General features: G+C 42.8%; 8 protein-coding genes and 1 pseudogene across 11 annotated transcripts; 2 read left to right on the top strand and 7 right to left on the bottom strand.

Annotated features, from left to right (window-relative positions):
• Positions 1 to 8,479: 8,479 nt before the first annotated feature.
• On the bottom strand, positions 8,480 to 11,325 carry LOC306795489 (neurogenic differentiation factor 2-like; the record flags this gene model as incomplete). Its single annotated transcript, XM_079294022.1, has 2 exons — positions 11,237 to 11,325; positions 8,480 to 9,563 (listed from the first exon to the last, which is right to left on the bottom strand). Exon 2 carries the CDS (start codon positions 9,548 to 9,550, stop codon positions 8,480 to 8,482), a length of 1,071 nt encoding a protein of 356 aa, XP_079150148.1. The 5' UTR covers positions 9,551 to 9,563; positions 11,237 to 11,325.
• Positions 11,326 to 15,409: 4,084 nt separating this feature from the next.
• On the top strand, positions 15,410 to 21,306 carry LOC306794615 (protein phosphatase 1 regulatory subunit 1B-like; the record flags this gene model as incomplete). The annotated part of the gene is made up of 5 exons (XM_079292735.1): positions 15,410 to 15,532; positions 18,838 to 18,921; positions 20,503 to 20,578; positions 20,932 to 21,060; positions 21,173 to 21,306. 5 exons carry the CDS (start codon positions 15,410 to 15,412, stop codon positions 21,304 to 21,306), a joined length of 546 nt encoding a protein of 181 aa, XP_079148861.1.
• A 2,225-nt stretch (positions 21,307 to 23,531) lies between these two features.
• Positions 23,532 to 26,176, bottom strand: LOC306794905 (phenylethanolamine N-methyltransferase-like). Its single transcript, XM_079293152.1, has 3 exons — positions 25,897 to 26,176; positions 24,879 to 25,089; positions 23,532 to 24,110 (listed from the first exon to the last, which is right to left on the bottom strand). The coding sequence occupies exons 1-3, from the start codon at positions 26,159 to 26,161 to the stop codon at positions 23,672 to 23,674; spliced, it is 915 nt and encodes a 304-aa protein (XP_079149278.1). The 5' UTR covers positions 26,162 to 26,176; the 3' UTR covers positions 23,532 to 23,671.
• Positions 26,177 to 27,289: 1,113 nt separating this feature from the next.
• Positions 27,290 to 30,016, bottom strand: LOC306794612 (phenylethanolamine N-methyltransferase-like; the record flags this gene model as incomplete). Its single annotated transcript, XM_079292732.1, has 3 exons — positions 27,290 to 27,761; positions 28,530 to 28,740; positions 29,845 to 30,016. 3 exons carry the CDS (start codon positions 30,014 to 30,016, stop codon positions 27,323 to 27,325), a joined length of 822 nt encoding a protein of 273 aa, XP_079148858.1. The 3' UTR covers positions 27,290 to 27,322.
• Positions 30,017 to 31,737: 1,721 nt separating this feature from the next.
• Positions 31,738 to 34,133, bottom strand: LOC306794611 (phenylethanolamine N-methyltransferase-like; annotated as a pseudogene). Its single transcript has 3 exons — positions 33,962 to 34,133; positions 32,945 to 33,155; positions 31,738 to 32,176 (listed from the first exon to the last, which is right to left on the bottom strand). The product of its transcript is annotated as a phenylethanolamine N-methyltransferase-like (transcript).
• A 1,038-nt stretch (positions 34,134 to 35,171) lies between these two features.
• LOC306794610 (phenylethanolamine N-methyltransferase-like) lies at positions 35,172 to 37,865 on the bottom strand (the record flags this gene model as incomplete). Its single annotated transcript, XM_079292731.1, has 3 exons — positions 35,172 to 35,610; positions 36,379 to 36,589; positions 37,694 to 37,865. The coding sequence occupies 3 exons, from the start codon at positions 37,863 to 37,865 to the stop codon at positions 35,172 to 35,174; spliced, it is 822 nt and encodes a 273-aa protein (XP_079148857.1).
• Positions 37,866 to 39,119: 1,254 nt separating this feature from the next.
• On the bottom strand, positions 39,120 to 40,860 carry LOC306794609 (phenylethanolamine N-methyltransferase-like; the record flags this gene model as incomplete). The annotated part of the gene is made up of 3 exons (XM_079292730.1): positions 39,120 to 39,558; positions 40,327 to 40,537; positions 40,689 to 40,860. The coding sequence occupies 3 exons, from the start codon at positions 40,858 to 40,860 to the stop codon at positions 39,120 to 39,122; spliced, it is 822 nt and encodes a 273-aa protein (XP_079148856.1).
• Positions 40,861 to 45,878: 5,018 nt separating this feature from the next.
• aldh18a1 (aldehyde dehydrogenase 18 family, member A1) lies at positions 45,879 to 57,106 on the top strand. 3 transcript variants are annotated; one of them, XR_013772932.1, is made up of 19 exons: positions 45,879 to 45,980; positions 46,134 to 46,245; positions 47,468 to 47,619; positions 48,407 to 48,556; positions 48,677 to 48,781; positions 48,907 to 49,059; positions 49,685 to 49,775; positions 50,328 to 50,452; positions 50,930 to 51,074; positions 51,277 to 51,350; positions 51,516 to 51,615; positions 52,008 to 52,228; positions 52,328 to 52,465; positions 52,613 to 52,808; positions 53,037 to 53,158; positions 53,250 to 53,436; positions 54,269 to 54,293; positions 55,284 to 55,379; positions 55,493 to 55,538. XR_013772932.1 is itself a non-coding variant. In XM_079292677.1 (18 exons), the coding sequence occupies exons 2-18, from the start codon at positions 46,155 to 46,157 to the stop codon at positions 55,687 to 55,689; spliced, it is 2,343 nt and encodes a 780-aa protein (XP_079148803.1). In that variant the 5' UTR covers positions 45,879 to 45,980; positions 46,134 to 46,154; the 3' UTR covers positions 55,690 to 57,106. The 3 variants fall into 3 exon arrangements, 2 of the variants coding, with proteins under 2 accessions (XP_079148803.1, XP_079148804.1); XM_079292677.1 differs by lacking the exon at positions 54,269 to 54,293 and having other exon boundaries at positions 55,493 to 57,106; XM_079292678.1 differs by lacking the exon at positions 54,269 to 54,293 and having other exon boundaries at positions 45,904 to 46,245; positions 55,493 to 57,106.
• Positions 57,107 to 59,568: 2,462 nt separating this feature from the next.
• crygmx (crystallin, gamma MX) lies at positions 59,569 to 60,334 on the bottom strand (the record flags this gene model as incomplete). The annotated part of the gene is made up of 2 exons (XM_079293059.1): positions 59,569 to 59,844; positions 60,158 to 60,334. 2 exons carry the CDS (start codon positions 60,332 to 60,334, stop codon positions 59,569 to 59,571), a joined length of 453 nt encoding a protein of 150 aa, XP_079149185.1.
• Between the last annotated feature and the right edge of the window lie 645 nt (positions 60,335 to 60,979).

The raw sequence follows: 60,979 nt of genomic DNA, 5'->3' as shown, positions 1-60,979 counted from the left end.
TTCGAGAGCTCCGGTTTTTGTAATGTTTGCGAAAAAACTACAGTGTCCGGCTGCTTAAAGCAACACCTTAAAGGGAACTTTAAAGAGATGTGTCAGCTCCTTGACATATTCATGACATGTGACGCACATATCGATTCACCCTACATTTAAATCAACGTAAATAAACGTGTGTTTGTATTGGCTCAACAGATTTTGATCCATCACTTTGATACATGGTACAACTGAAGTGGTACCAGTCCTGTGCTAGTATTCATGTTCACATACACATTGTTGCATTCTTGTGTGCATATGCATGAACATGTGCTTTGTCTCTGTGCGACCCTTAAGTCTCTCTTTAATTCAGTGGATGACCTCCCCCCTCATCCCCCCTTTCCTCTCCCCCATGCAGTGATGGGAAGTGAGAGCTGCTCTCCTTATTCCTCTTCTCATAATCTCTTTTAATCTGAGAAAGCAGGCGTGGGCTTCTATGTCAATACCTCGTCTCAAGGCCGCCACCGGGACACACACTCCATTATGTTTACTTCTTCTTAACATCCAAAGGGGGGTCGAGGGAGACGGATCGGCAAGGCGAAAAGAAGAGGAGGGAAAGAGGCCGGGCATGAGGTGGAGAGGGAGATGTGAAAGGAAGAGGAGAGAGTGGAACAAGTGGGCTCTAACCCATGGGAAAGGCCGTGGCATATAGGTTTGAATTCTGATAAACAGCATGAGAGAGATATGTTAATAACAACACCAACTAATTAACAGAACATTATTGCCGGTTGTTAGTCAGTTGCTACTTTACATAAAACAGAACAGCTTGAATTATCAAGCTTTGGCAAACTCATCATAATCAGGATGAAAGTGATTATCAACAGCCATCACCTCAGGAAAGAAGGGTCTATCTGTAGTCTATCGTGTAGGCGAATGTGCACCCGCTTGACCTACTTGCCGCAGAATGCCCTACAGTACATCGATACACCGGATGATTACGCAATCAAAACCATGACAGAGAAAAATACAACTGTTGTTGTTTCAAAACACACAGCACTTCTCTGTGTCTCAGACGAAGGAGCAGAACATTGCAGATATGAAGCGGTTTTGAATTAAAAGTCGTTTACTCTTAATGATGTCAAAACATGTACTCTGTTGTGTCTATTGTGCTGCAAGAGACATGTGACTTCAGGTATTACACACATGTTAAGAAGAGAAACCACAATAAGGGTTTGACATCATGGGATACAGTAGATTCGTTGAAGTTGAAGTTTCCATACTCCATATATTTCCATATTATATGACCATGATTATATAATGTGATGCTGTTATTTCCTCTAATATCAATTGGACCAAACAGTTAGCAAAAGCCCTTAGACATTGGCTCAATAAACCAAGTTGTAACATGACAACTGAAAAATTTTAAATGCAAAAACTGATGGAAAAAATAGCCACTGAAAATATAGAATTGATATTATTGCACATGTGCTGCAAAAACATATGAATGAGTTTGCATGTGATATGTGTTCATGTACTTTAATTGTTTGCATTTTGTGCCTCTTTTTAATAAAAGACTACACACGTGTGCACAAAATACACACATGGTCAAATGCACACTTAGAGGTCAGACCCACACAAAGTCCAAACCTGTGGGTGGCGGCTAAGTCAAGGCCAGCGACTAAAGAGATGCATGTGTGTGTGTGTGTGTGTGTGTGTGTGTTGTGAGCATCTGCATGTGCGAGGAACACTGAGGTAGTCCCTGTATGTGTGAGAGTGTTTAAATTCAGTGACAGCTGTTCATTAGTCCATTACAACCCCACACTGCTGATTCCTCAAAGCAGCAGACACCAGCAGAAAGAGGTCGACGGGAAGGACAAGACGCATCTCATCGCTGCAGAAAATTACTTTTTCATTTTATTTTTTCATCTTCATGCCACAGATTTGAATTTGTATTCAGATATTTATAAAAAAAGACAAAGTTTCATTCCCTGCGATGCGTGGCAGTTTAAATACTTGGAAGCTACTTCTACTCTTCTTTTACTTTTACTTACTGTTACGTCTATTCACTGTTATATGTTGTGCAGTGTGTACATCTGGGACGTTATGGAAACATATGGACAGGAACCAGGATCTTTTTCAGTGAACTTTAAATTAAATCCTCCCACCTGGCAGACACCAATTGCACTTACAGTACAGTTTTTTTTGGTCGTTGCACTTTTTCATATATGGTAATGTTCTACTACATCGAGAAAATAGTTTAATTGAAGTAACGATCCTATTTTTCATTTCATGGAAAGGTTCAACACACAACACATTAAATGGAAAAAAGAGACTCATTAGAGGTGTGAAGTGAGAGCAAAGAGGGCAAGAGAATAATAGAGTTGATGTAACACAGGATAAAGGAAAAACGATTTAGAGAGACAGGCATTCATACTCTATATTCCTCTTGTTTTAAATCCAGTCATAATTCTGCAAGTCACACAGAATGCACATATTTCATTTTTTTTTTTTATTCTACTATTTGGGGGGGATGTGAAAGCATGCTTTGGTAAAATGTATATAGGGAAGTCAGTGCATTGCAATGCTGTTTGATGGATTCAGAAAAAATGTTGCTCGTTCAAAACTGAAAAGAGTGGACGAGCCATCCAGCCTTTTTTTTCCCTGACCTCTAACTTGACTTACGGCCTAATCTGGCAAGAAGTCTATACCGCGATATATAAAAAGGAGACTGCAGTCAAATCTTACTCTAAGATGGCAGACACAGAGAGAGACACAATTGCAGGGGTGGAAAATGTTCTGTAAGTCTTGAGATAAACAAATTGCATGGGGTGTGTTTATGTGAAGACAGTGTGTGTTTGTGCGTGCGTTCATGTGTGTGCATGTGGGTGACCGGCGATGGAGGAGCCAGGCGAGGGTGTGATGTACTTTAAGAAGTTGAATGTGTTAGATAGAAGTGACCATGTGCCACGAGTGAGAAAAAACTGGAGAGAAGAAAGTAAAAAGAAGAGAAAGGTGAGGAAAAAAAAGAGGTGATATGCTGGGATTGTTAAAGTGCTGTGTGGGAAGAGAAATTAGTGATGGGTGCTTGATTAAAGAAAAGAAAGAGGTAAGGAGGGGAACAAAAAGAAGCAAACATGCCAGAGAAGGAGAGGAGACGGAGGGAAAGAGAGGAGAAAGGAGCAGAGGAGCGAGGGCAATGAGCTGGATTGAATACCATCTGACAGGTCCAGCTGGGAGTTTGCCCACCCCGCAGCACCGCAAAACCCCTCAATATGGAGGCCAATTACTGCTGCCCGCGTGACCGTGGCATGGCAGCGTCAGAGACGCAACCCTCCTCTTCGCCTCGCCTCTCCTTTCCTTTTCCCTCTGCCTCCTCCCCCCCACCTCCTCCTCCCCTCCTCATTTCCTCACCCCCCCCCCTTTCCAAAAATAAATAAAAAACACTCCCACCATCTGTGCAGAGTGACAACAACCTCTATACCTTACCATGCACAACACAGACTGTACACTGCACACACACACACTTGGGGCAAACACACACATCAAACAGGACAAATCCTCACTCATGGGCTCTGTGTGCTTTTGTACTCGATGGCAAGTCTGTGAGTGGTTTGGTTTCAGTGTGTGTGTGTGTGTGTGCGTGTGTGTGTGTGTGTGTGTGTGTGTGTGTGTGTGTCCAAAAAACCATAGTGATACCTTCACACCTTCTGCATGTTTTTCCCCTTGTAACACACAAAGACAGTTAAAGCAAGGATGGACATTTAGGGAGTACACGCTCACACACACACACACACACACACACACACACACTACCATTGTTCCAGATGCAGTGGAATTTCCCCCTATGCCAGCTTCATCTCTCTTCACAGAGCTGGGGCGTGGCGCGCAGGCTGGCAGGGTGGTGATGATGGTGGGAGGCTGCAGGGTGGGTGAACATGATGCAGTGGCACCCGATGCCCATTGCGGTGGAGGTGACTCCCCAAATTTAGCCCTGTGTGCACCCAGACAAGCTCGTCTAAGTGGTGTTTTTTGTTTTTGTTGCCCTCTCTTCAAGTGGTGTGTGACACATAAAACATGTTGCATATACATCATAGAGCTTTCTCCTGTCACCCCTCTCTCTCTCTCTCTCTCTCTCTCTCTCTCTCTCTCACACACACACACACACACACACACACACACACACACACACACACACACACACACACACACACACACAGATTGCTGGGACATTGTCACTCATCTTTTAATATTCAAATTGTTGTTCTGATGGTTTATTTGTGGTTCCCACCTCTGTCACTGTCCTCTTCCGCACAACAAAACGCTCTATATTATGTTCATGACACTGATTAGTCCCGTGGAATATTTTTTCCGAGATTAATTCCAATAATTAATCCGATAAATGTTTACCTAATCTGATAAATGTGAGTAAAACTCTCCAGATGGAGATTCATGTGCAGTAGGCCTGGGCCTACTTTGTGCTGCGTGTTTCCACTGCGATTTTAGCGGATCAGTTGATCATTTTGAAAGCAGTTAAATGGGGCTCTGTGCGGGATTATTTAATTACAGTAATTGCATGGTATTTTCTAAACATTAATTCGAACAATTACGCTTGAATATGATCCCAATTAATTGATTTTATGGACTTTAGTTACGTCAGTTCAGCCCAATTTGTCATAGACATTTGAAATACCTATTATTACATTACGATGAAATCCGCACTATGAGCGTCCAAAAGCAGACAAATATGAGGAATTCATCAAATAATTCGTTTAGATCAATACATATCTGCATGGGGTAGTGCACTGCGTCGTTTTGTTCCTGTAATAATAACGACTATATTAAAAAAGCGTGCCAATAATAATCAGATGTGTTTTTAATAAATCAATCCCATTTATTTTTTGGGGGTTAAAATGTAATGATCTGAATGATGCTGGATCCACAGGTGAGTTTCACGGGTTTAAAGTCATACGCAGTTTAAAAGTCTGCTGCAGAAGCGAGTGACAAGTCTTTAACAGCAGAAACATTTAGTTTCATGCCTCGGTCTCTCATTCTAAAGTGCGTGACCGGAAGAAGAAAAAAAAGGTCTCCTCTTTTGTCCGGGGCCGCGCTTGGACACTCAGCCTCCTTTAGCTGCGGAGAATAATGAACAGATGCTGAGTGAATTAGGAAAGAAATACTGGGTCCCTCCCACAAGGGCCACTTTGGCAGGGGCCGCCTGGCTGCCACGTGGCGCAGCTGGCACCGGGGTTGGTGATGGTGGGCTTTACTGGTCTCTGGCTTTACTGGTGCTCAGACATTTAGCGACTTGGCAACGCGCTCCGCCATCAAGTCTTCTGCCAGCCGCCGCCCCTCCTCACTAAAAGAACTAACTGAGAGGTTAGAGCAGAAAGTAAAACCAGAAAGGTGTCTCCCACCTTGTCCTCCGAGGCCTGGAAACTAAAGTGGACCAATCATGAAACAGAGGGATGCTGGGGAGAAAGACAATTTCAGTATTAACAGATTTGACGGTGACCTGAACCTGCCACAATACACCAAAAGGTTTAAATATTCAAATGGCTGCACTCTCACAAGTGTCTGAGGATTTTTCGTTTAATTGCATGGATTGACTCGGTGGGAAAGATGATGTCATAAAAACAGTAAAACAACCTCTCCATCTGGGAAAAGAAATATAAAATGAAGTTAGTTTCAATCAAGACTTCAATGTGACGAACTAAATAATGTATGATATCAGTGGGCTCAATGGAGAAAATGATAAATGTCAGTTACCTTTTAAAAAACTCAAAGTAGTTTGTGGTCTATATATAAATTCTTAATTGTCTGTAAATTATGTTCTTCAGATTGCACTATAGTATATTTAAGACCCCTAATTTCCCTTTCTCTTTGTATTTACCCACCTTTAAACTAATGCTGATTTATTTAGACACAAATATAACTGTGGAAGGATATCATGTTCATGAGAAAGCAAAGCTGTTGTATTTGAGAACAGAAAAAAAGTAAGATGACCAAATTTATAATCTCACAAAAATATAAAAAGCTAATTTTTGCTTATTGTTAATCACCAGATTCCAAATATCACATCAAGATTTCAAATTGGTTTATTTATTTGTCTATTTACTTATTATCAGTGGCGCTAGTAACCATTTAGATTGCGTGGTGCGAGGTGTGTGAGAGTGTGTTTGGATGTGTTCGTTTATTATGTCCCTCTTCATTTCAAACCAACGGGCCAGTGATTCACCTGATTTTGCACCTGCCCAACTCTAACAATGATGTGGTGAGTCAGATGAGCCTTTAGGCCACAATTAAATCAAATTAGGAATGTTAAAAAAATCATGATGAATGCATATTCTTACAGTGTAAGTCCTTGCCATGTAGAATCTGCTTACTTCTCCTCTATTCCTTTTTTTGCCTTGGTCAGTGCTGGATGGGACCGTTTCCACCCTGCGGTGCCCGGTGCTGATTTCCCCTGGACGTCAGCAACAACATATGGGACCCAGGGCAGCGGTCCAAAGATGGAGCCTGCTCCCACTATTGATTTGAGAAATCACCATTGATGTGACCTAGCCTACATGAAGCCAAAGTGTCAAATATTCAATTTAAATATTTTTTTAAATACCAGGAATGTTCATCTCTTGCAACGTTAAAAAGACTGGATTTTTATGTTTTCCGAACTGCCTGTGAAAATATTAGGCTTTTTCTTAAAAAAAACAAAAAACATTTGGTAGGATGAAAGGTTTGTGAAGAGGTTTATTTTAATAGATTACTTAAATGTGTGACAAAGATAATTGTATAACTTACACTCACCTGTCTGACAGATGCTGATGTGACCAGGCCCAAATCCACTCTCCCCGTGCTGAGCACCTTCATGTGAATTTGTGTACGTGATGTCAAGTGTCGGTACATTGTCTGTCTTGCCGCATGTGTCCATGAGGCCTTTTGCTCGCTCACTAACTCGTCTATTACATTGCCGAATGTACTGAAGACTTCGAGACAAAGAACACACAAAACTAATGGTAAAAATGTGTATTTTCTTTGAATTGGGGTTGTGAGTCTCTCTTGGTTTCCAAGAGCTCATTGTAGTTTCAAATCTATCTGTTGCTGCTAAAACATCAGTTGTTTTGTTGAGTAGATCAATGCCTTATATGTGTGTTTTCTCTTAAAACAAGAAAAATGTACATAAAATATCTCAATTGCTTTGTGGCAGCTTGCTGAACTATGCACATAGGTTGGTGTTGTGCATGCGTATTTACTGTTCAGACAGTTTTGCAGATCAGGTCCATCTGATCTGAATAATAGCTCATCTCATTTTCACTAATTTAATAATTCCACCCGGAGGTGATCTCTAAGGAAACATACATTTATCACATTTGTCAGGATGAAGTCCTGATGAATGGTATAGTCTAATTAAGGCCACAGCCAACTTCAATGCTGCATGAATGTCCTGGTGTGTGAGAGTAAAACAAAAAGTGGCCTAAAAAATACAATGTAATTCTTTTGTCTCGGGCTTTTTTGAATGTGCCCTCTCCTAATTTTATTTCTATATCTCTACTGCCCAACATCCATTGTTACTTGGATTATTTGAGAGCAAGCATTTTGCTAAATTAAGCTTTAATTGTGAGTAGCTGTTCATCTAATTAGCCGATACAGCATTTCAGATTTGTTTGTCTGTCAGTGTGCTTTTACCCTGTTCTTCAGATATATTAGATGCTACAGGCTGAGGCATTTATTTAAACAAATGTATAGTGATGTGTGCAAGGTGACTGTAGTCTATGCCAATATTTAGTTGTTCCCCCTATACATTATAACCTGTAAAGCTAAAACTAAGATAAATATTCAGCACAATAGACAGTGTGGTATTTTACATAAAATAAATTCCCCAGAAAACTAGCCAAATTGTATTTGTGTCATCTAAACACTGTAGACGCACAATCTGCAGCTATGCCCTTCAAAGCTTGATTTGATCAAACAAACGACAGACAAGTACCGTAAAACATTTTTGACGTGCCTGTTGAAACCAGTATCCATTTTGTTTTCAGTATCATTTTTTGAATCACCAACTGCAGCCAAAGACTCTCGATGATACAATTTCAGACGAGATTTTTTATTTTATTTGTGTGGAGGTTTTATTATTTGTTATTGTTGAATGAAAAAGCCAGAACCGCTGCTTCAGGCCTATACGTCCACACAGCCCGATAGTGATGATGTTCAGAAGAATAATTGTTCGATCATATCAGACAGTTATAAAACTTTATTTTTTATTTCTGTTCTTAATGTCATAACATGTTTAGGCCTATACATCTTTTATGTCAATTGCGCTCATTCTGCATACAGGGTATTACTGGACACACGTTGATAGGAAGTACAACAGTATAGGGATGACATCAGTAGAACACAGAAGGTAATCAGAGGACTTCATCTCTCATCCTTTCAGACGCTTCTCTTGTTTCCCAAACAATATTACACGTTATATAGGATTGTCATTAGAAGGGCAATGCGTCTGATTGTGAGGGGCTCAGTTGTGGAAAAAAGCATTGAGATCCTCATACGGAGCCGCCCTGTCGTGGTGCAAGTGCACGTCGTGGAAAGGCGGGATGTTTTCCGAGTGCGAACCGCCACTGCGCGGTCCCGAGGGCCCGAACGCTATGCTGTGGCTGGGCCGAGACGTGGTCAGTCCGGAGTAATGCATAGAGTAATGATAGTTCCTGTCCGCCTCAGAGGGCGCCTGCTGTCTGCCGGACAGTCCGCCGTTCAGGCAGACGGGAGGACTGTGCGGGGCCTCGTAGTCCGGGCTGTTATAGTCAGGGGACGTCCCACCCGGCGGGTACACGGCCTCGTACCCAGAGCCGTAGGATTGGCCCCGCACGTTAAGCGCACCGGTTCCGGGCTGGTAGTGAGGACTGGAGATGCGGGAACATCGGTAGGAGTACGGATGGACGGAGAAAGGAGAGCTGGGCACGTGGAAGCGGGCTCCATCTGAACACGGTTCGGTCAGGAAGTTCCTGGTGTTGAGCTGCAGACAACCTGCCACCAGGTTGGTAGTGGGCTGGGACAGGCCTTTGCACAACATCTGCACGTAGGCCACCACATCTGGCCGTTTCCCGTTGCGTAAAATCTCCCCAAGGGCCATTATATAATTCTTGGCCAGCCTCAGAGTCTCTATCTTGGAGAGTTTTTGGGTTTTGGAGTAGCATGGCACCACTTTGCGCAGATTGTCCAGCGCCGAATTCAAGTCGTGCATGCGCGTGCGCTCCCGCGTATTTGCCTTCGTTCGACGCACCTTGGAGCGCTGCACGCGCGCCGCCGTCATCTTGCGTTTCTTTGGGCCGCGCTTCTTGGGTTTGTCTCCACTGTTCTCGTCACCCTCCTCTTCCTCGGCCTCATCATCCTCGTCATCGTCGCCGGCCATCTCAGACTCAGCTCGACTGCTGCCTTCCAGGGGCTCGTCCAGGTCGTCGTCCTCGAGTTCACAGAGATCGTGCTCTTCGTCCTTGTTCTTGCCGTCCTCATCCTCATTGTCCTCCGCCCAGTCCGCTGCGAGTCTCTGGACGTCCGGCAGGACCTCGCTGAACAGACGGCTCAACATCGTGGCAAGCAACCTGCAAGGGACACAGTCGACACTTTATCTGGACTCTTTTGCACCCTGCACACATGTGCGCTGACAAAGCACGAAGGCCGTAGAGGCTGCTATCTCCCTACCAATTATAGCGAAATAGACTACAATTACTAATCCGTAAATTGTCATTCATAAAAGAAACGGACCTGACATGAATCCAGTTCATTGATACAAGGCTGAACTGGAAAATGGGGCCTTAATAAAACAAGATCCAGATCTTTTCCCATTTATTTTGCTGGAAGAAAGATTCCACAAAGAGTGAATAGTCTTTTATTATAAAGTGAAACAAATCGGATTATTTTGATGGCATAAAGCAACAGTCTGGGCCTCAACGTGTGCCTCGGTCTGTGCCCTCCAGCAGTCCGGCACACGGAGCGGTGCTAGCCTGCTACAGCAGGTCCCCCAGGGACGCATTAAGGGTGCGGGTCCCTCCTTCGTCCAATAAATTACCAACATGGAGGAATTCCAGCACAGCCAGGCCTCACTGGACCATGGGTCCCAAATATGTTATGTCTTTGAATTCAGAGTTTTTTTTATTCAATCTATTTTAAATTCAATTGAATTCATCCAAAAGAGCTCGCTTGAGTTTCTGTGATTAATATATATATATATATATTGTATGAATCGTTGCAAATGTATACAACGATGTCGAAATGTGCCTTCAGGGCCAGCACCTCTGCGGGTTCACGAAGCCCATTTTGGACCCTTGAGACCGCAGGCCACAGACAGAAACCACATCACGATATTTTCCTTTGCTGAATTTTTGCCAGTTCAGACGAGTATAGTCACATGAATAACAGAAAGCAATGGAACGTGCTTGATATATTGAGCTTTTTTAAATTTCACTGAAGCTTTTCGTTTCATGTTACTCAAAGCTGCATTTAACGGGAGGTTTTAATGTGATAGTTTATCATGATAATTCGTTTTAAAGCTTTCTTAATGGATGCATTTCCCTCTATACATGGTGTCACTGATTCACCAATAATCCAGACTAAACAGACAAGTTATTTATTCAAGCAGAAATTTGTAAAAAGCTGTAACATCTTCATGGATTATTCCAGTATTCAGAGCTCAGCTGTGCGTGTGGAGTCCAAGGACGTCTTTTTTTCTAATCTTGTAAGCACAATGTAATTAATGCCAACCAATACCTTGTCAATTAGCCTCTGTATCTCTATGGAGAATTCTACCCCCACAGTGCGCTGACGCGCGTCGTGGACCCACACGCACACACACACACAAACACAAATATGCACACATATCTTTTTTTCTATTTTCTACCAAAACTCTACTCGCAGTGCTTATTTTCTAAAGTAATACGATGCAAATTATGAATACAACAGTGCTATAATATCTATCTCTATATATCTCTTCGGGATCAATGTGGATTTATAGATATATTTAACCAAAATCTACTTCATTAAACGCCGTTCGATCTATAGGAGCGGCGACAAAGAGCCTTAAGAAGAGATTAAAAGCTATTTAATGCGAGAAAAAGATGCGAGAGATTTCAGAACAAAAAAAATAGTCCTTATTTTGATAAATGCTCTGCCACTCTAATTCCTCCCTCACAATACAACAGGCATTAACACACAAAGACAAAAACTAATCTTGATCAGATGTGATATTATCACATCTGATCAGAGATGTGCAACCTACCTCCGTGGTGGAGCTCAGTGATGGGGCAAAGCGGGTTTGTTTACACCATCTCGCTCCGGGTGGGCATCACATCCACACGCCCTGTGCACGGATGCTTGTGCAGGCGAGGCGCTGTGTTCTGCTCTCACACCCTCTCTCTCTCTCTCTCTCTCTCTCTCTCTCTCTCTCTCTCTCTCCTCTCTTGCCGCCCTGCTCTGTCTGTCTGCTGCTGCTGCTATCCCCAGCCCAAGCGCGTGGAGGGATCCGTGTGGCACCTCAGAGGCAGGACTGGGTGGGTTACATACCAGCTCTGATGCCAGGCCCATATGGCTGGCACGTCATTGGCAAGAGCCATCACATGTGAGCCGGTGATTGACATGCGGCCGCATTCACAGAGACTGGCTTCCCCTGGGGGAGAGGGACTCGCCATCTGTCACTGAGCTGAAAGAGAAAATGGAATAAGCGAATGGCACAAAAAAAACGCAGTGGATTCAGACAGCTTCTGTTAGCCTCCATCTTTGGGAAAAACGGGGTTAATCTATATAGAAGGTTTAGGGAAACAATCCCCTTAGAGAAATAATTATAGCAATCCTATGATCAATTTTAGAATGATATCATCCAAATAATATTGGATTGTCAGAGGATTACTTATAGGCTAATGATTTTGTTGGATAAGGAAAACCAACAAATAATCCACATGAGCCCTGTGGGGACATTTATTGAATATTTTAATGATACAATCAAGCGAATTAGGCCATTAGGAACAATTAGATTCCTGTAGAAATGTTGTAAACAGAGTTTCCAACGCAAGACAGTAAAGTGCATACAAACAAAGGCCTGCAATAAATAAGGAACCCGCCATAAAGATCAGAGTCAGGGTGCAATTGCCTAAACGAGTCAATTGAACTGAGCCAAGCAGAGCGTCTTGGGTTGGGTTGCCAGGCCTGGCACAGGTGCCGGTGGGCGGGCTGGTGCCAAAGGTGGCTGAGGCACAGATTGCGCAGAGGGGCCAGAAGATGGGGCAGGACAAGAGTGAGAGAGAGAGAGAGAGAGAGAGAGAGAGAGAGAGAGAGAGAGAGAGAGAGAGAGAGAGAGAGAGAGAGAGAGAGAGAGAGAGAGAGAATAATACAAAAAGAGAAGGCTTATCATGCCGGTGGAGAACAGTTTTTTGGCTCCTGCCACATTTTCCGAGAAACAACCAACATGTTTGACTGATTAGATCAATGTATTTCTGGTCATGGTTGTCCAGATGCAGACTTTTAACCGGGGTCACACCCCAACATGGTGCCCCTGTGTTATAATCCTGAGGGACACAAATGTAAAGAATGGTCATTATATTTGACTCACTATCTTTAAAACATTGTCTATTTTAAATGTAGACATTCTGATTGCATGAAGGTCTTTCTTTGGTCTTTCTCCACGCTGTACTGAAATGTATTTCCATGGAGGCTTGAGTTCTTTTCAAAGTAACAATACGAAGACAATACACACAAATGATTGTATCATGAGGAGCTGGGTATGCATATCTGTCTCCCCATAAAATAATGGTTTGATCATTATGATGTTGTTTTATAATATTGAGGTTTTCATGTTGTATCATGGACATCATGGAATTCCTTTCAAAGCTGAATATGAATCTTATATTTCAGTGACCGCATCATTAATTATGTTTTTTTTACCAACCTTGAATGACGAAACTGTGTTTTAAAATAATAATAATTAAAAACAATTAAAACCTAGATGAGAGTCTAGTTTATTGTTTTACTCACCTGTGAGTGGTTTCATTTGAAGAGGAACATGTTGACATCAAGCAGAGTTTTGAGGTTAAAAAAAGTGTGAAACTTGAACTTTGTGTCATAACTGCTCCGTTGTGGGTTTCATAAGTAACCTTGAAATAATGCAGTTATCTGTGCATCATCAGTCGGTTGTTTGGTTGAGCTCACACAGAAGCAGGGACTCTCAGTTTATGTCCTTTCTCCAGCAACGTGTGGGTGACATCTAGCGGTGATAAAGGGTTAGTGCATGTCAGGGGGAAAATGGTGAAAGTGATGTCATTCATTTTGCTCAATATTAAACTGGATACAGAGCGATGTAGATGTTGATGTAGATGTATATGTTCTTTTGATAATTATGAATTATAAATTTCATGGAAATAAGTTTTCAACCTAATTCCTGTATTTTGAGACCTTTAAAGAATAATATGATATTGTTAATTTACATGTTAGGCCTATTTAATTAAATACAATTCCAAACCTGTTTCCAGCATGTCTAATTTAACAATAAATAATTTTTCTTCTGGTTTAAATGACCTGTTCATATTTTAACTCAGGATAAAAACGAAACAAAACATGTCATAATTACATATTCTCCTCCAAAATATTAGGATTTGCTAACCTTCTGTATATTTCGATCGTGAACTTTTGTAAAGTTCATATAGAATCCAGTTGTATGAGCTGTTGGAATAACCAGAAATGTAATTCTTACAGACACTTACAGGAGTCGATTGGGCTGAGAGTAATGGTCTCCACATCACTGATGACTGATGGATTACTCTTTACAGATATCTTTTGTGGTCATAATATTACAATCCTTTAGATTATTTCTCTGCAGATCTGAACATTTTATGCGAGGGATTGATTGTATTATGGGATGTTGTGATGTTTAAATACATGCAAACCTCTCTCATTTCATCACCTTTCATCACACTTTGTTCCAAGTGGGACACATATTGTTGCAAATGCTCATGAACAGTCCGTCCGTATGTTCATTTGTTTTTCCCAAGGACGACAGTTGAACTGAGCCACAGATGGGCTGTTATTTTTATTTCCAAGGTGGAAGTTTTTGTATTTCATCTGAAGACCTCCAACAGCAGGTCTGAGTTTGCTGTCAGCAGCATCTCTCCCTGCAGCTGGCAGAGCTCCAGAGCCTCTCTCAAGTTCACTTCAGTACAGGGTGAACCCGTGGGTGGCACAAAACATGGGACCCCCTTCTCCAATCAAACATTAGGGCCGAAAGGAAGTATTTACTCAGCCACAAGGACGACGAACGGTTCGTCTTTTCCATGCCTGTTTCTCATTTCCTCTCTTCATCCTTTTGTCACCTCTTCCTCTCGCTCTAATCGAATGCTGCGTTCATTCACAACATTATGAAGCACTTATTTGTGCATGCGTGGTCAGGAACCTCCAGCATATTGTCTGCTGCTGTATTGACATGAAATGAAAATGATATCTGCAATACATTGTTGTCCCCATACTGTTAACCTGCCAACCTGCAGCAATATATGGCATATGAATTTTTACTCTCCTTCCTCAACTGTATTGTAAGCACACACACACACACACACACACACGCAGACACACACACACACACACACACACACACACACACACACACACACACACACACACACACACACACACACACACACACACACACACACACACACACACACTCACACACAAATATCACTGACTGCCAACACTCAACACTGCAAAGATTACCTGTTGCTATGGCAATGAATTTCCCAACTGACTACCCTTTATGTATTTGCAGTACATATGATAGAGAAGGTTATTTTTTACTCTCCCTTGATAAAAAATAGCAATGACATCTCTTTTATAACTCAATAAAGTTATTGTACTTTGTCACATTTATTTTAAGTACCATTCAATATATTCAATTTACATGTAAAACCCTTGTGGAGGTTGTGCTTCCTAATGCAAAGAAGAGTTTTGAAGCTGTGTAACATTTAAGGGCTCTCAAAAGTGTAAAAAAAAAAAATTCAGTCCATGTCCAGGGCAACTAATTTCTAGACCACTTTTGGAATTGCAGTTACCGCAAGTTTTTTATCGTTGATTTTTTTCCGACGGCAACTGAAAGCATCACAAAGCTTCCGCACGCTCTGCTGCACGCACACTCGCTCCTCTCCTCTCCCCATCACACAACACAGCAGACACGGTGGGAGCGAGACACATCAACGGACAGTGTGTGAGAGAGAGAGAGGGAGGGAGGGAGGGAGATAGTAAGTCAAACGCAACTCAAAAGACCAGAGGACTGGTGGGACTTCTACTGCTGTTTCATTTGTGGATCCATACACAGGCAGTTCCATCAGAACTGGACTGTTTTAATTGGACAAAGGTGCGCTCGGCTGTGCGCTCGGCTGTGCGCTCGGCTATGGAGGACAGGCTGGATGCCATGGACCCGCTGCTGCCCGCAGACGTGATGGAGCGAGAGGCAGACAAGGACGCGAGGAGGAAGATCCAGTTCTCCGTGCCTTCCTCCGTGCCCACCCAGCTGGACCCGCGACAGGTGGAGATGGTGAGAGCGAGGCCGTGTGTGGGTGTTCGTGCTCCTACATAGTGGCGTGTGGTGGTTTGCGTGGGCGAATGAGGTCAAACTTGGGTCATACAACAAAACCCGTTTCAGGATCACCAGTGCGTTCTGTGCAGCTTAAAACATCTCATCGCACCACTGTTCGACTGTTAGGTTCAAATTCCCTGACATAATCGGGTAAAACGAATGATGCAAATGTTTCCTTCTGACTTTCAGCCTGACAAAAGTGAGTGTTGGCTCTTTTCTGTAGCATCAGCCAGACAGTTACGTAACCAGTCTAGCACAACTTTGCAGAACTCTGTATTTTGATGGGTATAAATCTGTGGGGCAGCAGGGTGTGGGCATCACTGGGATTAAGCTGAGCTGTGCAGCCTCCGTTTTTGGAGGCCTTAAAAGTGATGAGGCATCGCTGCCCTTCAAAAGGAGTGGAGGAGGAGGAGGAAGTGAGGGATAAAGCCCCGTTAGTAATATTAAAAACGAGATTATGTGCCTGAGTAATAATGCTCCTACCACATATGTGAAACAAAATATAGGTCACATCGTTAGTCACATGAGGTTGTGAGATATGTAAACATAAATAAAGCCATTATCTGACACTTATGCTGAACCAATCCAAAACAAATGCTGTTGAAACATGCTGACACGGTCAGAAAGAAACTATGTTGGTGAAATAGTGCAGTGTAAACAACAATAATGTTGACCTGTGCAGGATGGATGCAGACCAGCATTTACTCCGGCAAAGACGGCCCATCAAGGTCATCAAGTTAACACTGAGATGACTTTTGGATGCAATTCCCCCAGGAAATGACAACCAAGTGATGCTTTAAATGTATCCATCTCTTCCGCTTCATGTCTTAATCGCAAACTTCTCCTGATATCGGGAAATATTGTTGGATACCAGATGCAATATCCTCAGTTCCTCTGAACAAACTATCAGGGAAAGTTTCACATTACTTGTGTTGCTCATTACGTCCATAGTGTTCAATTACTTTCCACATACACTTCAAACTGTGAATGTGCATTGACAGCATCAAGTGATCTGAGTCAGTTTTCTCTATAAGACGCTCTGGCATGTTGCTGTCTCCGGACATAGTAAGATTACTGATAATCTTCCACCATGGATCTCATGAGTAAAAGCAGCATCGTTCCTTGGTAAAGCACTCAAACGGTTCTTACGTCACAACACAAATCTATTTTTAGAAATACATCACCGGAAAACAAAAGGTCAAATGTCAATCGTGGGTTTCATTTGTCTTTTCTTGAACATCAAATCAAGCTCTACACAGGATTATTCACAGAAAAGCCTTGTATGAACACAGCAAGGGATTTATGCCTTCACTGCATGGTCTTAATTGTGAAGTGGATATTTCTCTACAAAAGGCTCTTTAGGACACTGTGCCCACCCGGTGCTGTCATTGTGCTTTATGAACATCCAGATTAATGCATCAACGTTGAATGTACCGTGAAGGTCTTAATAACCTGCTTATAATAAAGTGGAGGATGATTGATTTACGATGGGAGCACTATACCGAAGTCCTGTGCTGCTTTAATTCCTCTTCCTAGCAGCTTCTGTGGCAATGAGGTTGTAGTTGCTGCATTTCAATTTTTTGCTGGATAGTTCTCAAAAACTGCATAAACACATCAGACGAGCACAGTCGGCGCAGTGTTTCCGTCCAGCTGTCCTCGCTCTCACTGGCCGCGGTATGGTGTTGTGTGACTGGTTGCACCAAAATGAACTCCTTGATATGCCTGACCCAGCTCTGTATAAAATGTATCCCTCTAGCTTTATACAATCCACTTACATGCTGCTCACAAACACTGAGCTATATGATTATCCTCACATGTAGCCCATTCAAGCAGAAGACATCTACTAAGCTTAGAATCCAATCTACTACCAGCTGTATATGCTGAGCAATTTGAATCAAATCAGTTGTGCGGCGCAGCTTCACTGAGCGACCACAGGTATCGCCTTGCATTTCAGACATGCACAACAGCAACCTGATGAAACTACTATGTTCCCTGTATGGTGCTTGAGCTTCTGGTAGCCATGTTAACAAAACACGCAGAAAAGGTCACTGTGTCTGAAAAGGCTCTCAAACACGTGTTGAACTTGTGGTTCGGTCCTTTGAATGCATTTGGTTTTGTGCGTGTCTGTCTATGTGTGTAAAACCCCTCGTGTTTGTTAGAGTACTGCATTTAAATATTCATGTTGACACATTTTTAACCTCTAATTGGATGCCATGTAATTCCTATTTAAGTGTGTTTCCCCCACAACGGGCAGCGTGTTTCTTTCTGGTGCCTGAATGATGAATATGTATGAATCCAGGCAGAAGCAGTAAGTGAGTTACTCCAGAGTGAAAGCCGCCCACAAATCTTTTGCCTACACTCTCTGTTGTGATTGGCTTGGCAGCCACTTGTATTTCACAACAATCGTATTCCCATAACACGTTAGAAAAGAGAGGGAGAGTGATGAATATATTTCATAACACTTAGTTATTGTTAACCAGAGAGGGAGGTGTTTTATTATGTATTGGCATCATTTGGCAAAATGTGCTTAGAATGCAGAATGGCCCCAGTAGTGTTGGATCTACTATTATTAATAATAATAATAATAATAATAATAATAATAATAACAATAATAACAACAAATAATGAGAGAATTGTGGAAAAAAATAATAACAATGACATTAATTATATGCCACATTTAAACAAATTCACAATTCCTACAAAATGTCGCTCATTATTCTTGATGCATCAACATATAATGAGTACTTTAATGCAATATAGTTGTTTGGTAATTTAAACAAAACACCAATATGTTTAACTGTGAGCGACCCAGCACCAATCAGTGAAGGCGAGAGTGTTGTTATTTGGCAGTACAATGCAAGATGGTTGAAGCCGACTTGCTTCTGATGGCAAAATAACAAATTGGACAGAAGAATTGAAAAAAACCTGAATGATTACGACCAAGTGATGGGAACATGCAGTGAAACAGTTAACAAAGTGAATTAATCCAGGCAGCCGCCATCTATGACAACGTAATCCTTCAGGAACAATCTGGACAACCGTCTTTTAAATGTTGTTACGCAATGATATGCATGTTCTCATTGCACAGAACAAAAGACTGCAGACATGCCAAGAACCACAAGGCTGAACAAAAGACTGTTGTCACGCCTTGTTCCTCGCAGGGCTGTCTGTGTTATGAGTGTTATGAGTTTAGCACACACATATATGGAAACATACACAAATTCACACATGGTTTGATAAACTCTCTCTTTCTCTTTGGTCAGATTCGACGTCGGAGGCCGACACCAGCCACACTCTTCAGACTGACAGACCTGCCATCACCAGAGGAAGAAATTGTCCCTCACCAGGTAGATCAGATGTTCTGCACTATTTGGTACTTTGAAATCCACCAAAATAACGTCATCAAAGAGCAAAGGCTGGCTGGAGTCACTTACAATATTGCATCAAATTTCAATGATTTTAGAGGAGGAAGAGATGCCGATTGGTTTGCTGCCAATCGTTGCACCAGAAAAAGATTGACAAGTTTGTGTTTTGAGTAAGGGGTGTGATTGTTGATTGTTTAACCCTCTTTTTTGTTATCAAGCTTTATACACAGTATGCACACAAAGTGAATGCTGCACTCTTCTTTTGTTCTGTGGGGGTTGTAGAAAGGCATTCTTGGAAAGGTTGTATATTTGCAGTAGAGGCAGGAGTATATTAGGTGGGATGAGAGAGAGAGAGAGAGAGAGAGAGAGAGAGAGAGAGAGAGAGAGAGAGAGTGGGTGAACAGGAAAAAGAAATTCACCTGAGAGCCAATTCTGTATCGATCACGTGTGTGTGTGTGTGTGTGTGTGCGAGGCAATAGGCTTGAGGTCCAAAATGCAGACAAACACACATACCAGGCAAGAACATAGGATGAGGGGTAAATGTATGACAGGCAGTGGTCAGGAACAGGCTTATTAATTGGCCGTCTGAACGGTCAAACAAATCCAAGAGGTCACGACAGATGAGCAGACCAGGGACAGGTAACAGGTTAATGTACAGGAACAAGTCACAATAAAGCAGTAACAGGGACAGATGGTTGGACGCGGAGGCGATGAGCAGCACTGACAACATGACAAACTGGCATCAGGACTGGGCTGATGAGATAATGAGAGGCAGATGTGTCAACAGGTGGAGATGATTTCGGAATATGAACAGGTGGGAGTCAGGTTACCAGGATTGGTGGGAAAGTTCAAGGGTGTCTGGTTGGACAGGTGGAGAATGGCAGGTCTGGGAAGTTTCTCAGAAATGGGTTGGGGTTTGACTTGCTACGATAGGGAAAAGCACCGGTGTAAACAATGAAATTAATGATGGCTGACGCTGTCTGGATTTCAGGTGCCTGGTATCGCGCATGCTCGCTCACTGTCACTCTCACTTTGAGCCCTTGAATAGAACAGAGCCGTTGTTAGTGGTTGTTTTTGTGCTTTTCCTACTGTGACAAGTCAACATGTCTGCTGTGAGAAAGGCCTATGCATGGGCCTTGGATAAGTGAAAAGTGTCTGGAGACAGGAACAGACAGCAGAACAGCAAAATAAAAAACATCTGAGGTAGTGGTCGTGATAGTATCTACACATCAGTATCTCAATATCATAAACAGCTGAATATCTAGGGGAGACTCCAACTATTTTTTTTTCCGCTTTCCTTTGAATAGCCTGACAGTTAAATGCAATTTAGTTTCTGTTGTACTTGTATCTCTGTTTTATTAGACTTTTTCATCTATAAGAATGTCTCCTCTTCGCTGCCTTTCTACCATAATGCTACTAATTAAAAAATTACAAAAGCAGTTTATTATAATTTGGAATGTATCTGAGCGTACAACACTGTGGGCCAGTGTGGGATATTTCCACTGACGCAGGACTAAACTGTAGTTATATTCGTTAATCCCATTGGATGCTTTGCTTCTGCAGTGGGTTCTGGGGGAAAATGGAGCCTTGAAAGCCAAACTGGTTAACACGTCAACCTACCAGCCCCCCTCACTAAAAGGTAAATGCGCTGCCTTGAATATATTCTGTGTGTTTCATATATGTATTTAAATTTACGTAACAAATGACCCAAGATGAAAGAATTTGGGAGACCTGATTCTTTTATGGTAACTCCCATTTGGTCTGTATTTGTTTTGGAATATGTTCGTATCCAAAAAACACAGTGAGAGGTGGGTGTATGTGTGTGTGTGTGTGTGTGTGTGTGTGTGATATATTATGATTTATCTTCTGTTTTTTGTGGATTTGTCCCTTACGATCATTGCTGTCGCTGCTTGAGATCAAGAGGTGTGGTTGCAGGTGCAACAAAGCACTCCTTTGTGCTCCTTTATTCTATATTCAGTTATGTATTTTCAGCTGTCCAGAGAATGGCGCTGGCCCACCTGGCCTCCCTGGACATGTCTTCTGTGGACAAAGATGAGCCCTCTTCTGGGGAGGAAGAGGAGGAACGTGAAAAGGAGAGCCAGCAGACAGCCTCAGCTACAGGTGGGTCGAACACGACAGTCTTTCACATTAAGGCACTTATCTGTACATCTTATACTGTCATTTGTGCCTCACATAGACATTGCTTACACGTTTGAATTTGATTTCTTGTCAGATCTAAGGGTAAAAAGCAAACCTCTCAGGGAACAGTGTGCTCCACCGGACAGTTTGACAGGAAGTGCTGATCTGAGCCGTCACCACGGAGACAAAGAGAAGGCCAAAGAAAGAGAGGAAGAAAAGGGAGAATGACAAAAGAACAGGGCTCCGATGGAGACAAAATGTTAAGTGTGGGACAGACTTGCATGGCACCCATATGGCCAATGTGTGTGCGTGTATGGGCGCATGCATGAGTGTGTGTTATCTGGGTCTGTGAGCGTGTGCATGCATGCGACAAATGAGTTAAATGTGGAAAAGAGAGAGGAAAACAGACATTGAGGAAGGTCAGAGTATTAATGAGGAAAACTTTAACCTGAGACCTGTGAAGGGAATCACGTCTCGGTCAGCCGAGGAAGCCAGAGCTAAATTCCAATCAGCCAAGGACACTGGACAAGACATGTGAGAACTGCAAAGAACTGTGACAGTTTTCTGTTTATTTTCAACAGAAGTCTGAGACTATGGGTGATTTTTCTTGTCGAGAAAACTATATCCATGTGTGAAGAATCAGATTATGAATCACCTTTATTCACACACATGGACAGGGCACGTCACATGATGCTGGTGCTCAACCACACGTGTCAAAAACAATTAGAAAGAGCGGATGATGTACGCAGCGCAAGATAAACCAGCATGAACACCATTTTATGCGTGTTGTAAATACCTTTAACATTCTATTACATCTGTAGTCTGATGGTCAAAGTGCAACAATGTTTGTGGGTCCTGATGAAGTTGTTGTTTCATAGTATTTCTCACACAGTTCGACCGCAGATTGTGAACAAGGTCCAGAAGCAATTGCAGTATGTGATACACAGATATGGCTCGCTTTATTACATTAAATAGCATATAGTATGATAAGTAGTACACAGTAATGTCACAGAGCCAACCCCTATTTAACAATCCACCCTCTCAGTTTGCTTTCCTCAACCACAATCATGCGGGCAAGGTCAAGGAAACCAGAGGATGTATTGCAGACAATTTGAGCGCAGTCACAGCCACGGCAGACCAGATTCAATCATATCAGACGCAGCTAATAACGATAATGCACCACAGTTTTACCGGTTTGATAGAAACAGGCTTTTTGCAACACAGCGATGAGCAAGCAGGATCTGTTTTGGGAAGGCAGGGATGATCGGTGGGAACTGAAAGAGGACATATTTATCCGATAACAATATATGTGATGAGTGTGAAGGTTCATTCTTGACCATGTACAGTATATAGATGATGTTTTGTGTTGGTTGCTAATCAAACAATTGTAGTGGGCATTTGGTGTTTGTGTCAACTTAATCTGCGGGAATGTCGATGCCCCAATCATATTTATTTTCTAAGAAAAGAAAGACAAACTACCGGTACTTTATTTGGCATTTCACATGGAGTCGGCATGTAATTTGGACATGTGGCAAAGTGGTGTTTGAATACAGCAAATGACGGCAGACTGAGTTTTATTAAATGAAAACCCTGAACAAGTTGTTGAACTTTCATGATCTTTATTCTTGTCCATTTGTGAACAGCCTTGGATGGAGACATGAATATGTGTGTTGTTTACTGCGGTTCACTATACTCAAAGAAGTCAGAGGATCACCAAAAACAAGAAAGACAAAGCTATAGTATGCAGCACAAAACTATTTGTTTAAATAATCCCTCTTAACAATCACTTAGGACCCACCAGTGTGTGTTGCAGTCCCGATCTAGACCCTGCTCTCCGCCTGTATTTCTCTTTTCCTCTAAATTTGCTGGGTTTGGTATGTTTCTGGCGCCCCCACGTGGGGCTGCAACCTCCAGCCAATAACAGCTTGCACGGTGTGCATCAGGTCTGGCGTTTTTACACAGTATTGCCAAAGCACATTTTACTGTAAGACAGTACAAACAAGGAAACGCATATCTCCAAGATGCAAACAAGATCTCTCTCCCTCTCTGGCTCGTTTGGCGGAGAGGAGGGCACAACTTTGAATGCTAAATGTTTATAAACTCAAACAGACCAATGTAAAATATTAATGTTAGCCAAATCAGAAACATAAAAGAATGTTTTTAGTCCATGGCCAACATGTGAGAAGCAACTCAAGATGCAGAATACTGACGCCCAGTGTTCAACACTTCTAATTAATTACACAATCATATTCTCAGTTGTATGGTTAGTTCAGTTAAGTTGACACCATAGCAAATATGATGAACCAATGGAAATATATGAAATGATTTATATAAGTGCTAAGACAAGAAACCATCATGAAATAAAAAATTGTTTTATCAGCTTTATTCACATCACAAATGAACAAGACATTTGGTCAAATAACTGAGGATCACAATCAAAGCAACCTCCCCCTCCAAAAAACAACACATATTTGTGGGTATTATTGGCATCACAAATAACCTAATTCTTATTTTAAATGGCAGCTGTGCTAAATCATGCACATACCTCTGCTTAATCAATAATAATTTCATCTGGATACTTCCCACTTAACTTTTACTCCTTTCTTGCTTTTGCAAAAAACACCCCAGACCCATCATCGCTCCCCAACTTCATGTCCTGAGGAGTTGTGTAAACCTCCAGCCTGATCAGGGTGTAGCCGTTCTCCTTCAAACCTGCACAGACCTGGGCCTCATTCACTGGGACCGCAGGGATCTTTACGCCAGGGCCCCCAAAATAATAATTCATTCCCAGGGTTCCGATGAGCAGGAGGTGGCCACCGGGCCGCAGGAGACTCCCAATGTGGCCCAGGGCCCTGTTGAAGGCAGCCAAGTCGGGGCTGGCGCTCTCCAGACAGAAGCAGGACACGAGACAGTCGGCCCCTGCTGAAGGAAGGTCATCAAGGGCCAGAGGCTGAGGCCGGTGCACGTCTACGGGGACGACGTCCGTGATGACCTGACGGAGCTTGGCAGCTTTCTCTGTCCATGCTGAGGCCCTGAAACAAGATCAATGAATCACCAAATTAGATAAAAACAGCTCGTGTACTTGCATGATGCAGTATTAATCTGCACTGTAGTAATGTATCAATTTCATTACAATTCAAACATGACATTTTGCACAGACATTCATGGTCCTTTTGGGGATCCACTGACTTTCACTTATCCAGTGAAATACATGTATTTGATCAATTGGTACAAAAGGTTCATGGTTCCCAAATTCATGCATCCTACTGACATTCGTGAGGCCTTTAGTGCTACCGTGATGTTAGCATGTGGTTTTGAGTGAAATGGAAGTGTTGGATGGATTGTCATCAACCTTTTGGATCACGCTCAGAATGAAATACTGTATAATCAGTTCGGTGACCCCCTGACTTTTCATCTAGCCCAAACATCAGGTCATACTTTGTCCAAAACATCAGCCTCAGATGTACTTTGCACTTTTATTATTGTCGTAGAACGCACAGTACAAGGATGACCCACTGAGCAATGAGAGACCCGGAATAAAACGCGTGACCCTTGAAAGCAGTCGACTGATTTTAGCACGAGGAAAGACAAAGGGAAGAAAGGAACTCCAAGTGAAAAGGTAACATTAGATTCTCATTACTCAGCAAACACAATAAAGAAAATGATTTTCTTTTCTGCAGGAAATACCGTACATTACAAATATAAATGATTTCTTCATGAGGATTCTATCGTGTTCTTAGTAAGTGATATTCAAAGTTGTGTCAAGTCTTCAAACAGAGTTAAAAGGGATCTGGTCGTACCCTCGTCCCTCCAGCTTACAGACGTGCTGCAGGAAAGGTGTCCAGTCCAGGCTGCTGCCTCCCTCGTCCCGGAGCCAGCCCCTCAGCTCCTGCCTGTTGACCTCCAGGAAATCTGTGAGGAGCACCTTGTTGAAAACCTCACAGCCACTCATCACCTGGTACAGGGTGGGACCCGAACCTATGTCCACCAGCAGCTCGCCATTCACATCGCCTGGAAAGGTAAGTGCGAGGATAAGTAAGACAAGTGGAGATCTTTTAATACCTTGACTAACATTCAGCTCCTATTCACATATCTGAAAAGGTTAGATGTGTTTTAGAAGGTGTGATGATGTATACGTTTGAAAGCTCAAGCACTGGACATGTGCCAGTTCTATCTGGAACTACCCTTTAAGAGTTATAGTATGACAACATGTTCAGAATATTAATAAAATGATTTTAGGAAAGACTCCTTGGAATTCAAAGAAAGTTAACTTTCAAAGAGGAAATTGGATCAGAAAAGTTTAAAAAACTCCAAAGGGTATCTGGTATTAGCATCAGATAGCCTAAAAATAAACAAAACAAAGATCTTTACACATGAACAGTGTTTGGACCCACCTTAAATCTGTGTGAATAAAGGAGTGATTTAGTATTTTCAGATTATTAGATTTAAGAGAGAGTGAGAATAAAGGAAAGGAAACAACATGAGCAACATCCGGCCTCTGGAACATTTGCCTCTTACGAGTTAAAGTATTGGTGCGGAATTCAAGTAATATTATTATTACTGCATTTATACACCTATCTAAGATAATTGTATAAATAAGAGAATATAATCATAGTAGGTTTTAATCAGGCATTATGTTTCACATTTTCAGAGGCTATTTTTTATTGAGCGTAGTGTCATGGGGCATGATGAGGACTCAAGCGCAGAGAGTCAGAGTAGGGGAAAAAGGTCTTTAATTACTCACGAACAAAAACAGGTAATCCAAGGACACGACAACAGACTAGGGGGAAAATCCGGCAGTGAAAGCTTTCGCCTTACCTTCAGTGAAAGCTCTATGCAGGCATGCCAGTTTCCACGGCACAATGCTGTCCTTTCTTTCAAAATCTGCCCGTGGTGGAGTGTAGTTATATTGCAGATACGCTGCAGGATCAAATCCCTGGTAGCAGGCCGACATGGCTGCCACTCCCTTCTCTGTTCCCTTTTCTTCCATCCTTGCACTAACACTGGTGTTTAGTGGTTCAGCCTTCAGGTGCACTGATACCCCATCAAACGCCTTATATACCTCTGGGAGTGTTTTTCTCATGTGCTTTGGGCTACTCTGAGTTTCCTGGGCAGAGATAGTGTTACGTGCCGTGTTGTGTTCGTGCTTTCCCTCTGTTTACCCTCGGTGTCTTCTTGGGTGTGACCCTCTGTCCCGGATGCAAGCTGGCAGCGGCTAATGGACCAGGGCAAACATCAACTGCCGTCTAATCAGCTGCTGCCAGCTTGCATCCGGGGCAGAGGGCCGCACCCAAGAAGACAATTCTGCACAATATATTTGTAAACTCATTCGTATTATTATTAGTGCTGGGCAAGTTAACGCGTTATTATCGCGTTAACGCATTAATTCATTATCGCCGACAATTATTTTATAGCACGTTTTTTTTAATTTTGAAAGTCCGTTGCTTACTGGCAGCGGTGGAGGAATGGAGACTACTGGCCATCGCTGCAGTAAAGTCAGCAGACACTCAGATCTCCGTGGTCAACTCAGCAGACACTTACATTTTAGTGCACCGATATGCTGAAATTCACCGTAAACACATTGAAACGGCACAGATCGGGGGCGAGTGAAGGACTGAAAGTTAGCGGAAAGATTACCGTGAGACAACAGCCGGTTTCTTCAGACGAACATCCGGTTTTCAGAATAAGATGCCAACAAAGTATGAATTATATTCACAAAACATGCTACCTGCATCTCGTGAGTTAAAGGGAAAATACACCTAAATTGTGTGTAAAGTCTCTTTATTCTTTGATCGCTGGGTAACCATAATTACCTCGGAGTTACAGTATTATATTGATGAACAGTCGAGCTGCATTCACATGCTCTGACTGTCATGAAGACACAAGACACACATTTAGATGAAACGTGCTGAATCATGTTATTCCTGTTGCACAGTAGTGGAACATCACATACAATCAGCTGGCAGCAGCTGATTGGACGCGGACAGGGTTTCGGCAGTTGATGTTTGCCTTTCAAGTCTCCTCGAGCCCTGGTCCAATTAGCCGCTGCCAGCTTGCATCCGGGACAGAGGGTCGCACCCAGTGGCGGCTGGTGGAAAATGTTCTAGGTAGGGCCATCCTATCAATTTCAGCAAACATCCCAGCAAACATGCAAAATGTTATTTTAAATGGCAGCTGTGCTAAATCATGCACATACCTCTGCTTAATCAATAATAATTTCATCTGGATACTTCCCACTTAACTTTTACTCCTTTCTTGCTTTTGCAAAAAACACCCCAGACCCATCATCGCTCCCCAACTTCATGTCCTGAGGAGTTGTGTAAACCTCCAGCCTGATCAGGGTGTAGCCGTTCTCCTTCAAACCTGCACAGACCTGGGCCTCATTCACTGGGACCGCAGGGATCTTTACACCAGGGCCCCCAAAATAATAATTCATTCCCAGGGTTCCGATGAGCAGGAGGTGGCCACCGGGCCGCAGGAGACTCCCAATGTGGCCCAGGGCCCTGTTGAAGGCAGCCAAGTCGGGGCTGGCGCTCTCCAGACAGAAGCAGGACACGAGACAGTCGGCCCCTGCTGAAGGAAGGTCATCAAGGGCCAGAGGCTGAGGCCGGTGCACGTCTACGGGGACGACGTCCGTGATGACCTGACGGAGCTTGGCAGCTTTCTCTGTCCATGCTGAGGCCCTGAAACAAGATCAATGAATCACCAAATTAGATAAAAACAGCTCGTGTACTTGCATGATGCAGTATTAATCTGCACTGTAGTAATGTATCAATTTCATTACAATTCAAACATGACATTTTGCACAGACATTCATGGTCCTTTTGGGGATCCACTGACTTTCACTTATCCAGTGAAATACATGTATTTGATCAATTGGTACAAAAGGTTCATGGTTCCCAAATTCATGCATCCTACTGACATTCGTGAGGCCTTTAGTGCTACCGTGATGTTAGCATGTGGTTTTGAGTGAAATGGAAGTGTTGGATGGATTGTCATCAACCTTTTGGATCACGCTCAGAATGAAATACTGTATAATCAGTTCGGTGACCCCCTGACTTTTCATCTAGCCCAAACATCAGGTCATACTTTGTCCAAAACATCAGCCTCAGATGTACTTTGCACTTTTATTATTGTCGTAGAACGCACAGTACAAGGATGACCCACTGAGCAATGAGAGACCCGGAATAAAACGCGTGACCCTTGAAAGCAGTCGACTGATTTTAGCACGAGGAAAGACAAAGGGAAGAAAGGAACTCCAAGTGAAAAGGTAACATTAGATTCTCATTACTCAGCAAACACAATAAAGAAAATGATTTTTTTTTCTGCAGGAAATACCGTACATTACAAATATAAATGATTTCTTCATGAGGATTCTATCGTGTTCTTAGTAAGTGATATTCAAAGTTGTGTCAAGTCTTCAAACAGAGTTAAAAGGGATCTGGTCGTACCCTCGTCCCTCCAGCTTACAGACGTGCTGCAGGAAAGGTGTCCAGTCCAGGCTGCTGCCTCCCTCGTCCCGGAGCCAGCCCCTCAGCTCCTGCCTGTTGACCTCCAGGAAATCTGTGAGGAGCACCTTGTTGAAAACCTCACAGCCACTCATCACCTGGTACAGGGTGGGACCCGAACCTATGTCCACCAGCAGCTCGCCATTCACATCGCCTGGAAAGGTAAGTGCGAGGATAAGTAAGACAAGTGGAGATCTTTTAATACCTTGACTAACATTCAGCTCCTATTCACATATCTGAAAAGGTTAGATGTGTTTTAGAAGGTGTGATGATGTATACGTTTGAAAGCTCAAGCACTGGACATGTGCCAGTTCTATCTGGAACTACCCTTTAAGAGCTATAGTATGACAACATGTTCAGAATATTAATAAAATGATTTTAGGAAAGACTCCTTGGAATTCAAAGAAAGTTAACTTTCAAAGAGGAAATTGGATCAGAAAAGTTAAAAAACTCCAAAGGGTATCTGGTATTAGCATCAGATAGCCTAAAAATAAACAAAACAAAGATCTTTACACATGAACAGTGTTTGGACCCACCTTAAATCTGTGTGAATAAAGGAGTGATTTAGTATTTTCAGATTATTAGATTTAAGAGAGAGTGAGAATAAAAGGAAAGGAAACAACATGAGCAACATCCGGCCTCTGGAACATTTGCCTCTTACGAGTTAAAGTATTGGTGCGGAATTCAAGTAATATTATTATTACTGCATTTATACACCTATCTAAGATAATTGTATAAATAAAAGAATATCATAGTAGGTTTTAATCAGGCATTATGTTTTACATTTTCAGAGGCTATTTTTTATTGAGCGTAGTGTCATGGGGCATGATGAGGACTCACGCGCAGAGAGTCAGAGTAGGGGAAAAAGGTCTTTAACTACTCACGAACTAAAAAAAACAGGTAATCCAAGGACACGACAACAGACTAGGGGGAAAATCCAGCAGGACACGGCAAGGCAGACTGACTGGGAAACCAGGACGAGCAAAAACAGGTGTGTAGGAATGAACACAAAAACAATGATCTGGCAGTGGGTGTGTGTGAGGCAGGGGTTTAAATAGTGAAGGAGCCAGAGTGAGCAGGTGAGCGTAATGAACTGTTGAGGTGAGTGTGACTGACAGGTGCACTGAATGAACTGATTAGGTGAGTGAGGAGCTACAGAAAGAAACGCACAAAGACACAGAACACACAGGGCAAAGCCTGATCGTGACATAGTGTTTGTTTTTTTAATTCTACATGACCCATCACCCCGTCGCCTTACCTTCAGTGAAAGCTCTATGCAGGCATGCCAGTTTCCACGGCACAATGCTGTCCTTTCTTTCAAAATCTGCCCGTGGTGGAGTGTAGTTATATTGCAGATACGCTGCAGGATCAAATCCCTGGTAGCAGGCCGCCATGGCTGCCACTCCCTTCTCTGTTCCCTTTTCTTCCATCCTTGCACTAACACTCGTGTTTAGTGGTTCAGCCTTCAGGTGCACTGCTACCCCATCAAACGCCTTATATACCTCTGGGAGTGTTTTTCTCATGTGCTTTGGGCTACTCTGAGTTTCCTGGGCAGAGATAGTGTTACGTGCCGTGTTGTGTTCGTGCTTTCCCTCTGTTTACCCTCGGTGTCTTCTTGGGTGTGACCCTCTGTCCCGGATGCAAGCTGGCAGCGGCTAATGGATGTTGTGGAATTGTTGTGGAATATATCCTTAACAAGTTCAGGAGTGAAGTTGGTTTTATCCAAAGTGTCTAACATAAAAACAGAGTCTCGATGAATGATCAAAGTTTCAAGAAGTCAATTTAATGTTTGCAAACAGAGAACACAAAACACCACCACGTATTGCAGTGAGCTGTGAATATGCTCTAAAGACACAAAATCCAAACAAGATATTTATACCGGCCGGCAGAGAGGAACAGATAAAACACAGGAGACTAAGGCAGAAATGTTTAGTCTAACAAGAATCAGCTGATATAGAGAAAGACCACGTCGGCGGTTTGTCCCGACTGGGAAAGAAAAGTGACCTTCGTCCTAGACCAAATAGGTCAATGTGTTCAGACATCCAGACGCCCATACAAATGAACTTTCTAAACAGCAATATGTCTCACCGATAATAACATGAGGTTAAAACATTTTTTATCATTACATGGACCAGGGCAAACATCAACTGCCGTCCAATCAGCTGCTGCCAGCTTGCATCCGGGGCAGAGGGCCGCACCCAAGAAGACAATTTTGCACAATATATTTGGAAACTCATTCGTATTATTAGTAGTGCTGGGCAAGTTAACACGTTATTATCGCGTTAACGCATTAATTCATTATCGCCGACAATTATTTTATAGCACGTTTTTTTAATTTTGAAAGTCCGTTGCTTACTGGCAGCGGTGGAGGAATGGAGACTACTGGCCATCGCTGCAGTAAAGTCAGCAGACACTCAGATATCCGTGGTCAACTCAGCAGACACTTACATTTTAGTGCACCGATATGCTGAAATTCACCGTAAACACATTCAAACGGCACAGATCGGGGGCGAGTGAAGGACTGAAAGTTAGCGGAAAGATTACCGTGAGACAACAGCCGGTTTCTTCAGACGAACATCCGGTTTTCAGAATAAGATGCCAACAAAGTATGAATTATATTCACAAAACATGCTACCTGCATCACGTGAGTTAAAGGGAAAATACACCTAAATTGTGTGTAAAGTCTCTTTATTCTTTGATCGCTGGGTAACCATAATTACCTCGGAGTTACAGTATTATATTGATGAACAGTCGAGCTGCATTCACATGCTCTGACTGTCATGAAGACACAAGACACACATTTAGATGAAACGTGCTGAATCATGTTATTCCTGTTGCACAGTAGTGGAACGTCACATACAATCAGCTGGCAGCGGCTGATTGGACGCGGACAGGGTTTCGGCAGTTGATGTTTGCCTTTCAAGTCTCCTCGAGCCCTGGTCCAATTAGCCGCTGCCAGCTTGCATCCGGGACAGAGGGTCGCACCCAGTGGCGGCTGGTGGAAAATGTTCTAGGTAGGGCCATCCTATCAATTTCAGCAAACATCCCAGCAAACATGCAAAATGTTATTTTAAATGGCAGCTGTGCTAAATCATGCACATACCTCTGCTTAATCAATAATAATTTCATCTGGATACTTCCCACTTAACTTTTACTCCTTTCTTGCTTTTGCAAAAAACACCCCAGACACATCATCGACCCCCACCCTCATGTCCTGAGGCAGTATGTAAACCTCCAGCCTGATCAGGGTGTAGCCGTTCTCCTTCAAACCTGCACAGACCTGGGCCTCATTCAGTGGGACCACAGGGATCTTTACGCCAGGGCCCCCAAAATAATAACTCTCTCCCAGGGCTCCGATGAGCAGGAGGTGGCCACCGGTCCGCAGGAGCCTCCCAATGTGGCCCAGGGCCCTGTTGAAGGCAGCCAAGTCGGGGCTGGCGCTCTCCAGACAGAAGCAGGACACGAGACAGTCGGCCCCTGCTGAAGGAAGGTCATCAAGGGCCAGAGGCTGAGGCCGGTGCACGTCTACGGGGACGACGTCCGTGATGACCTGACGGAGCTTGGCAGCTTTCTCTGTCCATGCTGAGGCCCTGAAACAAGATCAATGAATCACCAAATTAGATAAAAACAGCTTGTGTACTTGCATAATGCAGTATTAATCTGCACTGTAGTACTGTATCAATTTCATTACAATTCAAACATGACATTTTGCACAGACATTCATGGTCCTTTTGGGGATCCACTGACTTTCACTTATCCAGTGAAATACATGTATTTGATCAATTGGTACAAAAGGTTCATGGTTCCCAAATTCATGCATCCTACTGACATTCGTGAGGCCTTTAGTGCTACCGTGATGTTAGCATGTGGTTTTGAGTGAAATGGAAGTGTTGGATGGATTGTCATCAACCTTTTGGATCACGCTCAGAATGAAATACTGTATAATCAGTTCGGTGACCCCCTGACTTTTCATCTAGCCCAAACATCAGGTCATACTTTGTCCAAAACATCAGCCTCAGATGTACTTTGCACTTTTATTATTGTCGTAGAACGCACAGTACAAGGATGACCCACTGAGCAATGAGAGACCCGGAATAAAACGCGTGACCCTTGAAAGCAGTCGACTGATTTTAGCACGAGGAAAGACAAAGGGAAGAAAGGAACTCCAAGTGAAAAGGTAACATTAGATTCTCATTACTCAGCAAACACAATAAAGAAAATGATTTTTTTTTCTGCAGGAAATACCGTACATTACAAATATAAATGATTTCTTCATGAGGATTCTATCGTGTTCTTAGTAAGTGATATTCAAAGTTGTGTCAAGTCTTCAAACAGAGTTAAAAGGGATCTGGTCGTACCCTCGTCCCTCCAGCTTACAGACGTGCTGCAGGAAAGGTGTCCAGTCCAGGCTGCTGCCTCCCTCGTCCCGGAGCCAGCCCCTCAGCTCCTGCCTGTTGACCTCCAGGAAATCTGTGAGGAGCACCTTGTTGAAAACCTCACAGCCACTCATCACCTGGTACAGGGTGGGACCCGAACCTATGTCCACCAGCAGCTCGCCATTCACATCGCCTGGAAAGGTAAGTGCGAGGATAAGTAAGACAAGTGGAGATCTTTTAATACCTTGACTAACATTCAGCTCCTATTCACATATCTGAAAAGGTTAGATGTGTTTTAGAAGGTGTGATGATGTATACGTTTGAAAGCTCAAGCACTGGACATGTGCCAGTTCTATCTGGAACTACCCTTTAAGAGTTATAGTATGACAACATGTTCAGAATATTAATAAAATGATTTTAGGAAAGACTCCTTGGAATTCAAAGAAAGTTAACTTTCAAAGAGGAAATTGGATCAGAAAAGTTAAAAAACTCCAAAGGGTATCTGGTATTAGCATCAGATAGCCTAAAAATAAACAAAACAAAGATCTTTACACATGAACAGTGTTTGGACCCACCTTAAATCTGTGTGAATAAAGGAGTGATTTAGTATTTTCAGATTATTAGATTTAAGAGAGAGTGAGAATAAAGGAAAGGAAACAACATGAGCAACATCCGGCCTCTGGAACATTTGCCTCTTACGAGTTAAAGTATTGGTGCGGAATTCAAGTAATATTATTATTACTGCATTTATACACCTATCTAAGATAATTGTATAAATAAGAGAATATAATCATAGTAGGTTTTAATCAGGCATTATGTTTCACATTTTCAGAGGCTATTTTTTATTGAGCGTAGTGTCATGGGGCATGATGAGGACTCAAGCGCAGAGAGTCAGAGTAGGGGAAAAAGGTCTTTAATTACTCACGAACAAAAACAGGTAATCCAAGGACACGACAACAGACTAGGGGGAAAATCCGGCAGTGAAAGCTTTCGCCTTACCTTCAGTGAAAGCTCTATGCAGTCATGCCAGTTTCCACGGCACAATGCTGTCCTTTCTTTCAAAATCTGCCCGTGGTGGAGTGTAGTTATATTGCAGATACGCTGCAGGATCAAATCCCTGGTAGCAGGCCGCCATGGCTGCCACTCCCTTCTCTGTTCCCTTTTCTTCCATCCTTGCACTAACACTCGTGTTTAGTGGTTCAGCCTTCAGGTGCACTGCTACCCCATCAAACGCCTTATATACCTCTGGGAGTGTTTTTCTCATGTGCTTTGGGCTACTCTGAGTTTCCTGGGCAGAGATAGTGTTACGTGCCGTGTTGTGTTCGTGCTTTCCCTCTGTTTACCCTCGGTGTCTTCTTGGGTGTGACCCTCTGTCCCGGATGCAAGCTGGCAGCGGCTAATGGACCAGGGCAAACATCAACTGCCGTCCGATCAGCTGCTGCCAGCTTGCATCCGGGGCAGAGGGCCGCACCCAAGAAGACAATTTTGCACAATATATTTGGAAACTCATTCGTATTATTATTAGTGCTGGGCAAGTTCACGCGTTATTATCGCGTTAACGCATTAATTCATTATCGCCGACAATTATTTTATAGCACGTTTTTTTTAATTTTGAAAGTCCGTTGCTTACTGGCAGCGGTGGAGGAATGGAGACTACTGGCCATCGCTGCAGTAAAGTCAGCAGACACTCAGATCTCCGTGGTCAACTCAGCAGACACTTACATTTTAGTGCACCGATATGCTGAAATTCACCGTAAACACATTCAAACGGCACAGATCGGGGGCGAGTGAAGGACTGAAAGTTAGCGGAAAGATTACCGTGAGACAACAGCCGGTTTCTTCAGACGAACATCCGGTTTTCAGAATAAGATGCCAACAAAGTATGAATTATATTCACAAAACATGCTACCTGCATCTCGTGAGTTAAAGGGAAAATACACCTAAATTGTGTGTAAAGTCTCTTTATTCTTTGATCGCTGGGTAACCATAATTACCTCGGAGTTACAGTATTATATTGATGAACAGTCGAGCTGCATTCACATGCTCTGACTGTCATGAAGACACAAGACACACATTTAGATGAAACGTGCTGAATCATGTTATTCCTGTTGCACAGTAGTGGAACGTCACATACAATCAGCTGGCAGCGGCTGATTGGACGCGGACAGGGTTTCGGCAGTTACTGCGGCAGATACTTCCCACTTAACTTTTACTCCTTTCTTGCTTTTGCAAAAAACACCCCAGACACATCATCGACCCCCACCCTCATGTCCTGAGGCAGTATGTAAACCTCCAGCCTGATCAGGGTGTAGCCATTCTCCTTCAAACCTGCACAGACCTGGGCCTCATTCAGTGGGACCACAGGGATCTTTACGCCAGGGCCCCCAAAATAATAACTCTCTCCCAGGGCTCCGATGAGCAGGAGGTGGCCACCGGGCCGCAGGAGCCTCCCAATGTGGCCCAGGGCCCTGTTGAAGGCAGCCAAGTCGGGGCTGGCGCTCTCCAGACAGAAGCAGGACACGAGACAGTCGGCCCCTGCTGAAGGAAGGTCATCAATGGCCAGAGGCTGAGGCCGGTGCACGTCTACGGGGACGACGTCCGTGATGACCTGACGGAGCTTGGCAGCTTTCTCTGTCCATGCTGAGGCCCTGAAACAAGATCAATGAATCACCAAATTAGATAAAAACAGCTTGTGTACTTGCATGATGCAGTATTAATCTGCACTGTAGTAATGTATCAATTTCATTACAATTCAAACATGACATTTTGCACAGACATTCATGGTCCTTTTGGGGATCCACTGACTTTCACTTATCCAGTGAAATACATGTATTTGATCAATTGGTACAAAAGGTTCATGGTTCCCAAATTCATGCATCCTACTGACATTCGTGAGGCCTTTAGTGCTACCGTGATGTTAGCATGTGGTTTTGAGTGAAATGGAAGTGTTGGATGGATTGTCATCAACCTTTTGGATCACGCTCAGAATGAAATACTGTATAATCAGTTCGGTGACCCCCTGACTTTTCATCTAGCCCAAACATCAGGTCATACTTTGTCCAAAACATCAGCCTCAGATGTACTTTGCACTTTTATTATTGTCGTAGAACGCACAGTACAAGGATGACCCACTGAGCAATGAGAGACCCGGAATAAAACACGTGACCCTTGAAAGCAGTCGACTGATTTTAGCACGAGGAAAGACAAAGGGAAGAAAGGAACTCCAAGTGAAAAGGTAACATTAGATTCTCATTACTCAGCAAACACAATAAAGAAAATGATTTTTTTTTCTGCAGGAAATACCGTACATTACAAATATAAATGATTTCTTCATGAGGATTCTATCGTGTTCTTAGTAAGTGATATTCAAAGTTGTGTCAAGTCTTCAAACAGAGTTAAAAGGGATCTGGTCGTACCCTCGTCCCTCCAGCTTACAGACGTGCTGCAGGAGAGGTGTCCAGTCCAGGCTGCTGCCTCCCTCGTCCCGGAGCCAGCCCCTCAGCTCCTGCCTGTTGACCTCCAGGAAATCTGTGAGGAGCACCTTGTTGAAAACCTCACAGCCACTCAGCACCTGGTACAGGGTGGGACCCGAACCTATGTCCACCAGCAGCTCGCCATTCACATCGCCTGGAAAGGTAAGTGCGAGGATAAGTAAGACAAGTGGAGATCTTTTAATACCTTGACTAACATTCAGCTCCTATTCACATATCTGAAAAGGTTAGATGTGTTTTAGAAGGTGTGATGATGTATACGTTTGAAAGCTCAAGCACTGGACATGTGCCAGTTCTATCTGGAACTACCCTTTAAGAGTTATAGTATGACAACATGTTCAGAATATTAATAAAATGATTTTAGGAAAGACTCCTTGGAATTCAAAGAAAGTTAACTTTCAAAGAGGAAATTGGATCAGAAAAGTTTAAAAAACTCCAAAGGGTATCTGGTATTAGCATCAGATAGCCTAAAAATAAACAAAACAAAGATCTTTACACATGAACAGTGTTTGGACCCACCTTAAATCTGTGTGAATAAAGGAGTGATTTAGTATTTTCAGATTATTAGATTTAAGAGAGAGTGAGAATAAAGGAAAGGAAACAACATGAGCAACATCCGGCCTCTGGAACATTTGCCTCTTACGAGTTAAAGTATTGGTGCGGAATTCAAGTAATATTATTATTACTGCATTTATACACCTATCTAAGATAATTGTATAAATAAGAGAATATCATAGTAGGTTTTAATCAGGCACTATGTTTTACATTTTCAGAGGCTATTTTTTATTGAGCGTAGTGTCACGGGGCATGATGAGGACTCACGCGCAGAGAGTCAGAGTAGGGGAAAAAGGTCTTTAATTACTCACGAACTAAAAAAAACAGGTAATCCAAGGACACGACAACAGACTAGGGGGAAAATCCAGCAGGACACGGCAAGGCAGACTGACTGGGAAACCAGGACGAGCAAAAACAGGTGTGTAGGAATGAACACAAAAACAATGATCTGGCAGTGGGTGTGTGTGAGGCAGGGGTTTAAATAGTGAAGGAGCCAGAGTGAGCAGGTGAGCGTAATGAACTGTTGAGGTGAGTGTGACTGACAGGTGCACTGAATGAACTGATTAGGTGAGTGAGGAGCTACAGAAAGAAACGCACAAAGACACAGAACACACAGGGCAAAGCCTGATCGTGACATAGTGTTTGTTTTTTAAATTCTACATGACCCATCACCCCGTCGCCTTACCTTCAGTGAAAGCTCTATGCAGGCATGCCAGTTTCCACGGCACAATGCTGTCCTTTCTTTCAAAATCTGCCCGTGGTGGAGTGTAGTTATATTGCAGATACGCTGCAGGATCAAATCCCTGGTAGCAGGCCGCCATGGCTGCCACTCCCTTCTCTGTTCCCTTTTCTTCCATCCTTGCACTAACACTCGTGTTTAGTGGTTCAGCCTTCAGGTGCACTGATACCCCATCAAACGCCTTATATACCTCTGGGAGTGTTTTTCTCATGTGCTTTGGGCTACTCTGAGTTTCCTGGGCAGAGATAGTGTTACGTGCCGTGTTGTGTTCGTGCTTTCCCTCTGTTTACCCTCGGTGTCTTCTTGGGTGTGACCCTCTGTCCCGGATGCAAGTTGGCAGCGGCTAATGGACCAGGGCAAACATCAACTGCCGTCCGATCAGCTGCTGCCAGCTTGCATCCGGGGCAGAGGGCCGCACCCAAGAAGACAATTTTGCACAATATATTTGGAAACTCATTCGTATTATTAGTAGTGCTGGGCAAGTTAACACGTTATTATCGCGTTAACACATTAATTCATTATCGCCGACAATTATTTTATAGCATGTTTTTTTTAATTTTGAAAGTCCGTTGCTTACTGGCAGCGGTGGAGGAATGGAGACTACTGGCCATCGCTGCAGTAAAGTCAGCAGACACTCAGATATCCGTGGTCAACTCAGCAGACACTTACATTTTAGTGCACCGATATGCTGAAATTCACCGTAAACACATTCAAACGGCACAGATCGGGGGCGAGTGAAGGACTGAAAGTTAGCGGAAAGATTACCGTGAGACAACAGCCGGTTTCTTCAGACGAACATCCGGTTTTCAGAATAAGATGCCAACAAAGTATGAATTATATTCACAAAACATGCTACCTGCATCTCGTGAGTTAAAGGGAAAATACACCTAAATTGTGTGTAAAGTCTCTTTATTCTTTGATCGCTGGGTAACCATAATTACCTCGGAGTTACAGTATTATATTGATGAACAGTCGAGCTGCATTCACATGCTCTGACTGTCATGAAGACACAAGACACACATTTAGATGAAACGTGCTGAATCATGTTATTCCTGTTGCACAGTAGTGGAACGTCACATACAATCAGCTGGCAGCGGCTGATTGGACGCGGACAGGGTTTCGGCAGTTGATGTTTGCCTTTCAAGTCTCCTCGAGCCCTGGTCCAATTAGCCGCTGCCAGCTTGCATCCGGGACAGAGGGTCGCACCCAGTGGCGGCTGGTGGAAAATGTTCTAGGTAGGGCCATCCTATCAATTTCAGCAAACATCCCAGCAAACATGCAAAATGTTATTTTAAATGGCAGCTGTGCTAAATCATGCACATACCTCTGCTTAATCAATAATAATTTCATCTGGATACTTCCCACTTAACTTTTACTCCTTTCTTGCTTTTGCAAAAAACACCCCAGACACATCATCGACCCCCACCCTCATGTCCTGAGGCAGTATGTAAACCTCCAGCCTGATCAGGGTGTAGCCGTTCTCCTTCAAACCTGCACAGACCTGGGCCTCATTCAGTGGGACCACAGGGATCTTTACGCCAGGGCCCCCAAAATAATAACTCTCTCCCAGGGCTCCGATGAGCAGGAGGTGGCCACCGGTCCGCAGGAGCCTCCCAATGTGGCCCAGGGCCCTGTTGAAGGCAGCCAAGTCGGGGCTGGCGCTCTCCAGACAGAAGCAGGACACGAGACAGTCGGCCCCTGCTGAAGGAAGGTCATCAAGGGCCAGAGGCTGAGGCCGGTGCACGTCTACGGGGACGACGTCCGTGATGACCTGACGGAGCTTGGCAGCTTTCTCTGTCCATGCTGAGGCCCTGAAACAAGATCAATGAATCACCAAATTAGATAAAAACAGCTCGTGTACTTGCATAATGCAGTATTAATCTGCACTGTAGTAATGTATCAATTTCATTACAATTCAAACATAACATTTTGCACAGACATTCATGGTACTTTTGGGGATCCACTGACTTTCACTTATCCAGTGAAATACATGTATTTGATCAATTGGTACAAAAGGTTCATGGTTCCCAAATTCATGCATCCTACTGACATTCGTGAGGCCTTTAGTGCTACCGTGATGTTAGCATGTGGTTTTGAGTGAAATGGAAGTGTTGGATGGATTGTCGTCAACCTTTTGGATCACGCTCAGAATGAAATACTGTATAATCAGTTCGGTGACCCCCTGACTTTTCATCTAGCCCCAACATCAGGTCATACTTTGTCCAAAACATCAGCCTCAGATGTACTTTGCACTTTTATTATTGTCGTAGAACGCACAGTACAAGGATGACCCACTGAGCAATGAGAGACCCGGAATAAAACGCGTGACCCTTGAAAGCAGTCGACTGATTTTAGCACGAGGAAAGACAAAGGGAAGAAAGGAACTCCAAGTGAAAAGGTAACATTAGATTCTCATTACTCAGCAAACACAATAAAGAAAATGATTTTTTTTTCTGCAGGAAATACCGTACATTACAAATATAAATGATTTCTTCATGAGGATTCTATCGTGTTCTTAGTAAGTGATATTCAAAGTTGTGTCAAGTCTTCAAACAGAGTTAAAAGGGATCTGGTCGTACCCTCGTCCCTCCAGCTTACAGACGTGCTGCAGGAAAGGTGTCCAGTCCAGGCTGCTGCCTCCCTCGTCCCGGAGCCAGCCCCTCAGCTCCTGCCTGTTGACCTCCAGGAAATCTGTGAGGAGCACCTTGTTGAAAACCTCACAGCCACTCATCACCTGGTACAGGGTGGGACCCGAACCTATGTCCACCAGCAGCTCGCCATTCACATCGCCTGGAAAGGTAAGTGCGAGGATAAGTAAGACAAGTGGAGATCTTTTATATAGAATACTTTGATTAACATTCAGCTCCTATTCAGATGTCTGAAAAGGAAAGTTTGTTTGTTGTTTATTAATTCTACATGACCCATCACCCCATCGCCTTACCTTCAGTGAAAGCTCTATGCAGGCATGCCAGTTTCCACGGCACAATGCTGTCCTTTCTTTCAAAATCTGCCCGTGGTGGAGTGTAGTTATATTGCAGATACGCTGCAGGATCAAATCCCTGGTAGCAGGCCGCCATGGCTGCCACTCCCTTCTCTGTTCCCTTTTCTTCCATCCTTGCACTAACACTCGTGTTTAGTGGTTCAGCCTTCAGGTGCACTGCTACCCCATCAAACGCCTTATATACCTCTGGGAGTGTTTTTCTCATGTGCTTTGGGCTACTCTGAGTTTCCTGTGCAGAGATAGCAATCCTGTTTTTGGGCCTGTGTTGCTGCCTAATAGCTTTTGTTCTGTTCTCGTTCCCTGCCCTGAGGTACTGATACCATCAGATCAGGGGGCTTCCTCCAACACTGGACCCACTAATGGACTTTCAGGTCTTCCACCCACCTCTCAGAGGCCCGCCATATCTCAACAATCATTCAAAAGGGCCTTTTACAAGCAAACGATAGACCAGTTTCTACTCAGGCAACCCTGTTTGAAAGACACAAACTAATTTGTCGCCATTTCCATGTCGCCATTTTACCTTGATGATGTCTGAACAGAGCGCAGAGAGATGGGGAATGGTGAGCATATATATTTTGCAAAAAACACCCCAGACACATCATCGACCCCCACCCTCATGTCCTGAGGCAGTATGGGTAGCAAGGGAGAGGAAAAGTCTCTCATGTTGACAGGCGATAGTAGATGACTACAAAATTAGAGGTTGTCGAATGGCGCAGAGAGAAGCTGTTATTATTTTGAGTGTCAAACAATTAAAAAATATAAATGGTTTCACCCAGTCCACCAAAAAAGAGCAAGATGATGGCCAAAAAAACAAATATATATCTTTTTAGGAAAGACACTGACGGCACTTTTTCAATAGATCTGTAATTACTTCTTGGTGTAACTTCATACACGCATTTTCGAGACAAATTAAACTTCAGGTTTATAGGATATTTAAATCCATAACCGTAATAAATTCAAGAAATGAAAGAGTCCTTTATGTGTCCATGCAAAGTAACTGTATTCAGTAACTGCCCGCCATTAATACTGATATTCTTTGGGATTGGATGCCGGATCACAATTTAAACTTTTGTCCTGCTTTCTAACATCGACCTCCACAAAATGAGGAAGGGCTCATTTCTGGGGAGAAAAAGACTCCGGTTGTTTGTACACTGGTGGTTTACATTTCAGATTAATGTCAAACTTGACAGTGTTATGTCAGCTCTTCAAATCCATTTAGTGACTCACATTACAAGTATTTTTTAAATTATCCAAACTAAGAATGTCAACAAACGTATGTCACGTCTCTGTAGATGTTCAGTGTGGTTATTTTGCGCCAGGGAATGGGACAAATCCTATTTATTGCTCAATTGAAATAACTTTGTGGATATTTTAAAACCACTAGCCACAGCGGCCAGCTGACTAAACAGTTGAGCTTCAACCCCTGATTGAATTCATTTTCCGTCTATTCCCAGCGTATCCCAACGCAACAGCTGAACTAATCTATGCCATGTTGTAGTCAACTGTATTCTCCCCAGGAGTCTCTTAACACCTCGTTTATCCCTGGCAGCTGTACCAGAATCCTGAGTACACGCGCCCCAAAAAACGTGACCCCCCCCATCAGACATCCAAAACAATACAGTGTCCAGGGGACAAAAGGTATTTTGGATTTGGAAATCTGCAAGGTGATCTCGTTAAAATAAGGATATTTGGAGATTACAATTAGAGTCAGACTTAGTAAAAGGTGTCACGATTTTTCTTTCCAGGAGAATGTGAATGCAAAGCCTATTAAATTCCATTTGGCATTGAGTTTATGTTTTTGGACGAAAATATCATTGTAAAAGCTTCTAAAAGTTCCCACTTGCAAATACAAGGAAGCAATAAAACAAAAGAATATTTAGGTTTTGTTGAAATATTGAATATTTTTATCAAGAACAAAAGTTTCAGCACAGGGATCTTGGCAACTTGGCTATCTTCACCACAGTCTTCCTCTCACTCGTCTCTGACGCTCTTTGCTCTTGTGGTCGCACAACATTCTTCTTTCTGTACATGAGCTGGACTTTGTTGCACCTTCGGCCCCATAGAGGGGTCTGAAACAAGCTGATGGGGTCGTCTGGTCAAGTGTGTTTTGGGATGTGGGTAATTCTTGCTGATGGCCCCCGAGAGGAATCTCTGGAGGAGCTTACTGGCCTCCCATTGTTTTCCTGAGCGCTCTGCCTCCATCAATGTCCTAAGAGGGTCAGAAGCACAAACAACTGTACTTCTTTCTCAGCGTGTTGGTTAAGTGTCATTCCGTGTAAATGTGTGGCTCTTTCACTAACCCGTGGGGATGCTGTGGTACGAGGGTGAGGCTGTGCCAGTGAGCCATGTAGCTCTGTCCTGTCTGCCAGTCCTCCTCCAGGACGCTACACTCCAGTTCAGCTCTACCCGCACCACCCACACTGCACATCCCTGCTGCCTCCGCCAACCAAACCGACCACCAATCCTTTCTGGATTGGATCCGTCTGAATAATAGAGGTTAGAAAATGATACAGAGTGCTGCTGGTAATCGTCTGTGGGCAGCAATAAAGCACCTCTAAAATGGATGTGACATGGATGTGACTAGATCTCTTAGGATAATGTTGCTCCTGCTCACATTTCGTTTTTTATTTATTTATATATATTTAAATGTTTCTGCCTTGACTGTCTTTAGCTCTGCTATATATGCTTTTGATGTAAGGCTGTATGTCTTGTCTTATTTTAAGAGAATAAACATACAGTTTGAAAAGTTGGTTGTAAATTGAGGACGTATTTCCCTTTCTGCCTCAATGAATGCAAATAATTAGATTAGATGAGTTAGATTTTGTCCATTCGCACAAAATTAAATCTACTCTAGAGGCTATATTATGATGCTGACATTGTCATTGATTTATTTTAACAATAAAATGTTTTTTATTACATTAATTCACATTTCATGTTATGAAAAGGAATATGTCAAAAAAAAGTATTTGAAAGGATACATTCTTTCAAAAAATACAGTAACAAAAAATAAACACTGAAATTTTGAATAATAGAGAGTAAAATGGCAATGCAACTTACTTTTTACGCTGATCCTTTATTCTAACAAACCTTCTTTCCGCTCACTCTTTATGCTGCTATTGTTCCGTTTGCTTCTAGCAATCTATCCCTTTGAAGTTTGCCTAAAGTCAGATCTTTTCCACAGATAAATGTTGATCTTCAATGGAAACAGTTCAGCTTCTCTGATCTGCTTTTTCTCCAGTGGATAACTGGTGAGCTTGACTGTGTGGGCTGAGTATTAGAGGGGTTATATAGTCGTGTATCTGCAGCTATTTTAGACTGGCCCTGCTACCACAGAGACATGTTGATATTAGAAACAATCAGCCCGTTTTCATTCCCCGAGAGTCAAATACCAAAGCTTTGTCACACTCTGCGTGGTCACATGGCACTCTTTAGTGTATGCATGAGACTCACTGGGCTCTTAACTACAATGTCAACCCGTCCGAGTCCATTATTAGACGCTCAGAGAAAAAGCTCCAGGAGTGTGATTACCGAATACATAACAACTTAACAATAAAGTACAGTAACACATCTACACAATACAAGTCATGTCTAAACACACCCAAATGGTCTTTCCAATTCATCCTGAGGGCAACATAAATGTTGCTTTTTATATTCACGGCAGCAATCCATTCAAAAAAAGGTTTTACGGAAGTGCTACTTTATATTGTGATGTGTTGCAATCCGTTACAATGTTATGGTGATATTAGAGCACAGTATTAGTTAGTTTGTTAGAATATGATTCCTTCCTGATAAAACGTTACTCTCTTCTGTGAATGTTGTATTCATTTTGTTCATAGGTTTTTCTGTTACAAAATTGTTTGTTTCAGAAGGAACAATCTGTACTTCTACCAATAAATTGATCAAAATGAACGGGCCAGCAATAAGTTGAAAGGTCGTGCAGATACAAACACACACAGACACATGTAGTTAGTGAATTATTGGAGCCAGGAGTAAGGTAGGGGTCAGTTCCTTCCCGTGAGTCGGATGGAAAGATAAAAGAACGAAGGGGAGGAGGAACACAGAAGAACAGCTAAAGGGCAAGAGCGGACAACAGAGAGAAGAACAGGACATATATAATGGAATAACACGCATTTAGCCAGAGCTACAGGAGCCAATTTAGTTATCTATAGTCCTAGAGGCAGTGGCAGTCCGACAGTGTCAGTCAAATCTGGGCTACTTTTCATTTTGTCACAGCATGATTGTGCAGGTACAGAAAACTTTCATCTCTACTGTGATTTCTCCACCACATGGTGCAAATGAAATGTGCACACGCTAATGAAAGAACTAATTAGGACAGCTGGTTCCACTTTGTCCTCCTATTAGTTTCACATTGATGAACTGAGAAGATCTAGAAATTAAGAGTGAAGAATTTGTGATTTTAAACTTTGGTGGCCCTATATATTTATACAAACTATGAAGTGAATTGTGTAAAAGCAATGTAGAATGTGTTATGCCAGCAACAATCATCAAACCCAGAATATGGGTTTTGTGCCTGTTTAATATTGTTTGGTAATCTAGAGTCAGCATGCTAAAAGACCTTGTTTTTTATATGCCGCAAACATTGTGTTTATAAATTCCACTTCACTGCAAAACATCACAAAATGTATTTTTAATTTTCTTCCAAAATCCTAAATACTGTATACTCGAGTATACATTCGGATTTTGGAATGATTAAATAGATGTTTAGTTGTTGAGGTTTTACAGAATATGCATGTGTTATTTGTTAGAACCATAGACTGTATATAAAAAGGTTAGAACCTCAAATCTTAAGAAAAATGTGTTCGTGCTTTAGTTTGAAATGAATGTCACTTCCCTTCGTGTTCCGCATTTCGCAAGCTGGCCCGACGTCACATCCTGCCACTTCACCGCCACTTTACGAGGCTTTCTGTGTTCCAAATTTGATGTGCAACATTGTATCTTAATGTCAATGCGACCATGAGTGATGCGTTACTCGTTGGTCTTCTGACTGCAGCGGGGAAACAATTCACAGACGCTGTGGCAACGCTCGTTGCAAGCCGCAGTGGCAGTTTCATCAGCAGCTCTGTCACTCAGGGGAGGAGTCGTTCACGTGCGAAGTATTTCTGTGATAAATGATGGAATAACGGGTTCACGAAGATGAGAACAACTCAATAGAAGACGTTGCTCAGGGGCCAGGGCAGGTACATAGCCCACACTGGGACTTCAGGAGGTTAAGTAAGAACAGAGCAATTATATTTTGACCTCGCATCAGGTTACAAGGGATCACTTTCTATGCTACCATTTAGATACAACACCCACCTCTAATTTCTTGAATGTGTTTGATGCTTATGTGTTGTGCATTTCTCACTCTGTATGTCTTTGTGATAGTATTAAACTATTAAACTGACCATGCTGCTGCGAAGGCTGTCCCTGTGTTCAAGGATCCGACTGGATTACCAGAGACACGTATGCCGGTTGCTCACCAGACCCCTGACACAAGGCAAGTCATGCTGCAGTACCACATTGTGACAAAAGTTATCTATATATATATATATATATATATATATATATATATATATAGATAACTTATATATATATATATATATATATATATATATATATATATATATATATATATATATATATATATATATATATATATATATATATATATATATATATATATATAATCAACACTACGATAATTAAAAGATGCATCCCTCAAATTTAACAAGTTTTGATAATTTATCAAGCAGAAACACCAGACATTTACTTTCCTCTGCTTTCTATGACTGCAAATTAATAAATTGAAGTTTTGACTGTTGAATTTGAAACGTCACTTCAGGCTCGGGGGAAATTGTGATGGGCTTTTTAAAAATGTTTTCTGACACGACATAGTCTCAATGATTTATGAAGAAAATAACAGACATTTATTTATAATGAATATAATTAGATTCAGCTTTAATACTCTCTTGCTTACAGATTCGAAAGCCTCTTTCTACTGAAAGTGGACAAATAAGTTCATGATTGTGTCCATGTCAACATAGTCGATGTATCTACAGGCAGATGTGATGAATGTCCAAAGTGCACCCAATAATAATCTGCTGTTGTAACTTACTGTGCAGACTTTGACTAGGATGTTGTGCCTGCAGGGACCAACTCTAGTCAGAACAAGATGTCACAGACCTCTCTTCCTCCCTCTCTCCCTCTCTCCCTCTCGCTTCATTGCCTCAGAGAGATGTGTACTGTCAGCACAGTCTTTTCTGCTTCCCCTGCTGATGTGGCGGTTTGAAGGCTGTGCTTATGTTTCCCAGGTTACAGATGACTCTAGAAGAGGGCTTTACTCTGTTTGTTTCAGTCATATCATCCATGAAAACCAGCAAAACATGCCTGCTTGCACATGCATGTAATGATGGCAGTGTTTTGTGTGGAAGGGGTTCTATCAATAAATTAATAGGATATATTCCTCTCATGACTTTACTTTTGGATTTCATTTTCAGTAGATTTGTATTAATAAATGGATCTCCTAACCCATGTCTTTCAAGAGTGATGAATTAATCACAATAGAATAGTTTGCCTCTGATTTTTCTCCTCAATGACGAGTGTATCTTTTTTCTGTTCAGGCATCATTTCAGTGTAGCTCAAAGTTACTTCCGAGTGATAAAACACTCCATCACGAGCACTGTAAAAATAACATCTTCGCCCTCTGCACCTCTACACAGCTCCCCAGGGGAGGGCCCACGGCAGCTCCTTTGCACATCGCGGTGAACTGTGTCAGGCCAAGAGGATCGTAGTGAAGCTCGGCAGTGCTGTGGTCACACGTGGAGATGAATGTGGCCTGGCTCTGGGGAGGCTGGCCTCCATTGTGGAGCAGGTAAGAGGCCAAACACCAGCACGACCTGCACTTAAATGTAGAACGTTATTGATGAGAAAGTAAATACAAGCTTGAACAGCATTCGTTTCAAGTTCTGTAAAACCATCAGTGTGATATTGTTTTCATCCACTGCAGTTCATGTTGAGCTGTAGACGAGCTCCCAAACATACATTATTTACCAACATAAGTATACTTTCTTTCTGATTCTAACTTATTTTATTTGTGAATTGATTTTATTATTGTTACATATTCAACTTTCCTTTTATCTTCACAACAAGACTATTTGAATGAATGTAGTTTATTTGAAAAGAAAATTCAGGACAGTTACAAACAAACATTTTCTCGCATATCTTCAGCGGTGTCCGATGAAGATACTTATAGTCTAGATATATTTCCAAGACGGTACAATAGGTACATCTACTTTTGTTGTCATTGAATAAAAACAAATGTACATTGTTATTGACGCTGTGAACAGTTTTCAAAAGGATTGTTTATGTGGTAGAAAGTAGTGTTTGTGGAAAGTCAGACCCATTTAATTTAAATTCTAAATGTAACTTTTCTTGCTTTGAGCACCAAAATCATAATTCCATTCACTGCATTGTAATTGGTTAGAGGCAGAAATCTCAGGGACAGATCTCTCAAACAACGCCATGGCTAGTTAACACGAGGGGTAAGAAATAAATGTTTTAAAGCTGAATCCTCAGTGAGTCTGAACAGAGAAAAACACAAAACAAACTGCAGCCCCAGCTGTCGTGTGCGATTCCTAATTGGGTGTATCGTTGTCCAGGTGGCCATGCTGCAGAATCAAGGCAGGGAGATGATGATTGTCACCAGTGGAGCAGTGGCCTTTGGCAAGCAAAGATTAAGACACGAGATCCTGCTGTCGCAGAGTGTCCGACAGGCGCTGCACTCAGGAAACAATCAGCTCAAAGACACGGTAAGAGAAGGTGGAGAGAATGTGTTGAGGCTTACGGTAATGTTAAAGTGTAAATCAACACTGAGTCAGATGATTTACTGAGAGAATCAATGCAACTACGTCTACTGCATTCCTGTTCAGTCTTTGCCAGTGCTGGAGGCCCGGGCCTGTGCTGCGGCGGGACAGAGTGGCCTGATGGCCCTGTACGAGGCCATGTTCACCCAATACAGCACTTGCACTGCACAGGTACTTCTACACCTCATAGGAAAATAATCCCTTTTTAACATGCTGAACAGGTGTATGGATTATGCAGAGTGACGTCTTTTAATCTGCCTCTCTCACTCGCTGCTCTTTGTTAATTCTGCCGTCAGGTCCTGGTGACAAATCTGGATTTCCACGACGACCAAAAGAGGCAGAATCTGAACAGCACACTGCAGGAGCTGCTGCGTATGAACATCGTGCCCATCATCAACACCAATGACGCTGTGGTGCCCCCGCCGGAGCCCAACAGCGACCTGCAGGGGGTAAATGTGGGTAGAGACAGCATGGGTGGTGACGGCGGTGGCAGCGGGGATGCTGAAGTAGTTGGTAGAGATGGTGTTCCTAATGTGTAGACAGTCACTGTTCATTAGCGGCAGTATTCTCTTTCATCCACCCACACACACGCTGAAACCCTTCTGCCACCCGGAAATCACCTCATCAGCTCTGCCTTCACCCATTAAGGCATGTGCATGCAGGGAGGGTGTGTGTGGCAGTGCATGCCGTCACTTGGGAGGAGGGTAAAAAGGGTTTGCAAATAGTTTTCGGCCAAGTCAACTTACGTGCTATACATAATAATTACCTTGTAAACTTGCATGGACTTGATGCAGCTTTTCTTTTCCTGAGGTATTCAATGAATCCAGAAAAAAAACTGCACTGACGTGAAAAGATTGACCTCTTGGTTCCTGATAGTCTAACTTTTTCACTGTCAAAGTCCCATAAATTTGACCTGATGGTCCAGTATACTGATAAAGACTTTGCACAGTCCCTACGTGTTTAGATATTTGTTTCTGGTTATCAGCTTGCCTCTATCCTTCAAGTAAAGGCTCAGATGGCTGACTTTCTGTCTTCAGGAGCTGACATCAGCATTTTTCTTTGTTTCTTATGAAGGTGATCAGCATTAAGGACAACGACAGTCTGGCGGCGCGGCTAGCTGTAGAGATGAAGGCTGACCTCCTCATCGCGCTGTCTGACGTGGAAGGTATGTGCGTTGCCACAACAACAGTCTGGGTCAGCTGTTCGGTAACAACACCATCTGTCAGTGCTCTTCACTGGAAAAAAACAAAAAAAACACCCCTCTCAGGGTCACATGAGTCATGTGAAAGAGACAAACGCAGACCTTCTGCCTTCATGTTTGAAATTGATGCTGATGGGTTTACCACAAGGTGTAGGTGTGTGTGTGTGTGTGTGTGTGTGTGTGTGTGTGTGTGTGTGTGTGTGTGTGTGTGTGTGTGTGTGTGTGTGTGTGTGTGTGTGTGTGTGTGTGTGTGTGTGTGTGTGTGTGTGTGTGTGTGTGTGTGCGCACACGAGTGTGTCATGAGCTGAGCAAGGGTCCATTCAGTACCAATTGAGTGGATTTAGACGGTTGACTGAGAATCATCAGTTTTATCAAATTTATTTATGCGTCAGTTAAATGCTGACACTAGTATAGAGTATATTTTACACAAGTTGTAGGGTTGTGCGTCTTGCCGCTTTGTGTATTTTAGACGCATGTGTGAGCAAATAAGTTGTGTAAGCACCGTTGATTTCTTAGGACTGTACAACAGCCCCCCTGGAACAGATGACGCTAAGCTCATTGACATGTTCTACCCTGGAGACGAGCAGTCCATCGTCTATGGTACAAAGTCCAGAGTTGGAATTGGAGGCATGGAGGCCAAGGTATGTTAAAAGCACTCAATCACTTTGTTAAGAACTCTTTTTATTTACATTCAAGTCAAAAAGCCTCATCTGAGTGCCAAGCTTTTTGTACAATGGATTTTATACTCGTGTTTAGAGGAAAAACATATATTCCCAAGCTTGTTAATGAGAGATTTTAAATTACAATACTTTATCAGTCACAGCAACATACATCTTTTTTCACAATGACGACTTTTACTTTTGACATTTTAAGGACATTTTGATGTTAAACATTCTGTATTTCTATTTCAATATATTTTGAATGCAGGACTTTTACTTGTAATGGAGTATTTTCACATTAAGTGAGATACAAAAAAATATGTAAATTGTGTTCTGCTTCTTTATGTCATGTATGTGGAAGGTAACGTATGGTTTTGACATTTATATTGCGATTGTAACGCATCCTTTTTAAAAAGTAAAGACGACGTAGAGACTCTTTCTGTGTTTTCTTTTTTGCAGGTCAAGGCTGCCCTGTGGGCCCTGCAAGGTGGCACCTCCGTGGTCATTGCAAATGGCACCCACCCCAAAGTAACGGGTCATGTCATCACTGACATTGTGGAGGGCAGGAAAGTGGGAACCTTCTTCTCTGAGATCAAACCTGCTGGTGAGTTCACCTGGGTTGCATGCTTTCCTTCTCACGTTCGTGTTGTTGCAGACATATTAAAGCTTCAATACAGCACACCTTAATGGAGGTATGACTAGTTATAGGACTGTTGTATTCGACTACATTAGTTTGAGGTAGGTGTATCTAATAAGCTGGCTACTGAGTGTACTTTGAGTGATGTCTGTCCCTGACCCTTAACCAGGCCCAACTGTGGAGCATCAGACAGAAATGGCACGAAGCTCTGGAAGAACCCTGGCGTCTCTGCACCCAGACCAGGTGCCACATTGTTTATTCGTGAAGATGTGTTTATATTGTCATGAACAACAGCAACATTTAAGGAGCCAAGCGTACCTTTTTATCAGAAACAGAGAAACACTGACCTCTTGTGGATGGATGTGCTGTGTGCTCATCCTGCCTGCGTTTGGTTGACTGTGTTGTCAGAGGAGTGAGATCATCTGCAAGCTTGCGGAGCTGTTGACTGAAAAAAAGGAAGAGATTCTGACTGCTAACAAGATGGACATGGACCTGGCTGAAAACGCAGGTAACAGAGGTCCACATTGAGTCGGTGTGTCGGGTTTACAGAGGATGTGTTGTACCTGGCAAACTTTGGAGCCCATACTATTTATTAAGTATGTGGCATTGAGCTAATAATTCCTTTGCAGAGGAAAGGCTGGTATTTTCGGGCCTTACGTAGAAATATAAGCTCATGTACCTATCTTATCAAAATAATCAAATCAAATTATAATCATGATGTTGCATCTTAAACTTACCTCAGAGATAATTTTGTAAATATTTCCAAATAGGCAGATGTGTTTATATCTCTCCACCAGAGGGCGACTCTGTCATTTTATCCCTCTATGGTTGGCCCTCAGTTAGTGGAAGCCCATATCACCTGATAGCAATGTGCAACCTTGCTCTCGCTCCTCTCTACAGGCCGTTTGCCACCAGCCATGCTAAAGCGCCTGAGTTTGTCACCAGCCAAACTTAACAGCTTGGCCATAGGCCTGCGCCAGATTGCTGTGGCCGCCCAGGACAGTGTGGGTCGCGTGCTGCGCAGGACCAGGGTGGCTCACAAGCTGGAGCTGGAGCAGATAACTGTGCCCATTGGGGTTCTCCTGGTCATCTTTGAGGCCCGACCTGACTGCCTGCCACAGGTATCCAGGCGAACGGATCCGTCAGTTTGACTCTGTACTGGCAAATGCAAACAACAGAGACATATAACATCACAAACCCCGTGTGTTTTTACCTCCCAGGTGTCAGCATTGGCTATAGCCAGCGGTAACGCCCTCCTGCTGAAGGGAGGCAAGGAAGCAGCCAACACCAACCGGGTCCTCCACCAGCTCACCCAGGAAGCCCTTTCCATGCACGGAGTCAGAGAGGCAGTGCAGCTGGTAAAATATGTTTCCTGTGCATTTGTTGATTACAAGGCAATACAAACCTTACATACAACACATTTTATGGACTGGGAGAACTCAGAAGTCTGCATGCAAGCTTGTACGGCACGTAGCTGCTGTGGTTGACTTGTATTTTGCTACAAGGTGAGCACTCGCGAGGAGGTGGAGGATCTATGCCGACTGGACAAGATGATCGACTTGATCATCCCTCGAGGTTCATCCCAGTTGGTTCGGAACATTCAGCGGGCTGCGAAGGGCATCCCGGTGCTGGGTCACAGCGAGGGAGTCTGCCACGTCTACGTTGATGGGGAAGCCAGCGTGGACAAAGTCATCAAAATTGGTCAGCGTTTATAAATCTATTGAGTAACTGACGGTCGCCTCTCGTGGAACAAGTGGTATTACAAGCAGACACAGGCCCGGGGTAGCTGGTTAGCGTGCTAATTTCAGTAGATATCTCTGCAACAAAATGCATCGACGTCTTTAACATCGGGTCAGCACCGTAACGTCTTCACATTCTGTTGATGGTAGTTCGAACTACTGAACATACTGTCGAACTTTCCCGTTCCAGTCAGAGACTCTAAGTGCGACTACCCGGCTGCATGTAATGCCATGGAAAGCCTGCTGATTCACAGGGACATCCTCACGACGCCACTGTTTGACCAGATCGTTGACATGTTGCGCACTGAACGGGTAAAGCACCTTACAAGTACTTTTACATGTCATGCAACATAAGATGAATGATTTAAATCTCATTTGTCATGTTTCCGTGTGGCGTCACTAGGTGAAGATTCATGCAGGCCCTCGGTTCGCCTCCTACCTGACGTTCAGCCCGTCGGAGGCAAAGTCCCTGCGGACAGAGTACGGTGATCTGGAGTGCTGCATTGAGGTGGTGGACAGCATGCAGGAGGCTGTGGACCATATTCACAAGTATGGCAGCTCCCACACCGACGTCATCATCACAGAAAATGGTAGGTGGCCCAATACGTTCGTTCCAGTATTTTCTTGCTGTGTCTCTCCTTTTAATTTGCATTTTAAAAAGACAAAAATCTTGCATTATGATGGTCATATTGTACCTCAGCACTGGTTAGTCTCGGTCTATCTTGATTTATTCCTGTTCATGAAGGTGTCTGATATTCATCATCTTGATTCACCTTCCTCATTCATCTCACTTTCTGCCACAGGGACTAATGAGCAGTGGCACTTTGTTGTCAAGATGAGTGCACAGCCTCCCTGTGTGACTCCAATGAAGGGGACAGAGCTCATTTAAAATGTAGAGCAGCTGCTAAAACCCAGTTTACAAGAGTCCTCCCTGTCATAACTTTGGGTCGTGTAACAGTTTCAAAACATTTTTTGTCTTTAAGTGAGCCGTCACACCGCGTCCTTCTGATTGGTGTTGATTGAAACCTTTCTGTGCGGAGTCCTGAGTGTCTCCTGATTGTACAGTCTGTGGTCATATTGCTCGCAGACGGTGTTGAAGGCCAACATATTGCCATTTTTATGTCTCGTTCATTTGTCGGGCAATTTTTGGGGATATCATGAAATCTTTGGTGTGAACTAAAGGTGTCGCATGAACAGCAGCATTTGTAACACGGATAAACTCCTACAAAAGGAACCATTCTAAGAAAATAATATCTACAATCATGCAAGAAAAGAAACTGGTGTAAATCTCTCATTAAAGGTTGATATACAAATGCGCAGAATATTTTAAAGTCTCTTCAGGTCGATCAGATAAAAAGTGAGCAGCGTATGAAAAATGCAAAGCTGTGTTCCAAATCCCAGACTTTCTCTTTTTTCTCTTAGCACAGACTGACGCTACCCTTACAAAGTACGTACTCTTGCATTCTTCATGCATGCAATTGGGACATATTACTTTGTCATGACATTGCCCCCTGAACTTTGACCCTCTTGCTCATACAGCCGTCATGTTGTCATTGCGGCTTCGATCGATGAGCTGTCATCTGGCTGTGCTCAGTGAGGATTGTGGGACAGAATAGCCAGAAAAGCTTGCGTACTGCAAAAAGGCCACCGCATGCAGCTAAACTTCCTGGTCTTTTTTGGCATTCTGCATTTGACATATTGTGTGTCGGGACGTACTAAAGTGTGCCATTCACATTTCTGCGTTGAGGAAGGATGTGCTGCTGCCATCTGGTGACCACAGACGGTACCTCAATGAATTCAAATGCACTCGGTTGTTTGTCTCGGTGTCGGCGAATGTCAAAGAAGAGGGATTAAGATGAAGAATGGATACAATAAATAGCAAGATACACTGGATAGAATATGGATAGTTTGGTAGGTGTAATAGATATCAGAGACACACTGCATGAGAGAGAGAGATAAGAATATAAACTGGAGGTATATACACGTAACTATAGATAGATTTATTCGTGAATTGGAAGATGATCTGTGATGTAATCTAGAGAAAACCTGCAAAAATTTCAACCTGATTTGATTCACTAATAGAATATTTGCTGATGGATCTGAATGAGCTGGATTCAACTTTAAAGCCACATAGCAACTCCAGGATATAGCGCTGTACTAAAATAACATCGGCAGAGGTCTCTGTATCTGTGATCGCAGTGGCAGCAATGAAAACCCGTACTTATATCATGAAATCTTCATAACTGCATATTTAGGTTTTCTTTGAGCCGCTTCTCTTATATTCTGTAGCCTACACTTCTGCATTATTTCAGCTCAAATTCTATGGCACCGTCACAATGAATCGTTGTCGTTGTCGCATACTTACGTTAATGCCTGGGAGGGTCTAGCGATGCAAAGTTGTGACCTAGTGGCACGATAAGCTGCCTTTCTCTTCCAGAGGACACGGCTGAGCAGTTCCTGCAGCTGCTGGACAGCGCCTGTGTTTTCTGGAACGCAAGCTCCCGTTTCGCTGATGGCTACCGCTTTGGACTTGGTAAGCGTGGCGGTCTTATCACGATATCATTTGTCCTTTTCTTGCCTCGTTCTCAAACAGCTGCAGACACAACACACATGTTGAACATTGTCACTTGCCGTCTTTGTCTCTAGGAGCAGAGGTAGGTATTAGCACTGCACGTATCCATGCCCGAGGCCCCGTTGGGCTGGAGGGGCTGCTCACCACCAAGTGGGTCCTGAGAGGTGATGGGCACACAGCAGCTGACTTCTCTGAACAGGGTACCATGAAGTACCTCCATGAACACCTGCCTGTCGTGCAACCTCTTGCTGGGCACAGGGACAGCAACTAGCCCAGAGACTTTCACAACACTCGCTTGGTCGAAATGGTTTGCGTTGCTCACCAGCAGCTCCCTCTGGGGTCTTGTTGCAGATAATGGCTGATGTCACTACTGTTTACACTTCAGACTGTCACTAAGAGTTTACAAATATTTAAAATTCTGCCTCGGCTTATGATTATTTTATATGAGCTGGGTAAGTCACCCTAATAGGCTCCGGCAGGATGTATTATGTGGCAACACAATACCTGCCTAATAATAGATTAACTGGAGTACTGTGAGTGAGAATGAAGTTAACTAAGATTACATTCTTTGAGAATGCATACTATTTATATATCAATATCAAAGGAAACTGAAGTGCTTGAAATTCTTCTTCTTCTAATAAGGCAACCTCAGGACTGACTCTGACACTAATTCACAGAAACATTTCCTTCATTTCATGGTAATATGTGTATGAAAGTAATTCAAGTTCTTTATTATATGCATACTATCAGAGAAGTCGTTGGCAATGGAAATCTTCTCGGGCTCCCACCAACAATGTTCATTTAAATATGTACGGAAAGATAAACCTGCAAGTAAAAGCGGGACTCTTTTAAGACATGTTCAACGTTTACGTTCTTTGTCGATGTTATTGTGTAACGTCAACGGTCAGCACAGTTGGTAATTCTCTGTAGCCCTTAAAAACACAGTATTATGATGATGGGCATGTTGTATCTTTATCTTAGATACATTTATTAGATATTGTATATCGTTCTCTCAGAAAAAAGGTCCTGCTATATTTGTACATATATTCTAAAACTGTAAGGCCTAATTTAGTTTTAGCTGATTGCGTTAGCTCATTCCCGACTAGCTTCATGCTGATTCTACAGTCAGTGCTTTCTTTATTGATGGAGCATCCCCCTTTTTTCTTTTCTTGCTGTGATTTGAGATTTCATTTGTCTGAATGTACAGGTATTCTTCAGCGGATGTGCTGGTCGATATGTCATTTCAGACTTTGAACTAATGCTGCAACATATCAAGTTAGCATTTAATAGAAGACGATGTTGCTTTCTCTCAGTTTAACCAAATCCTGGTGTGTTATAGATTTAAGATTTTCTGTACGAAAACCTAATGACGTGATTAACATTTATCCACAAGTATCAGACATTTACCAGTTTTGTTTTATAGCAATACAAGTTGGAATACTTGTATGTCTCCATTTTATTTAAAAAAAATGTTATATTGTTACAAGTTGTGCTCATTTTTCCATGCTTTGCTGCTTTCCTGCTTGTTCATTTTGGCGCCCAAAGCCTCTGTCAGAGCAGCAACGGTAATTGACAAGCTGCCTCCTTCAAGCTGGAGGGGCAAATGCGACTGCTTTTAAATGAAGCTCTGTAACATTCCAGCCTCTGAGCTCCTGTCTGATGTCTTGCAATGCACACTTAAGGATTGGTTTGGGTTGTATCATAGCAATATTGTTGAATAAAAAAATAAAAATAAAGAATATTTGGATATTTTTCTTACTTTCTTTGATTTTTGCTTTTGACATGTTAAGGATTTATATGCTCATCTTCATCTCTGTCCTGGCACTAGTCTTTTTACTTTCACAAAGACCACAAATTAATGGGGGGAAAAAAAGACGTGCCGATCTGAAAAACAGAAGTCTAAAAAGAGCCTTTTTAAAGTTGCCCATAGGGGAATTCGCTTTGCTGGAAGTGGGGCAAGGAAGATGGAAGACAATACGATAGAGGTTTAATTATCCAGCCATCAGAAATGAAAAGAGGGAGAAGGAGAACTGAGACTAATAATGGAATCACAGGCTTATGTTCTGGGTTTCTTTCGTTTTCTTTCTTTTCTCCAGCATCTGAAGAATTCACTCTCTAAAACGCACTACTTACCCTTCAATCAGCTTCCCATCACCAAGTCCAAAGGGTTCAGAGATGAAGAGGGAGACAAAACTCGGATCTCACTCTTTTTTTTGTCCTTTTTTATGTTTGAAGCGATTGAAAATATCGTCTAAATGACTTGAGGTAGAGAAGGAACAATCCAGGGACATTGAGTATTGCCTGTTTGATGCATGTGTTCTAGAGCTGTATTTTATAATATTGCATCAAAGTTGTTTGCTCCAGTAACGCGAGCTATTCAGGATCACATGTGGATACAGAGTTGCTTTCTGAACACCAGTTTTCTACTTGAGTGATACTGATGAGTGTTTTCTTGTAATATGGAAGGCTTCCATTGTCAGGTTACTGACTGAAATTTCTGTATTATTTTAAGGTTGAGCAGTGGATTTTGCATTGAACCTATCATATACTGGCAATACGCTGCGACCCTGTATGTAGGATTCTCAAATTTCCCAGCTAAATCGTTCCCAAAGTGTCTCATACTCCAGGTTTGAATCCAAGTCAAAAACTTATTTTACGTTGCCATGCTGTTTTTGATCAGTCCAGTTCTGTCCTCTGCTGATGTACCAACGTATGTCTCCTAAAAACTGAACTTAGGACAGATTGCATTGATGCTATAGAACTAGTAGATTGTGCAACATGACTGTGCTGAATATTTAAGCCAGGCTGTTTGCAAAGTTTTCAGGTAATTCTCTTGCAGGGTTGTAACCATACACTTTAAACCACCTGTTTTCTGTAGATCTATGCAAGTCTAAAGCGCTTACTCCCTGAATTCAGTTAATATTTGGAGACACTGCCCCTTTATGATTTTCGATTAACTTCCATTTATGTCTGAGAACTCGTCTCTTATCTGGCATTGCCCCCAGACCCCAGCTGATCAGTTCCCATGGTGAACCCTGTTGATGTTGGCCACAGATATAAAAAGAATGATGAGGGAAAATCACTGGACTTGTACAGCAAAGCCGACAATCCTTTAATTGGACATTACTCAAGGCCAAAAGTCACATTTCTTGTTGATCTTAAGAGACACTCAAATGCACTCCCCACTGGGCTTCAATTTTTTTTGAATCAATAATTAATGGTCAAAGTTATTTATTCATCTTTGCCAATTACGCAGCGTCTAATTAACAATTTCAATAATTGATATTTATTTCTGAAAGGGTTCATGGGCTGATGAAAAATGCATGAGCAGGGATGCGGACTGGGTTTTGTTTTTTGTTCTGAGAGAGCTTGATGCTCCGGGCGAATACCAGACCACTTTGACTCCAACTCTTTGAGTTGGCACTGGCCCTGTGATGTGGATCTAATATGGGCATCTTTCATGGACCCAACGCGCTTACTCTGTACCATGTGATCTCATAAAGACTCCTACATGCTCATCCTCAGATACCCTTTTTTTTGGTCTTTAATATCGAACTTCAAAGAATAAGCTTCTGTTTCCTTGATATTTTGTCTTTGTGGAATGACAATATCACGGCAAACTGTAGAAACTCGTGGTCTAGGACCTCTGTGGTTACAGTTCGATCTAACTCTGTGGCCTGATGAAACTAAGTTCAATCACCATAAAGAGAAAAATATTCCTCAGATTTATGAAAAGTCATATCCCTCTGATCTTTTTATAGTGACAGCTGTAGTAGCCAATAGAAAATGAACAAAGGCTCCCTTTAGTTGACTTTCATCAAGTTTTCTTTTATTGTGATTCCAGTAGGACAGGAGGTTGGGGACCGGCGAGGCAAACCGTTTTGCTCTGGGACGACCAAAGCAAAAAAGATCATCACTATTTATTGAGCATTGCTTCAGCACTGAGTTGGGGAGGAACTTTACCCAACAATGCAAAGCAACCCAACAAAACCAGAACCCAACATCAGACACCAAAACCCGCCATCATTAAGATGTATGATTTTTGGGTTTGGAGACCACACTGAAACAGTGCTGGCATTAGGGGAACAAGAGGGTGGGATGTTTAGCAGTGGGGCTCAATAAGGATAAAAAGAAAAGACGGAGCTGGGAATCAGTTGAGCTCAGTGATGCGTCTCAGAGAGCCGATGGTGGGGCTGTTGCTTCCCCACTCGCTGTGCCTCCTGTACTCTCCAGGACGCAAGAAGTACTGGCGTCCCCTGTAATTGGGGTGTTCATGCAGTATCCAGTAGCCCTCCATGACATTGACAGAGGAGATGTCACGGGTGTGGAAACGCTCGTTCAGATCCGGGCAGTCGTCCATTAGCTCCAGATTCTGACCTCCAAAGTCAGACCGCTCGAAGATCTTCATCCTGTAGTTCCCGTTATACTAGGGGGGAAATGATGGGAATGTCATTTAACATAAGCATTCATTCAACTTTATATTACCGCAGTAGAATAACTTGACAATTTGAAGTAATTGATAAACTCACTGATCCGATGACCCGGTCCATATTTTTCTTTTCCTCATAACACACTTTTTTAAACTTAAATTATAGGTCAAGGTACAAAGAGGTGCTTTAAAATAGCCTCCGGTACTGGCACAGAGTGGTGACAACACACTGACCAGGCTTGGGAACTAAATGATCTTAAACTGGCACATCTACAGAAAACCTTTAGTGAGAACATTGCTGCAAACTCACAGGTGGCACCATGCGGCAGGAGCGGATGCAGTCATTGAAGCCTGCCCAGCGTTGGTAGTCGGGGTACTCGCCCTTGTGCAGCATGTACTGGTAGCCGCCATAATTGGGCTTCTCATAGGCCACCCAGCAACCGCTGTCCACTTTTATCGAGTTGCAGCGGCTGAAGTGGTTTTGCATCTCAGGACTGTCACTGTTGCAATCATAGTGACGACCCTGGAAGTTCCTCTCTTCGTAGAAGATAACCTGCAAGTGAGGGATGGGTGGACGTCATCACCACGAGGTTATGTCAAAGACCAACTGTTCAACTGTTCAACTGGACTCTTCAACAAAGCTGACTTTTAGTTCTCATTTAGATTCATAACCATACCATCTGGTATTCTGAGCCAGCTTTGCAAGTAAGCTTTGTCAAACAAAGTTCTTGTACAAAATAACTGCAAGTGAACAATTTTTAAACAGATAAGCTTAAGGGAGTTTGAAGAAATATCCCAAATGCTGTACCAGAAGCAAAGTTTGATAAAATACTGAACAGCATGTGGTGTATTTTAATGAAGAGGAAAAAAAATCTTGGCCCATTTTATTTTATTTCTTTTACAGGAATTAGGACTCCAAGTTCAGCTGAATAATTGCAATGTTTTACTGTCAACAGAAGACAAAGGCATAATTTAATTAAGTATAATTAACTAAGTCTTATTGTGCAGTCAACATTTCATTTCTGCGATTCTTTGCCATTTCTAGCTTACTTTCCTGTATGAAAGTATGGCAATTCTTCCCACACAAGGTTAAGTTATCACTCAGTGAAGGTCTTTCACATTTTATGTGACA

The sequence above is a fragment of the Melanostigma gelatinosum genome, assembly GCF_949748355.1.
Source record: "Melanostigma gelatinosum genome assembly, chromosome: 21".
NCBI classification, from domain to species: Eukaryota; Metazoa; Chordata; class Actinopteri; order Perciformes; family Zoarcidae; genus Melanostigma; species Melanostigma gelatinosum.
This window is presented reverse-complemented; position numbering and strand designations above follow the sequence as displayed.

Bases quoted from the DNA above. Each gene is read 5' to 3' on its own strand.
- LOC306794905 (XM_079293152.1), bottom strand. From the start codon at position 26,161: ATGAGAAAAACACTCCCAGAGGTATATAAGGCGTTTGATGGGGTATCA. The intron at 25,090-25,896 runs GTAAGGCGAAAG...TTACCTTTCCAG, and splicing joins GCATAGAGCTTTCACTGAAG to GCGATGTGAATGGCGAGCTG. The intron at 24,111-24,878 runs GTACGACCAGAT...ATCTTGTTTCAG, and splicing joins TGTAAGCTGGAGGGACGAGG to GGCCTCAGCATGGACAGAGA.
- aldh18a1 (XM_079292677.1), top strand. From the start codon at position 46,155: ATGCTGCTGCGAAGGCTGTCCCTGTGTTCAAGGATCCGACTGGATTAC. The intron at 48,782-48,906 runs GTACTTCTACAC...TTCTGCCGTCAG, and splicing joins ACAGCACTTGCACTGCACAG to GTCCTGGTGACAAATCTGGA. The intron at 52,466-52,612 runs GTAAAATATGTT...TTTTGCTACAAG, and splicing joins TCAGAGAGGCAGTGCAGCTG to GTGAGCACTCGCGAGGAGGT.